The 65,237-nt window shown below is 40.2% G+C and overlaps 3 protein-coding genes and 1 long non-coding RNA gene across 8 annotated transcripts; 1 reads left to right on the top strand and 3 right to left on the bottom strand.

Annotated features, from left to right (window-relative positions):
* Positions 1 to 6,441: 6,441 nt before the first annotated feature.
* LOC149826920 (uncharacterized) lies at positions 6,442 to 27,368 on the bottom strand. 3 transcript variants are annotated; one of them, XM_090019048.1, is made up of 8 exons: positions 26,937 to 27,358; positions 25,237 to 25,932; positions 24,727 to 25,098; positions 8,802 to 9,059; positions 8,536 to 8,687; positions 7,822 to 8,310; positions 7,652 to 7,722; positions 6,442 to 6,596 (listed from the first exon to the last, which is right to left on the bottom strand). In XM_090019048.1, exons 2-6 carry the CDS (start codon positions 25,928 to 25,930, stop codon positions 7,831 to 7,833), a joined length of 1,956 nt encoding a protein of 651 aa, XP_089875174.1. In that variant the 5' UTR covers positions 25,931 to 25,932; positions 26,937 to 27,358; the 3' UTR covers positions 6,442 to 6,596; positions 7,652 to 7,722; positions 7,822 to 7,830. The 3 variants fall into 3 exon arrangements, with proteins under 3 accessions (XP_089875174.1, XP_089875173.1, XP_089875172.1); XM_090019047.1 differs by having other exon boundaries at positions 7,652 to 7,727; positions 24,727 to 25,932; positions 26,937 to 27,368; XM_090019046.1 differs by having other exon boundaries at positions 24,727 to 25,932; positions 26,937 to 27,368.
* Positions 17,809 to 19,302, top strand: LOC149826921 (uncharacterized). Its single transcript, XR_016435121.1, has 2 exons — positions 17,809 to 18,647; positions 19,208 to 19,302. It is a non-coding gene; the product is annotated as an uncharacterized LOC149826921 (long non-coding RNA).
* Positions 27,369 to 29,525: 2,157 nt separating the features above from the next.
* On the bottom strand, positions 29,526 to 32,108 carry LOC149826919 (uncharacterized). 2 transcript variants are annotated; one of them, XM_090019051.1, is made up of 3 exons: positions 31,737 to 32,108; positions 30,477 to 30,804; positions 29,526 to 29,868 (listed from the first exon to the last, which is right to left on the bottom strand). In XM_090019051.1, the coding sequence occupies exons 1-3, from the start codon at positions 31,882 to 31,884 to the stop codon at positions 29,661 to 29,663; spliced, it is 684 nt and encodes a 227-aa protein (XP_089875177.1). In that variant the 5' UTR covers positions 31,885 to 32,108; the 3' UTR covers positions 29,526 to 29,660. The 2 variants fall into 2 exon arrangements, with proteins under 2 accessions (XP_089875177.1, XP_089875178.1); XM_090019052.1 differs by having other exon boundaries at positions 29,526 to 29,817; positions 31,737 to 32,107.
* A 622-nt stretch (positions 32,109 to 32,730) lies between these two features.
* On the bottom strand, positions 32,731 to 41,024 carry LOC149826918 (DUF309 domain protein). 2 transcript variants are annotated; one of them, XM_090019049.1, is made up of 3 exons: positions 40,585 to 41,024; positions 35,014 to 35,161; positions 32,731 to 33,094 (listed from the first exon to the last, which is right to left on the bottom strand). In XM_090019049.1, the coding sequence occupies exons 1-3, from the start codon at positions 40,969 to 40,971 to the stop codon at positions 32,868 to 32,870; spliced, it is 762 nt and encodes a 253-aa protein (XP_089875175.1). In that variant the 5' UTR covers positions 40,972 to 41,024; the 3' UTR covers positions 32,731 to 32,867. The 2 variants fall into 2 exon arrangements, with proteins under 2 accessions (XP_089875175.1, XP_089875176.1); XM_090019050.1 differs by lacking the exon at positions 32,731 to 33,094 and adding an exon at positions 34,722 to 34,814 and having other exon boundaries at positions 40,585 to 40,991.
* Between the last annotated feature and the right edge of the window lie 24,213 nt (positions 41,025 to 65,237).

Genomic DNA, 65,237 nt, shown 5'->3' with positions numbered 1-65,237 from the left:
TTTTTCGCATCTTCAAAATTCCCATAGTGGGGCGATTGAAGTTCTAAAGATAGCTATCTTAAGAACGTGTCTCTAGGCTTGAGATCTCTTTTCCTAAATCCATTTTATCACAAGGTTGGAATAACAATAACAGTCTTATGGTCTTGTTCTTACTTAAAATTATTGAGTTTGGATTGCCTCTCTTGTTGAACCAGTTGACCTTATGCTGGTTGGACGCATGGAACGCCATGTCCTAGGTGTCCCATGCGTCTGTGATTTGAGTCGTTTGCTGCTTTCCACGCAATCAAACACTCCTGTAAAGGCGGCCTTGCCTTTGTGCAGGGTCCTTCTTGCATAGGGTTGCACTCTAAGGGTTCGGCTCACTATAATGTCAACACTGAGATACTAATTGAAACCATTGCAACTGCAACCACTCCATAATATATTTACAAATTTGCAACCAGATCACGTGTGTAGCAAGTAAAGGGTAGGTGAGAAAACGAGTGATCAACAAAGATGAGATGGGAGCACTCAAGTCTTACATTTTAAGCCTTCAACATCAAGCAATTTGTGTAGAATATCATAGTTCCTATGAAATGGGTCCTATGTTGGATTGAAAGACCCTTCAACAAAACCCAACCCTGAGAATTTCTTGGCGTTAAGAGCTTCATCGAAAATTTGTGTTTGGAGAAATTCATTGTAATCACCATTAGCATTTTTAGGAATAGTGGATGAACCGAACCACACCCAAAAACCATGAATCATCATTGCACGAGCCTTAATTAGTCAAGCTGTGCTGTTTCAAGTTTGGCTCACTAATCATAATAAGCTAGTTATCAAAATTGAAACACAAGATTTTATTTTATGAGCAAACGATCTCCTTAACAACCTGATCCGAGCCAAGCAACAAGCAGTTCGGTTCATTTACAGGCCCTAGAGATCCAAATCAAGGCCATTGTCAACAATCATATGCTGCTAAAGCACATTGCTGAGAATATAGGACTGACTATGAATTGGACTCGATGTCCACGGCAAGCCTGAGTATAAGTTACTACGTTGAACATGAACCAAAGTCTAAGCTTAAACCTACGAACCAAGAAAAAGTCCACTCAGCACTGATCCAATCTCAAAAAATCAAAAGAACAAAGATTTGCTTCCAGACCAGTCAAACCATGAGCCCAAAAGAGTGGCCCAGATCCTGTTAAATATATGACTCAGAATCCAGTTCAAGATCAATGTGATCCAAGTGAATCTCAGTCCTGGTGGTCTACAACGTTATCAAGAGAAGAAGAGTCCACAAAATGTGGACTCCCTTGAGAAGACAACCCCCCCCCCCCCCCCCGAGAAGGACTCTCTTAATCCAATTGAGTGTTCTCCTAAAGAGCTTCATTATCACAAGACTCCTCCTCCTCACAAAGAGTCCTTGTTCTGTACAAGCTCAATCCTGTGTAACCAGCCTGTTGATAAGGCGTATCTCTTGCATACGAGGGGGACTTCCCCCCATGCCTTGTACATTGATTATAAATAAAGGTGTCTCTACACACATTGAATGCACAGTGTGTGAGGTTTTTTCCTGGATGTAGCCGATATTAGTGTTTTGTGTGTGTGCATTCTTTTCCTGCGTTTTCTTTTTTGAGCTCTTAGCCCTTTTATAGTATCAGATTAGGCGTGTGGGCACCTTTTGTTTGCATCAAAATCATGACTTGCTGAAGCTTCAATTGCATCCCAAGCATCTTCCCCTGTTTCAGGGATAAGTTGTTTTTCTTTACCTCCTTTACTTGCTTCAGCCAGCCTTCAATGCTTTGTAAGTATCAAGTCAACAGCATATGCTTTTCTGTTGTGGAAGTCTCAATGTACTCTCCTGTTACTATCCTATGACCCCTACGGTGCCCAGACTAATACGTTTTGTTTAGTGACAGGTTGTTAATCTTGATTTTTTAACCTGGTTAAGACATGATTTACAGATTCTTATCTGGATTGTCTCTTCCCTATTATAACCTGTGCATGCCTAAGTCGTGGGCCTTAGATTATCCTTTGATGTGTGGAACTCTCTTAAAAACTCATATGCTGCACAACCTTGTTCTAAGATTTTTCAGTTAAAAGAACAATTGAATAGCCTAAAGAAAGGATCCAAGTAAATAAATGAGTATTTTCAAAGAGCTAAAATGCTTTCTCATCAGTTGAAGGTTGCTTAACGGCATGTGAGTGAAGAAGATATGGTGCTACACCTGTTAAGAGGTCTCCCACAGGAATATGCCTCTTTCAAAACTTTTATATCCACTAGGAAAGAATCGGTTATCATTGATGAGCTAAAGCATAGTCAGTTGATGTCGATCGTGATGATATGATCTCTTGTCTTTTTGCCAACTTTGTCCAACATAAGACATCAAATAATCAGAATAGGTCCTATCAAAATAATAGAGTTACAGGACAACAGAGAGGTAGGAACCAGGGTCGGTCAGATTTTAATGGTCAGAATCATGGCACTACGGTATGCCAATACTGTGATAAACCAGGACATACTGCCAAACGATGTCTTTAGATTACCCAAAATCCTCAAAAGAACCCTAACAATAATGCTCAGAAGACTCTTCCTCAAGTCTATCGAGCCATAACTTCATCAGTAGATGAAGGAAATTGGTATCTCGACTCTAGTGCATACCATCATGTAATTCATAATTTAAACACTCTTACTCTGCATTCTCCATACGAAGGAATGTACACTCTCAAGATAGATGGTACAGGTTTGAAAATCCATCATATTGGTTTCTCTCAATTTTATTATGGATGATTCAAAGTATGCTCTTAAAGAAGTCCTGCATGTTCCTCATATTTCTCAAAATTTATTTTCAATAAACAAATTTATCAAAGATAATGATATTTATTTTGAATTTCATTTAAAATATTATTGTGTTAAGGATCCAACTTCAGGGAATCAATAGAAATAATGAAAATCATTAATGAGATAAAAACTTACACTGCCAAAAAGGGTCGGGTCACGAGTTGTTTTTCAAACCCAAGCTCATTAAGAATTCGGCAGAAACTTGGCCCTTTAATAAATGAGTTGGGCAATGCTCGAAACCCAATGGGCTAAGCTCCAAATGAGCTGGGCCTGGCCCCACTCCCACCCCTAGTTTTCTTACAAAGGCAGACAAGGGAGGAGCACCGAAGGACTTTATCAGCTAAAGTTACCTTAGCCAGCTAAAGTAGATAATAAGGAGCATGCAACAACTTTGGTAGGAAAAAAAAACATTGTTAAAGCAATGGCATCAACATTTAGAACACCCTGCGATTAGAGTTGTTGCAGAGTGTTGTGCACAAATTTGGTTTACCTTACTACCATAGTTTTATGCATATAGTTTGCGGTGCTTGTCAACAGACAAGAGTCATGTTTTGCCTTTCTCTATTTCGTCTCATAAAGTGTCTGAACCTCTTGAACTCATTTATTCTCATGTCTAGAGACCTACACAAGTTATTAGCATAAATTGTTATAGATTTTATGTTCATATTATTGATGTTTATTCTAAGTTTACGTGGATATGTGTTACTGCTCATAAATCTGATGTTAATATTTTTTGCCTATTCAAGGCAAACATTAAAAATTTGTTTGGAAAGAAAATAAAATCTCGACAAACTGATGGAGATGGTAGAGTATAAAATTCTAGACTCCTTTTTAAAAGAATGTGAAGGAAAGCATCGTGTCATACGGGATTGAGCTTGATGAGCCAAGCAGTTGTACCAATAAAATTTTAGTCATATGCTTTTGCTACGACTGTGTTTTTTAATAAATCGTCTGCCTTCTCTTGTCATTAAAAATAAGTCCGCCTTTGAGGTTTTATTTAAACAAAAGGTTGATTATACAATTTTAAAGGTGTTTGGGTGCGTATGTTTTCCATGTCTTAGACCATATCGGACCCATAAACTGGACTTCAAAACGGAAAAAACATGTGTTCTTGGGGTACAGTAATAGTCACCAAGGTCATAAATTCTTATCTCTAAACATGTTTTTGATAAACAACAATTTTCCTTTCAGACATCTGTGTCTACTCCTAGTTCTTCCACAACCAACATGTCTCCTCCCTTTATTGTGAGTCCAATGTTTTCTCCTGACCATGTGCCTAACCCACTTGAGCCTGCACCTCACCCACCGGAGCCTAGCTCTCTTGTATTTTAGCCTAATGAGTCTAGTTGGTCCTTTGAATCTTCACCAACTTCTCTTGATCCTAGTCCCTCCCTAGCTCCTTCTAGTGTGCCTCCTCATTGAGATCTCACCCCATAGTGACACATTCTCAAGATGGCACTCATATACCTTAGGTTTATATATCGACCTTGTATTCACTTTTTGTTGCTCTGGTTAGCTCAAAATCTAAACCTGAAACTTGTTCTCAGGCTAACAAAAATCCCAATTTGTGTAAGGCTATGTCTACTTAATTTGATACTCTTCTCCAAAATTTTACTTGAACCCTTATTTCCTTGCAATCTACTCAGCATATTATTGGATGTAAATGGGTTTTCAAAAATAAACATAGGACTGATGGTTCTTTGGAATGATATAAAGCTCGCTTGATTGCTAAGGAGTATGATTAGGAAAACGGTATTGATTATATTGATTACTTTAAAACCTTTAATCCTGTCATCAAATTGACTACTATTCGGACTATGCTTTTCATTACCACCAATTATAATTGGCCCATCAAACAACTAGATGTTTAAAATGTTTTCCTGCATGATAACGTTCATAAAGTTGTATTTATGAAACAACATTCAAGGTTTAAGGACAGTCAATATCTGAATTATGTTTGTCATCTTCAGAAGACTCTTTATGGCTTAAATCAAGCTCCCCGAGAATGGTACTAATGTCTCAGTAATGCGTTATTGTCTTTCTACTTTGTTATACTCATACATCTTTGTTTATTTGGAGAAAAGATATTGTACAAATCTTCCTTGTAGTTCATGTGGATGATATTTTGGTCACAGGCAACTCTAGCCAATTAATTAAATCTCTTATCTCCAACCTAAGCTAGACCTTTGCGAATAAAGATCTTGGTTATCTCCATTTTTTTTTAGCATTAAAACTATCAAAAATACAATGCATCGTGTTGCAATGACTGGCAAAGAATTCCAATCCTCATGATCCAGTTCACCAATCCTCGTGATCCAAGTGAGAAAAATCCCAGTCCTGGTGATCTACAATGTTACCAAGAGAAGAAGAGTCCACAAAATGTGAACTCCCTTTACAAGTTAGATTGAGTGTTATTCTAAAGAACATCATCACAAAACTCCTCTAGAAGCACCTCACAAAGAGTTATTGTTCTGTACAAGCTCAATATTGTGTAACCAGCCTATTGATAAGGCTTATCACTAGAATATGAGGAGACATCCCCATGCCTATTACATTGACTATAAATAAAAGTGCCTCTACATACATTGGATGTGTAGTGTGTGAGGACGTGGTGGATCTCACCGAACCACGTTAAATATTAGTGTTGTGTGTGCCTTCTTTTCCTGCGTTTTCTTTCTTGAGCAGAGCTCTTTTAGATCTTAGACCTATGTAGGGATTAAATTGGGATCTTCTAATATGGGATTGGATAAGCTCAAGCTTTCCGCTATAGATTTTCTGAAACTGTATCATATTCATGACTTCGTCACTATTTGGTTTTCAACGAAGTTATTATCCAGCCTTCAGAAAAAAAATATTAGAATAGCAAACTCAACTGGGATGTAAATGGGAAGGATGAAGGTTTTGCAATTTTTGGCCACCCAGATCCTACCCATTTGCATCCCTAGCCTAACCCGTTCATTAAAACACACCAAACGGAGGTCATATTGATATCGAGCCATTATGAGTTGCCGAGAGAGAGAACAATAAACAATTGGTAATGCAGCTTAAAGTTTTCACCAAAACTTTGTAAATTGTCGGCTACCAAACAACAAACAGCCAAAGGCCAACATAGACAGATCTGTGATCGGACTTGCAGCAAGCCCCTGACTCTACTTTTTTTTTTGTTTCATTTATAACCCAAAGAAACCACTCAGCACAAAGACCTGGTCAAGCTGGCTCAGCCAGCCATACCTACGCTTGACCTGAAGGCAGCATAAAACTGTGAGGCTAAGATCTCACCCAGGGGGCTATGCAACACCCATGGGAACTGAACCTTGATCGCCTGTCTAACGGCCAAGGCCCCACCCCACTACGCCAAGCCCCCTTGGGGCCCCAGCGTCGACTTGAACCCAATAAAACAAACGAAGAAATTCAAGCATACTGGAACCGCACCTAATCATGCCAAACCTTGTCAGCCTTACCTGGCTGCTCTGCAGCATCAGCATGGTAGAATCTGGTTTAGCTGTTTCTCACCCAGAGCATGAGTTTCCTAATCCAACTCATTAGGAAAAGAGCAGCATCCTGATGCGTGTATACAGGCCCCAGAAATTAACTGAAAGGAAAGATTAAACCGGAGAACATTTTGAATCAAGCATTATGATCAAATACCAAGATTCCAGCCACAAAACGTTTTCATATGAAAATTGGAAACAGAACAAAGTCTTCAAATCAGTCCTTTTCATTTGTTTATCCTCTTCAACTCCCAACATCCTACAAAATCCCATTAATGTCAAGTCTGCAACAGACAAGAAAACATAAAATATCAACATTCTGTCAAAGTAAAAAACTACGACTTTTTAGATAAGAGAGAAGAGATCAACCACAGTTTTCAGATAACTACTACGAATAGAACACCAAAAGAAGATGATTCACCATATGAAAATTCCGAACAATAGGTAATTGAAAGCTTAAGTGCAAGGCAAGCATGACAATATCACCATGATTTAATATTCAATAGGGTTGGGTTATCTACCATTTCCTAAATATACTTGATGAGTAACAATGGCGTACTAATGACAAAAATATTACAAAAAATAGCTTTATATCTCATTTCTTACACTCCCTGTCAAACTAATATTCTTATCATTAGTACAACATTGCTATTTAACATAGCTAAGAGTATATCATTTACCATAGAATGTTGCACAAAAAAGAGGGGTTTGGCCATGACATCATCTCTGTGAAACTCAAATAATTGTTTTTCAGTGTTCTAAGACATCAGAAAATGATGAATTTTAACTTGCATTTTTCCTTAAACTATAGATTGATATTCAAAATACGTGCTCAGCTGTGCCTCAGCCATTAGATTCCTATAAATCCCATAGAACCAAGTGCAGTTTTATTTTTTAAATAGGCTTTCTTTTTTCAAATAGGCAACACAGTGCAGATTTAGATACACGCAATAATTAATCTATTTAGTTTTTTTATCCCAAACCCACTGCATAAAAGTATGCACAACTATAATTTTCTGACTTGATGAAGGCTTGGGTGGTGAACATGCATAAATAGTCTTCTTTTTTTACTTTTTTTGGAGAAAGGTTGAAGGTTTAGTAACAAAATGATTAAAGGTGGCAGTCGTCATCAAATTCAGTACGATGGTTGAGCATAAATAATCTTCTATAAATGTGCCTTTGATGCTACCATATTCCCTGACAACTTTAGTATAAGAGGTCCCAACAAAAAAAAAAGAAGCAAACCAACGCCAATTTGTTGTATAGCAAAATAGCACTACAAAGCCAATTTAAAAAAAAAAAAACTAATAGACTGCTCAAGGAACTATTCGAACACTACCAGGAAAAACATGAATGAGAACTCCCTCGGCTTCACAACCAACAGATCCAAACACTCCAAAATTTGACCAACTGCACTGCAAAGCAAAGGTCAATTACCAAAAAAGCCTACACGCATCCACATCCCATCACTAAAAAAGAACATGCTCCTCAATAGAAGTATAAACATGCCTCAGAAGGTTAATTTCGAAGCCGGCCATCTGCAGCAGCATTCGCTAACTTGGCAGCAACTTGCTCTTCTGATAGGGGTAAGTAATATATACGAGGAGTGGCTCGCGTCTTCTTAAACAGGTCATCAAGTGTAAGAACTGGTGCCTCAACCTTCTTGGGAGGAGGTGGGGGTGGCAGTTTTTCCCGCCCCACATGCTGTGGACGAGTCTGAGGTGTAAGTGGTGGAGGAGGTGGCAGCTGCTGCTTTGAAGATGGCAACATAGGTGGAGGGGGTAATTTTACAGATGCCTGCAGATTCACGTGATTGGACTGAGATGGAGCAGCAGTTGATGGATTAACAGCAGGTGGTGACTGGGGTCCCCCTTCAACCTGGAGCTTGACATCTTTGGGTTCAACAAATTCAGCAATCAGTAAGCGGCCACCATTAGGAGGCCACTGAAGATTGTAGAGGGCATCCCTGGTTGCCATTGCTTCATCCACAGAAGAATACTGATGGTCAAGGCAACAACAAGAATTGTTAGACATGCAATATCACCATCCAACGTCATGCAATACTGAAATTGTTCAGACAATAAACATAGAAAACTGGCAGAGCAGTAGTTCCTTCAGCATATTAACAGACTACATAATTCACAGAAGTCCCATTTGTTAAACTGTGCAGCAAATTGAATAAAAAAGAAAATGTCACTAAAGCCTAAAGGTAAAGAAACTTACTGTGACATAACAATGGGTCTTGATGTGATCCATCCAGAAGCTGCAAACAGTCCCAGTCTTGGCAAGAAGTTCTTGCACAGCCTTCAATGTGAATGGGCGCAAAAACTTGTCTATCTTTAAAGAAGTTGTTGGTGATCTTTGTGGCGGAGGAACTGCAGCATAGACAAGCAACAGTTAACAACTTATGCATGCCTTAATGCATCTGTCCTTATGCATATGCAGGTGCGAATGAGAGAAAAAGATGGAGGGAGGGAAGTTTGACCTACCAACTCTTTCCTTTGGAGTTTCAGAATCAAGATCAGAGTCGGACCTAGCAAGAACCTTAACAGCTTGCATTTTATCTCTTGGTGTCAAAACATTAGCATTAGATGCATCCACAGGAGATATCTGAGACACATCAGGCAAGTTTAGAGGCTCCCTCTCCAGTCTAGCAGGTCTTGGAGGGATAAGCTTAGCCTGCTCATGATCACCGCTCCATTTGCGTTGCCTTTTAAGAGGTTCATGTTCTACCTCAACCTCAATACCTGAGACAAACAGAACCATTCAGAAGGGAATGGCAAATACACAAAATAAGTACACAATAACAACAGTAGGTGATAATTAACCTTAGGAATGCAGCAATATCTTTTTTCGTATAATAGACTAACACACTGCAAAGCGAGGAGGGCCATAACAAAAATACAAAAGCAACACCAAGACTGTAGGTTTATCAAAAAAAGGGAGACTACTCAAGTGCAGATTTAAGCAAAAAAGTGGATGTCAATCAAGGATGAAGCCTATTAAGAGATAACCTTATTAGGTCTGGACCCAGACCCAGATCCAATACCTGATGTGACATCTTGCTTTCCTGCTGTGTTGAGACTCATTATTGTGCTGACTCTTTGTTATTCTTTTCCTTATTGTATTGGGTCATCTTGTAGAGTTTGTATCCTACACAAACATGCAACGTTTTCTATATATTGAAATCAATAGACCCATGTTCTCTCATTGGGAATTGTGGAATAGAAGGAGCAGCAGCCCCAGTCTCAATGTCTTCTCTTCTTCTTCTTTGCTTGTGTTCTGGATCATCTAGTGACACCTATTCTTTCATGGTATTAGAGCGAGAGTGTGTCTGATCGCATCCATTAAGGTATGCCTTAAGAGATCTTGGGCTTTCGTTTCCTGTTTGCCTCCCTTCGAGTTTCTCCTCTCTAAATTTCCTTTCTAACACGGCCCTTCTCCTTCTCCTTATTCTCTCTCTTCTTTTCTTTAAAATTTTTCTCATTCTAAATATTCCTAATCTGTTTTGATTGCTGCTATAAACCCTTTGTCTAAAATTGATTTTCTGAGCACCCGTTTTGACGTCAATCTCAATTTCTTTATTCTTTTCTTGACCCTAAAAAAGATTCCAGCAACCTGCTATTCTTTGCACCTTGTTTGGATCCAAAACTCAGCATAACCAGATTTGCATAATCTACATACTTAGATTTGCATATTCTTTTGAGTTTTATATCTCATGTCACCTATCTTAAAGGTTCACAATTTTTTTGTTAGAAACATCAAGTTTCTTATCAAATCAATTCTGATATGTGCCTACTGTGATATTCTGAACTAAAAAAAAATATCGGCATTTTTTTACGTGATAGTCTGAATTTTCTCTACTCTACTTTTTTCCCATTCTCTATTGTCCTTATTTTCCCTCACTCATGGATCCAAACCCACAGTTGACCCTATCTTCTACCTTTTTACCCCAATTAGTCTTTGAAAAAATAAATAATTTCAATTTCCTAATTTAAAAGAGGCAAATAATTCCTTTCATTAGGAGTCAAGATCTCTCTGAACACCTTGATGGGTCCATCGTCCCTCCACTAGAGTATATTCTCAAAGAGGAAAAGGATGACACAAGAGTTGTGATTTCTCATGTTCATGTTAGAAATCCAGATTTTATTTTATGAATCAAGCTAGATCAGGCATTGGTTGTCTATATTACATCCATTTTGTCAGGTGCTTATTGTCCAGACATACTCTTAAATTTTGGAATCTAGGATAATGTTTTTGAAGAAAGAGTTTCAGAAATTGAAGAACGGGTCCATGTCAATCATAAAATGAAGAGCATCATTGACCAAGTTGCTATGATTGGCAATGATGTATTGGATAAGGATATGGTCCAGCAGGCTCTTAGCAGTCTTAGTCCCGAATATCATGTCCTCTCCACCACCATACACTACTTAGATTTGCTTCCTATATTTGATAATTTGAGGGCCAAATTATTACACTATGAGATGACTCTTTCTACTAATTCTGATTCCTCTAGTGAAACTGATGCAGCGGGAAATCTAAGGTCGACCTTCACGTAATGGGTACCTGACGCACTTTCGGTGCACCAAAGGGGTCGACGCTGATACACTAATGGGGCTGACGTTGATGCTACTCGATTAGCACACAACCCAAGTTAATGGGTGCCGACGTGCTGCAGTGAGGAGATCGGACTCCAGCGAGGCACCCCGGTGCAGAGGGTGAGAATCACGACTCTAGTGGGAGATCGGGTTCTGGGATGCACTTGGGTGTAGCAAGTAGGGGCACGATCAAACGCAGCGAGGGGTTGACGTGCTGTTAGTCTTCCAATGCACAGCCAGTCAAGCAGCCACGAGTATTCACAGGAAACGTGAAATCAGAAAATCAGATCAATCGATCCGAGCACTATGTATTATGAAATCGGTAAGGCTACAATGAATATGATAGGACAGGTAATAAGTAAGACTGAAACTTGCGGCTGGAATACCAGAAAGCAAAGTGAAGAAAGAAGACCCGAAAGACTGACTTGAAACTGAAAAGAAATAATAAACAATAGGACATAAAAGAAGCAATGACAAAAAGAAAAGTAATAAAGAAAACAGAAAAAAGAATGACAAAGGCTGCTCAAAAAAAAGAAAACTACATGGAACCAACAAAAGAAAAGAGAGGCTGCATAAATTTCAATCTGTTTTTTTTTTCACGAAACCCTAGGCAGCTTATTTAAAGAGTTTTGGCTGGATTTTGGGTCTCAGGTCCGGACCCGATATGAACCCTACGTGTTGTTGGATCTGGGCCTGCTTTGCATCATTCTCCCCGGGTTGGGAAGAAGTCGGCTCCGACGACTGATCTTTCCCAAAGTAAGCATATAGATCAGACACACCGAAGATAGGCGCTTCCATTTAAAATTATGATCTGCTCCTGACTCTGCAAGCGTACCAATGACCATCTCAACCCAGAAGTTGCTGCCTTCCTCATCCCGGAAAGTTCGTGATGATGACTTGATGTAAATGTTAAATTATGTAATCAAACTTGTAATTTCGTATATATATTTTATATATATAAGGTAATACATATACATATATATAATATATGTATATGTATTTACCAATTATATATATAAAATATATATAGTCATAGTAAGGGTAGTTTTAGGAATTTTACACATTCTTTTTTGAGAATATGTTTTTTGTATTTTCCTTTTTTCTTTTTCTTTATTTATTTTTTGCTTTTGCATTTAATGCATTGTACATGCATTGGGAGGGGCCCAACCCACTAGTCGTTGGACCCCTCCAACGGTCACATTTGTGACCGTTGGAAGGGGCTCCAACGACTATGTGGAGCCCCTCCCAAGGCCTCCTCCAAAGCCCTATATATATGGGCAGCTCCTCTTGTATTTCTTAAGGGATTTGGGATTATAGCCCAACCTCTTTAGTGTTTATGAAACTTATGGGTGCAAGTGCACATTTGTGATTCGGTGTGTTGTGTTTGTTGTGCACAAGTGTTCTTGGGTGTGTATGTTCACACATTTATTCTTAAGGTTGTTGCGTCATCGGCTAAAGTATCTTGTTGAAGATACTTTTACATGGTATCAGAGCCTCGTTGAAGAAGAAAAATTGCGATTCGCCTTCTTTTGCATTCCTCGGGAAGCGTGCCTTCAAGTTTTTTGAAATCAAAGAGGATCATCTTCTTCGAGCAATATTTTAGGAGCCTCTTTTGTCAAGAAAGACGCAAAAAGTAATTAAAGTACATACTATCTCTTGCATTCTTTCCTCTCTAATGGGCGAAAAAGACTCCCATTTCTCTCTTGGGTTTAAGCTTAATGGCTCAAACTATCATGTTTGGGCCGGGAATATGGAAGCCCATATTAAAGGAAAGGGGCTTTGGGGTTACGTTCATGGATCCATACCGGAACCGGAACCGGAACCCAAAATTACCATTGTTGAAGGAGGGGATATTAAGATCCTTGAAGGGGATGAAAGACAAAAGGCCCTTGAAGAGTATTCTAAGAAACATGATGATTGGGAAATGAAGAACTTCAAGATCTTATCTTGGATTTTCTCATCCGTTGAGACCAAGATAAATGCCAAGATCATCAAATTTAAAAGGGCTTCCGAAGCTTGGGTATATCTTGAGAAAATGTACACCTCAAGAGATCTATCCCACAAGTACTTTCTCCAAAAGAGGGCTTTGACTCTCCAACAAAATGACATGACCATTCGGGAGTATTTTGCTGAATTATCCTCTATTTGGGACGAGCTCGCAATTCTTGAACCTAAATGGAGTGGTGAGGCAATCGAATTAAGGCACAAACAACTTGAAGAAGACCGGTTCTTCAATTTTTTAAATGGCCTTAGACCCGAATTTGAACAAGTTTGGTCCTCTCTTCTCTCCGCCTTCACATCCCCCTCACTCGAAGATGTTATCACCAAGCTAAGTGGTGAAGAAACCCGTATGGGGATTGGCAAAAATAATCCTAGCATTCTTGTTACTTCCTCTACTCAAGAAGATGGTGAAATGGCTAATGCCGTGTCAAGACCGGGAAATAACATGAGGACCTATAGACCTCCTCATTTCAAGAATCAAGGTCAAGGAGGAAATGATCAGTATGGCAAAAGAGATTATAGCAAAGTAACTTGCTATCATTGTAAAGAACCCGAACATATCAAACCCTTGTGTCCTAAATGGAAGAAATTGATTGCAACGGCTATGGCATCTAAAGTTGAAGAACGACCCTCTTTATCAAGTGAGTCTCTTTCTCTTCAACAAATCGTGGAAGCTCTACAACCTCTTCTCAAGGGAGGTACTTCCGGAGCCGCTATGTCATCCTCTTCCCCCGGTAAGACATCTTGGCTTTTAGATTCCGGGGCATCCTTTCACATGACCCCTAGTTATTGCACTCTTTCAAATTTTTCTAAAAATGCTTTTCCATCCTTTGTATCAACCGCGGACGGTACATCTCTTGAAATTAAAGGAATAGGTAATTTTGAAAAACAAGACTTCTTTGTTCCAAAAATTCATTTTATCCCAAACCTTAACCTAAATCTTCTTTCCGTTTCCCAACTCTCGGACCATGGTTGCGATATAAAATTTTCTTCTAATAAATGTTGGATACAGGATCGCCAGTCTGGGAGATTGATTGGGGAAGGCTCTAGAAGAGGAGACCTCTACTACATAGATTTTCTTCAAGTTCCCAAGAGTCAATTTTGCAACGTCGTCCAAAACAAAGACATTCATGTATGGCATAAGAGATTGGGTCATCCCAATATTGTTAAAATCTCGTATTTGCCTTTTGTTAAACATCTTTGTAAAAGTGACTTTTTGTGTAATGAATGCATTCTTGGGAAAATGAAATGTTTGCCTTTTCCTCAAAGATTCATGTTTACGACAAAACCATTTGAAATTGTTCATTCCGATGTATGGGGACCGGCTCCGGTAATGTCAAAAGGGGGTTTTTCATATTATGTGATCTTTGTGGATGACTATACTAGGTTTTGTTGGATCTATTTCCTTAAACATAAACATGAAGTTTTTTCAACCTTTAAAAGTTTTCACATGATGATTTCAAATCAATTCAATGGATGTTTAAAAATCTTTAGGTCTGACTCTGGAGGAGAATACCTCTCAAATGAATTTAAGAGTTATCTTGAAAATTTTGGAATTCTTCACCAAAAATCATGTCCGAAAACCCCTCAACAAAATGGGTTAGCCGAACGAAAGCACAGGCACATCATTGAAACCACTAGGACTTTGCTCATTTCTCAAAACATTCCAAAAAATCTTTGGGCTGAGGCAGCCCTTACCTCTGTCTATCTCATAAACCGACTTCCATCGAAAAATTTAAACAAAATTTCTCCCTTTGAAAAACTGTATGATAAGGAACCTAATTATAGCAGGTTAAGGGTCTTTGGGTGTAAGTGTTTTGTTCTTACTGATAAGAATGACAAACTTTCTCCAAAAGTCATTCCTTGTGCCTTTCTTGGCTATTCTGAAACCCAAAAGGGGTTTCGTTGTTATGATATCAAAAGTGATAAATTGTATGTTTCCAGAAACGTGAGTTTTTTGAAAAATGTTAGTGGATTTGAATGTTGTGACCCCCATAATAAAAATATGGATTATTCTTTTTTATTTGATTTATTGAATAAGGACGATGATACTAGTGATAATGAGTCAGATCAAAGTAACCCAAATGAACTTGAAACTGAGGAAAACATCTCCTTGTCTCCTTCGTCACATCAACCTATTGAATTACCTAGAGACCCTATCACCTACTCTCATAGAGATCAAAACAACTTTAGGAGTGCTCTTGACAGATATAATGATGCCAGTCCCAGTGCCTCTCAAAATGAAGTGATCCCTCGTAGAACTGAGAGAAGTAGAAGGCCTCCTTCTAGGTTCATTTCCTATGAGTCCTTGCCTTAGTGCCATCCACTCTTATATAGAACCTACAAATTTTGAAGAAGCACGTAGATGCCCTGAATAGATTAATGCCATGAACAATGAACTTGAGGCTCTGAGAAGAGCCAAAACCTGGGAATTCCAAAATCTTCCTAAAGGCAAGAAAACAATAGGGTGCAGATGGGTTTTCAAAGTAAAAACTAAAAGTGATGGTTCCCTTGAAAGGTATAAAGCTCGCTTGGTTGCAAAAGGATATAGTAAAAAATATGGTATTGACTATGAAGAAACTTTTGCTCCTGTAGCTCGTATGGTCACTGTTCGATGTCTTATAACCGTTGCCTCTATCAACAAATGGAACATCTATCAAATGGATGTGAAAAATGCCTTTTTAAATGGCGATTTAAGCGAAGAAGTCTACATGGATGCTCCTCCTGGAATGGAGACTCCTAAGGGAAACATGCTTCGTCTTCAGAAAGCACTATATGGCCTAAAACAAGCTCCCAAGGCTTGGTATGATAGATTTAACTCTGTTATGATTGAGAATGGTTTTTCCTCTTGTTTTACTGACACTGCTCTATTTGTTAGAAAATCCAATGCAGGGATTGTAATTTTACTTCTGTATGTTGATGACATGCTCATCACCGGGAGTGATTCTAACGGGGTTAAAAATATAAAATCTATCTTAAAAGATAAATTTGAAATGTCTGACTTGGGTTTTTTAACTTATTTTTTGGGAATTAAAGTGACATACTCTCTTAGAGGATATTTCTTATCTCAAACTAAGCTTGCTTCTGAGATCATTGACAGGTCAGGTATTACAGATGAGAAGCTTTGTGAAACTCCTGCGGTTGTAGGAGCAAAGATGAAAATTGATGATGGAGTTCCCCTGTTGGATCCTACACCCTACAGACAGCTTGTAGGATCTCTGATGTATCTGAGTATTACCAGACCAGATATATCCCATGCAGTCCATACTGCAAGTCAGTTTCAGCATGCGCCTACATCCGTTCACATGAGTGCCATCTTACGGGTCGTAAGATACATAAAGGGTACTCTAAATAAGGGAGTTTTTCTGTCCTCTTCCTCTAACTTAAAATTGATTGCTTATACTGACTAAGATTGGGGAGGTGACCCAAATAACCGTCACTCCACCACTGGTTTTTGTGTGTTCTTAGGAGACTCACTAATTTCATGGAGATGCAAGAAGCAACAAAAGGTGTCGCTCTCCTCAACTGAAGCTGAATATCGTGCCATGGCCACTACTACCATGGAGATTGTTTGGATTCACCAACTGCTAGAAGACATGGGGATCAAAATTAAAGGACCCACCAAGCTATGCTGCGACAACAAAAGTGCAATCTACATTGCAAAGAACCACACCTTTCATGAGCGGACTAAACACATCGAAATGGACTGTCACTATGTTCGTGAAGCATATCTCCGAGGAGTTATCGATCTCCCTTATGTCACGTCTGAATATCAGTTGGCAGATTTCTTTACTAAAGCCTTGTGCGCTCCGCGGTTCAACTTCCTTCTTGGCAAACTATCGGTCATCTTGCCCTAAGTTTGAGGGGGGGTGTTAAATTATGTAATCAAACTTGTAATTTCGTATATATATTTTATATATATAAGGTAATACATATATATATATAATATATGTATATGTATTTACCAATTATATATATAAAATATATATAGTCATAGTAAGGGTAGTTTTAGGAATTTTACACATTCTTTTTTGAGAATATGTTTTTTGTATTTTCCTTTTTTCTTTTTCTTTATTTATTTTTTGCTTTTGCATTTAATGCATTGTACATGCATTGGGAGGGGCCCAACCCACTAGTCGTTGGACCCCTCCAACGGTCACATTTGTGACCGTTGGAAGGGGCTCCAACGACTATGTGGAGCCCCTCCCAAGGCCTCCTCCAAAGCCCTATATATATGGGCAGCTCCTCTTGTATTTCTTAAGGGATTTGGGATTATAGCCCAACCTCTTTAGTGTTTATGAAACTTATGGGTGCAAGTGCACATTTGTGATTCGGTGTGTTGTGTTTGTTGTGCAAAGTGTTCTTGGGTGTGTATGTTCACACATTTATTCTTAAGGTTGTTGCGTCATCGGATAAAGTATCTTGTTGAAGATACTTTTACAGTAAATTCCTTCATGATTATATCGTGAGGAGACATTATTCCTCCCCTGATTGATGGAAGCCCAAGCCTTCAAAGGACAATGGGGAGCTGAAGTGGAAAAGCAAAAGACATTGTCGTTCATGATTGTAACAACAAGGTCAAGGTCATCTTCACCATCAACATTATTTGCCAGAACCATGCTGTCTGAGGTTTCACCAATAGCAGCAATAAGATCAAGTAAAAGAACCTGATTCATAACTCTGCCATGAGTATGATAAGGAAACGGGTGAACTTGAGACCCATCTTTTCCCCTAAGAATAAAGATGGTCCCTGATACTGTTGGAACCACAATGTCTGTCCTCCCACCTCCATTAACATCAGCTACTGTAGGGCCCAAGGGCGAGGTGGTGGCACGGATGGGCTGACGGTGCACCGGCTGGACTGCTTCCGCGATGAGAGGGTTCACAGGGGTCGTTGCTGATTCGGGTTGGAGGGGGAGTACCAGATGGGGAGAACTGTCGCAACCTGCATCCCTATGCATTGTTTCTTCAACAGCTTCTCGTTGCGATGTTTGCTGGAGCGTCACCGGTGCTGGATCGACGATGGTAGTATCAACAGGGTGGATCGCGCGCGTGCCTAACTGATTCAATGGCACTCGTGCGCATCCACCTTGGATTCAAATGCACCCAACCGTGCTTCGACCCCATCCATGCGCTTCGACAGACCGGCTACCTCCTTCTCTAGGCGTAGCATATCTTCTTGCATCTCTGTCACCATGTCGAGCATCCGCTTCATGATCTTCTCTCGTGTCTTTTCGTTCGTAGGACCGTTCCTCGCCCCTTGCGTTATGTCGTTGACGAAGGAGGAGGGGCTGAGCTCTGATACCATTGGATGCAGCGGGAAATCTAAGGTTGACCTTCACGTAATGGGTACCTGACGCGCTTTCGGTGCAGCAAAGGAGTCGACGCTGATACACTAATGGGGCTGACATTGATGCTACTCGATTAGCACACAACCCAAGTTAATGGGTGCCGACGTGCTGCAGTGAGGAGATCGGACTCCAGCGAGGCACCCCAGTGCAGAGGGTGAGAATCACGACTCTAGTGGGAGATCGGGTTCTGGGATGCACTTGGGTGCAGCAAGTAGGGGCACGATCCAATGCAGCGAGGGGTTGACGTGTTGTTAGTCTTCCAACGCACAGCCAGTCAAGCAGCCACGAGTATTCACAGGAAACGTGAAATCAGAAAATCAGATCAATCGATCCGAGCACTATGTATTATGAAATCGGTAAGGCTACAATGAATATGACAGGACAGGTAATAAGCTATGTCACATGGGTGCGGGTGCGGGTGTGGGTGCGGGTGCGACACGGGTGCGGCGCAATTTCAAAAATTTTGGACACGGGGACTCGGCTATATATATATTAAAAAATAAATAAAAAATAAAAATATATATATATATATATATAAGACTCGGTCAAAGTTGTGCCCATTAGGGGACAGGTGATGAGTTGTGAAGGCATTCTGTACACTTTCTTCATACAGGAATAATTCACTTTTGGGCACTTTCTTCATACACTGTAATAATTCACTTTCTTCATACAGGAAAAACCACAAAAACTTGAGTTGTGCCCATTCTGTACTTAAAACTTGAAAGTGTACAGGTTTTTTAGTTGTGATGGGTTTTTTTCCTTACAGCTGTAGCCCAGAAAATTTAAAAAAAAATTCAAAAAAAATAATTTTCCAAAAAATGGACCAAAATGACCCTGGGTGCGTTGACCACACCCAGGGTCGGGTTGACCGAGTCCGAGCCGCACCCGTGTCGGTGCGTGTCGACGCGGGTGCGGCGACCTTGGAGCCGAGTCCGTGTGACATAGGTAATAAGTAAGACTGAAACTTGCGGCTGGAATACCAGAAAGCAAAGTGAAGAAAGACTGCAAAGACTGACGTGAAACTGAAAAGAAATAATAAACAATAGGACATAAAAGAAGCAATGACAAAAAGAAATAATGGCCTGACAGAAAAGTTATAAAGAAAACAGAAAAAAGAATGACAAAGGCTGCTCAAAAAAAAGAAAACTACAGGGAACCAACAAAAGAAAAGAGAGGCTGCGTAAATTCCAATCTATTTTTTTTTCACGAAACCCTAGGCAGCTTATTTAAAGAGTTTTGGCTGGATTTTGTGTCTCGGGTCTGGACCCGATATGAACCCTACGTGTTGTTGGATCTGGGCCTGCTCTGCATCAGAAACTCAAGTCCTTGTCTCTAATGTTTCACGAGGACGTGAAAGTAGTGGATACTTTAGAAGCGACAAGGTATGTGGTCTTGGAGGCAATCAAAGAGGCCGAGGTATACCGCCTACACCGAATGTTACTCATAATACTATTGTCCAAGAGAGACGGTCCATTCTTACTTGTTTCATATGCAAGAAGTCAGGCCATGTCAAAGTACATTGTTGGTTTAAAGATGATCCCAGATATAATCAAGGGATAACACAGAACAAGAATCAAGGCAAGAGCCAAACTCGAGGTCAGAGTAGTACACAAAGTAGTGAAGAAGGCCAAGCCTCAATAGATAAGCAATTGTTACTAGATGCCCTTGCAAGACTCAATTTGAAGTAGAATAAACGAGTCTAGTATCTTGATTCTGGAGCTGCCAACCACATTATAGGTGATGAGTGAAAGTTCTCAACTTTGGTTCCTTATTATTATAGAGATGGTATTATTATTGATGGGACTCATCATCCCATCACATACACTGAAAATATGTTTATTCCTCCATCTAAATCTACCTCTTTAAATCTCACCAATGTCCTTTTTGTTCCCAACATCAAGAAAAAAACTTATTTTTGTTTCTAAACTCGTACATAATTCAAATTTATGTATGGAATTTACTCCATCCTCTATTTGTGTCAAAGATCTTCATGTGAAAGAAGATATTCGTTGATGGCAAAAGATAAAGACATACGTACATCTTCAAAGAAGATTCTACATCCAAATCAGTTGGCCATGTTTTGAAACCTGGTCCACCCGATTTGTTTAGTACTTCTAGGTCAAATAAAGCTAATGTCTGGCTCGTCTTGCTCATTGTAGTCGTAGTTTCATTGAAAGATTAGTCTTTGGTAAACTCATTCTCGGGTCTAGCTTAGAATGTAAGTTTGCTAGTGTTATTTGTCCAATTTGTCAAATTACAAAGAGTCATATACTTCCTTTCAATTCGTTGAATGAAAGAGCTTCAAAATCTTTTGAAATCTTGCACTCTGATGTATGGGGATTGGCACCCAGCAGTGTTGTTAAAAACGCGCCTCAAGGCGCAAAAAGCGTGCCTCGTCTCAAGGCGAGGGCCTTTGTGCCTTGAGGCATAGGCTTGAAACGCAATACCCTTGAGGTGTGCGCCTCATAGGCCTTGAGGCGCACGCCTTGAGGAGAGGCGCGCCTCAGACTGAGGCGTACCCGCCTAAATTTATTTGGTCAAATGAGGGTCAAAACCCTCATTCGACCAAAAAAATAAGGCTTAAACAAAGCCCTACCTACTCCTTTTATGTGTTTTGATTTTTTTTTCTCACAGCCTTCTCTCCCTCACGGCTCTCACAAGCTCACAACATTCTCTCTCGCGTGGTGGAGCCCCGAAACAGGTATGGATTTTTTTTGCTCTCTCGTTCTCCTCCTTTTCTTCTTATCTCTTCTCTCGTCTCTCGCATGATACAAAAAAATGCACATATGCACAGATTTTGTCTCTCTTTTTGCCGTAGTTCATGCACAAAAATGCATTCAACTATTCTAATTTATTCTTTTTGTTTTCAGTTAATGTGTTCTGCGTTTTCAATACACCTCTGAATGTGCTCTGCGTTTTCAATACACATCCAAAGGTGTTCTGCATTTTCAATACACCTCTGAATGTGCTCGGCATTCTCAATATGCATCTGAAAATAAAAGAAAAACAAAAGATTAGAAACCTGCGCACTTTGCTATGAGGCGTGATTTTATTTATTTTTGTCCGGATGATTCTGTGCCAAATACATTATGTCGTGTTTCTACTAGGGGTCCTGCGTTTTCTTTTATGTACAGAAACCTGGTGTTACATTAAAAAATGTTTGTGTTTTATGTTTCATTAGATGGTTAATTTTTTTGTATGTTAATGAATACGATCATCGCAGCTGCGTGTTTTTGCTTTTGCTGAAAATCTGCAAATACACCTGATATGCATTTCCAGCATTGGGGAAAATTTTGATACGCGTGTTTGACAGTGAAAAAGATATAATATGTTGAAATCGTGGTATCTACGTGTTTTTGTTTTTAATGAAAAACTGCAAATACACCTGATATGCATTTCCAGCATTGGGGAAAATTTTGATACGCGTGTTTGACAGTGAAAAAGATATAATATGTAGAAATTGCGGTATCTACGTGTTTTTGTTGTTAATGAAAATCTGCAAATACACCTGATATGCATTACCAGCCTAGGGAAAATTTTTGATATGCGGATTTGACATTGAGGAAAAAAATATATAATAAGTTGAAATCCCTACATCTGCGTGTTTTGCTTCTGATGATAATCTGCAAGTCTATCTGATATGCCTTTCCAGCATTAAATTTTTTTTTATAGACTTAATAATCTGATACGTGTGTTTGATAAAAGGAATAATTACGTAGAAATCCCTACTTTGCATGTTTTTGGTTTTGATGAATTTTTGTATTAAGGATATTGACAGAAATTTATTTATGTTAAGTTCCATAACAGGATATAGATGTATTAAGCCTAATGACAGTTTTGAATTTCTGTATTAAGCACATTGACAGAAAGTGATCTATGTGTTAAGTTCCAGAGCAGTTTTGATTCTTTTTAGAAAAGAATAATTCGTTTGTTTTTTGTCCACAAGCATGCTTACTGATATTCTATGTTGCAGTTCATATTTTTTCTGTATTTATTTGAGATTTTTTATTTTTTGTTGGTTGTTGCTTCATCAATAAAGCATTTCTTATTTATTTATAATTTTAGATAATTTTTATAGTCTTTTTTAAGTTTTAATAAAAAAAATTTGAGGCTTACGCCTCGCCTCAGATTTTGGTGGAGCGCCTCGCTACGCCTCAACGCTTTTCACAACACTGGCACCCAATGTCTCTTCTTCTGGTAGTCATTACTATGTTTCCTTTATTGATAACTTTTCATGTTATAGGTTAATACATTTTATGAAGCATAAACATGAAGTATTCAATATATTCATGAAATTTCATATGTTGCTAGTTAAAAATAAATTATCTATGTCCATTTTGAATTTTCAGTGTCATGGTGGAGGCAAGTATTTTTCGAAGGAATTTATTACTTATCTAAAAAATAATGAAATCAATAGAAGAGTATCCTGCCCTTACACCCCTCGGCAAAATGGATTTGCTGAGAGAAAACATCGTCATATTATTGAAAGTGCCCTAGCAATGTTACATGTTGGAAAGACTTATATCTTTGGGCAAAAACCTTTTATTCAGTTATGCAGATTATAAATATGTTGCCCATGAAGATTTTAAATTACAAGTTTCCATATTATTCACTATTTGGGAAGCATCCTAACTATGATTCTCTACGAGCCTATGGGTGTATTCGTTATGTCCATATAGATAAGTCCCAAAGAAACAAATTTGAACACGAAGCTCATGTTTGTAAATTTTTTGGTTACACTGATAACTATGAAGGGTACAGGTGCTATGATATTAAAAATTGATGTATTCACATTTCCAGAAATGTCGTATTTGATAAAAGTTCCTTTGGGTATGATTTCATTGTTGAACAGGCCCATAAAACCAAAGAGGGCAGCATTGAGTATTATCAACCATGGCTAAGTAAAGAACTATTTTCAGAATCAAATAAAAGTCCTATATCATAAGGAGTTCTAGAAATCCACAGGCAGGAAAGGGATGTTCCTACCTTCCCTGAAGAAAATGCAACTATAGATGAGAGATATAAAGGACACGTATATACTCAAAGAGGTTCAAGGACAACTAGTTTTGAAACTGGAACACAAATGACAGCTAATAATGAAGTGCAACAGGAATCAAGAAATGTAGGCAATCATGATGACACCATCAGCCCGTGTGATGAGGTCATAATGCAGCCAAAGTTCAAAAGATCAAATAGGGTTAGGCATCCTATTAAGAGATGGATAAGTTATGAAAATTTCAATGCAGAACATCACGTTTTCCTTATGCAAATAGAAAAATAAGAATTGGTTTCTTATTCTCAAGCTACCTGAAATAAAAGGTGGATTGAAGCTACGAATTATAAAATGAAAGCATTGCATAAATGTCAATCATGCAAAATTTTAAAAGCCCCCAAGACAAGAATGTGACACGATCCAAGTGGGTTTATAAGATTAAATATATACCAAATGGGAACATTGAAAAGTATAAGGATCGACTTGTTACAAAGGGTTTCACGGAAGAATATTATTACAAGACATTTAGTTATGTGGTTAAAATGGTAACAATATGTATCATCGAGTCTCTAGCAGTGGATTATGGCTGAACGTAAATCAACTTGATGTTAAGAATGCTTTCTTACATGAAGAGTTGAAAGCGGAGGTTTATATGGAACAACCACAGGGATACATTGAAAATGATCTAGTTAAATACATGTGTAAACTTAAAAGAGCCATATATGAAACAATGAGAAAGCGAACAAATAGAAAAAAAGGATGGTTATATATAACCCTTCCTTCCTATCTTTAGCCCATCTGTTATCTTTTGTCACATTATGTGAATCCACTACAACAAACATCTAAAGCCACTACACTGACAGTACCATCCACCATCAAGCCCTCACACATCCAACCAAATTTTCACAAGCTGAAATAGGATAAGTCCAAATAATTGCAAATACCATAAAGAAACTAAATAAACAAATAACATAAACAAGGACAACACATTGCAAGAAATTCAGAATTGACACGAACCGCTCTCTATATATATTAAAAATAAAGAGGGAATCACAAACCATCAAGCTCGATTTTTTTAGTTCAAGTTAATTTTAAGATGAATTCACTTCATAAATCATAAATGACATTTAAGCAGTGCCCGGTACACAAATAACTCAGTAACAAACAAATGAAGAACATAAATGACTCCTGTGTTTTAAATTGGATCTCCAGAAAAAGAACATTTGCAATACAAGAAATTATCATAAAGCAGGAAATGAAAAATTAAACAATTGTATTCACCTCAAAGGCTAATATTTGGAGCTAGAACAAAATTAGTGGAGGAACCAATAACTAGCAACAGAATCAGGGGAACACATTCAAATAACACAACAAAGAAAATGAAAATTTTGAAAGATAAAAAGAAAATAGCACCACAATAAACAATCAAAAAACAATTCTACAAAGAAAATACCAGAGAAAGGAAACTAACCATCACTCTTCCGCTTCACGCCGACATGCATTGAATTTTCAATGGAATCTGCACACTCATATTTCTCTTCCACGGGAATATGGACTGTTGCAGTATCAGATCCCTTTTTCTCTTCAATGGGAACAGACTCTTGAATTTCAATATTTTTACTTCCACCATCATCATCCAAAGTAATAACAGAAATCTTACTCTCAGTCACCTCCTCCGCTACTGGCTCTTCAATAACCTTATTCAAGTTTGGGCCACCATGAGCACCGACATCTGCATCATCCGTCTTCTTAATCAAGTCAACATCCATATCATGAGTGTCTCCCCGCTCAGCAGCACTTTCTATACCACCTTCAACATCCATAACAGAAGCACCAGGATCACCTGCATCATTACTGGATAAAGACTGCAGCACCTCTGTCTTAACAATCTCTGGTTCTACAGGGACACTATCAGTATTCAAATTATCCTTTAATTTATTCTCTTGTTTAATTGACACATAATCAGTAGAAACAGACTCACACTTTACAACTTGGCGAACACTCTCAGATACCTGGGGAATAGGTTCAGATGCAATGATTTGGTTCTCCTCACTTAGTGGGGCTTCATCCTTTGGTTCTGTGGTGGAAAAGTCTGTCAGAATTGGTACATTCTCAGATACCTGGAGAATAAGACCGGAATCGGTGGAATTCACGTCCTCAGGTGTTGAAGCTTCAATCTTTGTCTCTACGCTGGAAATATTAATCTCAGTTGCTGGATCTTTAGCAGTTTTGGCACCAAAATCAGTTGAGCTCACAGTCTCATCATCCCTTCTCTCATCTGAGTTGGACAAATTGTTTGCACTCAGATCTCCAACTCCATCACCTTGAGCAATAGCTGGCACACCACTATCATCAATATCAACCAAAGGAACATTTTCTTTCATGCTCTTCACCTCCTTAGCTTGAAACTCCCCACCATCTTCAGTTTTTGCATGATCCTCATTTACATCCTCTACATCCCTGCTCTCAACCATGGATTCACCTTGTGGATCGAACCCATTACCCATATCTTTGGTTTCATCAGCCTCTTTTTTGAGTGCTTCATCCAGGCGTCTCACAAGATCCTCCTTCAAACCCCTTGTTATCAGCTTCCTCCTCTTAAGCTCATCCTTCAGTTCAGTGACCTTCCATTGCTCAAGGGGCCGATCCCAATGTGCAGTATTTGGTGTTGACATATCTTGAAAACGAAATATCAGAGGCAGTAAGATTAGATTGACAGAAAAATAAAATAAAATAAAATTTGTACATTGAGAGAGAGATGTTAAACTGGGGTTTCAAGAGTCTGGAAGAACATACGGAGCAGGCACCTCCAAAAGAGCAAGAGAAAGGGGAAAACAAAAACATAAAAAAGAATCCCTGAACAAGAGTTCTAACAACCCAAATCAAAATAAGCTCTATCATGCACTAAATTTCAGTAAACAGACATGCAAATCAAACGAGCGCACATCCTCAATTCCCCAAAATGAGAAACTACTTCGACATATCATGAGTGCAGCACTAAACCCAGAAGAATATACACCAGGCTAGCCAGTAGAAACAAAGAGGGATGTCAAACGCAATATCAGAACAAACAATACGTGTATACCACGAGCAAATCCTCAATCTCAAACATAAACTGGATAAAAGGACCACGCATGCCCATCTGCAGACTAGCAGTAGACAAGATTTTTGCGCATATCAACAAAATGATCAAAATATAAAGAGCGTCTAAACGAATGAGGAAAACTTCAACAGGAAAAAACTAGAAAGCAATGCCCAATGAACAACATAAAACTCACAAGCCTACACAAGGACACAAAAATAAGGCCAATATTAACAACGGTAAAAATGGGATAGTAATTAACCGCAAGAATCACCAACCAAGAAAACCCCATTCGCGCAGAACAAATTTTAATCGAACACCAACATGCAAATGAGGAAAAGGGATGTCAAAATTATCGACACGAATCATACCCCGTTACATCCAATGCGGGCAAGCAGCCATGCATACCAGACCTTACCGATCAACCAGAAACCCTAAAACCCGCTCTCGCATAATAAAATTTCAATCGAACACCAACAACGCCAAGGAGAGAAAAGGGTATCAAAATTATCACAAGAAGTATAATATAATCCAGTAACATCTCCAGGTTTTAGAAATGATAAACAGAAAGCAACGAACAAAACCAAGAAGAAGCTTACCCGCATACGGAAGGTATAAACGGGACGAAAAACCGCCGGAACGTAAATTCCCACGGGAAAGCGATTACCAGAACCCTAATTCGAGAAAAGAAACTCAAAAGGATTAGAATTAAAAAAAGCTCTAACCTACAATATTTTCTTTTGTTTTTTGTTTGTTTTTTCTTTTTCTTTACGATAGTGTTAGCATGAAAGGAAACAGAAAGAATTATTCGGAAAACCGAAGCTCCGACGGGAAGCGACGCCGGAGATTGCCGCTGGAGAACATCGCCGTCTTGCCGGAGCTCCCCTTTCCGCTGGATAACGGTTGTCTCTGGTAAGGAAAAGAAAACCCTAAAGCGTCTTGTGGAGGAGAGATTGCAGAGAAGGAGAGGACGAAGAGAGAGAGGGAGAGAGACGGGGGGGAAGGATTCGAGCGTTGAAAAGAAAAAGCTCGAGTTTAGGAGTGGATTCAAGTCCGCCTTGGATTTATTGCTCGAGCGATCTCGTTGCACGTTGTGCAAGCAATCCGCAATGCCATAAACCTTGTTCTCGAAAAAATATCGCGATATTTTGAAAACAACTGTTTTTTAGAAAATACCTTAAAGATATCGGTTTATGTAAAATAAAAAAATTTACTAAGCAAATAATCTTTTCACAATACTTGATGGTATTGATCATTATAGTACAACGTATAAAAAAGAGATACAATGATAGTACGTGATTTTTTTTTTTTCCGGTTATAACATGTTCAAAACGTCTCTGTTCCTGGGGAGGTTTCTCCGTGTAAATAATATCAAAATAAAAAAACGGCATGACTTTCCCAAAAATAATCACAAAGTTATTTTGGCTCTAGTCATTGTTTCAACTTTCATCAAAGATGTTACACTCCTGCAGCATCCCTATGAAAAGGTATTTACACAACATAACCATTAAAGAGATCTTTTTATTTGTTTAATTTAGTGTACCTTCCAGGAGTACCACAATCACTGGTAAAAAACTATGGTTGCTGGTTCCAGCCTGAACCTGTAGATATGTTTGCGATGGTTTATTAGCAAGAAGCATGATTCGAACACGTTGTTTTGATTAGAAAATTACTTTAGCAAAATATCGATGCATTCAGGATGTTTATCTTTGGATTGCCTTAAAAATTCGTATACACATCAAAACCTCTTTCTCTAATGCATGCCTTCCGGAAAAAGAAACAATCAAAAATCCATCTGCAAAGTCAAATCCACAAAACTTTCAGGGGAGACATTTGAAAAAGCAAGAATTTACGATAGAGTATAAGGTACTTATGGGCAACAAAGTAAAGGCGCAAAGCTCCTTTCTGTTTCGTATCATTTTACTCCATAGTAATCTATTCTATGTCAACATTTCAAACACTAGACGCTCTTGCTCATGTGGCGGGGGTGACTCAAAAAATTAACCAAAGTTGAAGGGCCGTTGTAAGTTCGAAACCCACCCATGAGCTGTCCTTTGGCAAAAGGTCGAAGCTGGGTGTACCCCTAGCGGGCAAGAGAGAGTCCTAAAGTTTTTACACCAACGACCTTAGTTCCATAGAGAATTAACGCACCCTTTGTTGGTCGGTCTTCATAAAGGATGCCTCGTAGACGGACCTTATGCACCTGAACAGTCAAGCTGGGTAACGTGCCAATAGCCAACCATAAGCTGAAGGTTCTATTGCAGGTAGAGGCATGCTTAGCAACAGAAAGCATCGTTTTTTATAGTTCATGGTCATTCCTGGGGGGCAAGTTCGTGTCATACGGGTTTCATCATCTCAAGTCTTACTCACAAGCAGCGTCAAGACCTGGCTAGTGCTATCGTGTTTAGCCATCCATCTTGAACATGGGCAACAAATTCAAGATGAGATGACAGATAACCCATGAGCCGATCGCTTGGTGCAATGGTTAAAGTTTGTGAGGCTCTCAGCTAAAAAAACAGTCCTAGGCCAGGCGTTTCATGCAGAAGGCAGAATATTTTTTTTTTGTTGTTGTTGGATAGTCCAAGGCCCCCATCACCGACCGCACATTGGCTGGCCTCCAATTGGTAAAACCCTTGAGATCCCTGCTGCCCACCGGGAAGTACACCTAGCTTCCACCATGCCGCAAGGGATGCCAACTTAGTGACTTTCACAAGTTACCCACACCAGATGAGCTGAGCCCTTGTGTGCGGGAAAGGCAGAAGATTAGGCAAACCTGCAGTCCACCCCTCCCCGGCACCCTCAGTGACAGACTGCACTACTTATGGCCCTTGTTTAGATACTGGTGCGGATCTCTTAATGCTGGGCCTTTACACCGATGCTAGCGAGTAGATCATGATATTAACCACGAAATTTTATGTCTTCTCTATTAACCCATGAGAGCCAGATCTGGTAGTTGTCTCACTAGCCGGTGGATCCAGCTCATCCATTTTTCCTAGATAAGCAGGTACAATATAGTAACAATGGGAGTATCATGACAGGGCAGTGATAGTTTTACAGCTATGTTGCTGTTGATGATGATGGCAAGATAACGATGATAACTGTTTGGTGGTACATCACGTTACACGTACATGTGATGGAAACAGAGGTTACAGAAGATGTTATAACAGAAAGAAAAAAGAACTAGGTGGGCATTATCACCGATAAATATGCACTTTGTCACCAAAAAACAGAGTTCTCAGTTATGAACTTATAGAGCAAGTGCCCCGTTTTAAAATGCACAATGCATTGGATAACCTGAAAGAAATTGGCTAAACCATCGATCGTCACAAGGTTATAATCTTTCTGTGCAGGTGTACTTCACCGGCATGGCTTTCATCATGGTGGTGGTCGTGGAAAATAAATGTCAAGATGCCGACGACACACAGCACTGTGCCAACAAGAAGCTTGTCATAGCGCTCCACCCAGTGAAACTTCAGCTGGCTTGCACCATAAAAGGAGAGTGCCACAAGAGATGTCATCACGGTTATAGTACTGTAAAAAAACATAGCAACTGATGAATTGGAGAAGAAAAAAACAAGGATGCAGTACAACTATTACAATAATATGCACAAATTTGTGCAGGTCTTCCAAAACCAACCAGAAAAACGAAATTTCAGAAGTGAACGACAAGAACACTTCTTCTCTAGAGTAACCTAAACCAATGCATTCAGATAAAAGTGTATCTAGGAAAGATGCAGACAGCCAGAGCATCAAATCCCCACATGGAACAAGATCAGGTTTTACACGAGTAAAACCAGATTGGCTCAATTTTCAGATAGATTTGAGTATATATAGAAAGTTTTAAATATGCGTTTGAGGAAGCCATAATCATTCATCACTGGACCAGATTTGTTTCCCAAAAAATGAATGATACAAGACAAATAAAAGCCTAAGCAACTTGATATCCAGCAATCTCGTGTGTGTGTGTGTGTGTGTGCAAGCAATAGAACAATCACACTTGCAAAATTATTAGATGGTACATAACATGATAAACAAGGCAAGAAATGATAATATTTCTTTTCCAATAAAAAAACAAAGTAATCTTGCTGTCCAGATAAATAGTGATCAGTTCAAATAGGACATTGGTGGAAGTGTGGCACCTGAATAAAAGCACTATGATTGCAAGAACCATCATTGAGGATGAATTCCCCACTGCAAGGAACACTGGAAGCGTAGTTGCACAAGGAGACAGGGCTGGGACAAGGACAAGACCTGCAACAGCCATCTTCTCCATGGGATGATTGTGGAAGTGGCTGTGGCCACCCTTCCCAAACATGAATAATAGAACGTAACTTCCCCCAAGAATGACAAGCAAGAGCGAAGCTAGTCTATGCACTGTTTCCTCTCCAGCAATGGTGTTTGCCATTGTAATTGCAGTTATGCCAAGAAGGGAGGTTGAAATCACATGCAAAACAGCACCAAAAGCAGCTGCAGTAAATCACAAACACATTGGTCAGGAGACAATCCGGAACTTGCAATTTGAATACACAGTGCCAAAGATCTATCATACTAGTCAATTCAGTACCCAACATGCTTCAAACCTCCAATCCCCAAGTTATGATAGTTTTCTAAATGTAACACAAATTAGTTATTCAACATTGAACTGATTAATCCTCCCAAGATTCAATCTTAACATACCATACAAAGCATGTCAAGCACCAAATGGACTAGAAAAATCACCCACAAACAAGGAGGAGTTGCACTGAAACTACCTTGATGATCAACAAGCTGAAACCTCACAAACTTTAAAATTGTCAGACAACAAAATACATTACAGGCTGCATGGCAAGCATAAGCAAAAAGCAGACTGCTACAAGTAATCTTATACCAAAACCAATCAAACACAAAGTAAGCCTCGTATCCGATCACAATGTCAACAACAGACCCAACATCGAATCATATAATGCAACAAATTACATACATCCGTTCAAGCTCTTGGGAAAAAGAACCACAAGTCTGATGATAATTTCACTATTTCTGTTGGCAATTCACCAGAGATAATAAAACCAGACCTAGATTCATCAACAAGACCTCAAGAACGGCGTAATCCGTTCCAACTCTTGCGAAGAAGAACCAAAATCCGCCGATCATTTCCCTATTTCTATCCGCAGTTCGCCAGAGACATCAAAACTAAACCTAGATCCATCAACGAATTAACGATTCACATCCAGACCTCAAGAACGAGATAACACCCGGGAAACATCCCAGATCTCTGAGCCACTCACGATAAACACGACATAAACTATCCAGGAGGAATTTGTCGCAAAAAAACTCCCACAATGCAATAAATTTACGGAGATCGGCACCCAGAGAGAGGGAATTACGCAGCAGCAGGACGAAAAAGAAGGAGAAGGGCTTACTGACTACAAGCGTCCGGGAGAGCGTCCATTTCTGAGCGCGTCCGACGACGGAGAACGGGAGCCAATGCGTCGGGATGAAGGAGTGGAGGAGGGACACCGTCGCGATTCCTCCGATGGTGGGAAGATCCTCCGCAGTGAAGCTCTTCATTCCTTCCGCCAACAAACAGGAGCTCGAGATACGCTCGAAGCGGGACGCTACATCTGAGATCCGACGTTCAAGAAGCTCAGATCCAGCGAGAAATAGCTACGGTTTACGCGTGGGACTTGGGAGAAGGAGCGAGCTACGGTTTCCGTGAGACGGAGGACGGCCAATAGACAGAGCGATTGATCGGGATGGGGACGGACGATAGAACCCTCAGATAGATCGATCCAACGATCAGAGAGAGAAATGGGCTTCTGGTTAAACCCTCCTTTGATGTTTACGAAAGTACCCTCAATTTTGTTGCACGTGAACAGTAAAGAAGCTCGATGAATGATGCCACGTTCTTCAAGGGTGGAAGGGTCAATTCACTTTACCGACTCCTTCCCAAGCATCCATGTGTGCACAAACTTTCATGGCTTTTGATTTTTACGTCGTATAGACGGTTGGGATGATGGGATGATTTTAGAATTTTTATGAACCTACATCCTAATAGGATCAAGAAATGTGATTTTGTATGAAGAAATATTTACTAAAATTCTGAGCCATTGATTTTCAAGATCATGATCTAAGAGTTTGTTTCTATAAAACAAAACATCTAGATTGAAGCTTTTTATTGGAGCAACATTGGGTAGCATGAAATTTTAGAAAAAAATAATAATAATAACCTATGAAAATCTGAGTGCATACATTTTACATATTTTCCTAATTTATATATTCCAGTTACCCTCTAGAGGTGCACCTTTTACTCGGCCTCTTTCGACAAGTTGCAAAACCGATCCTTGATTTTTCTGTACTCTGTAACGTCACACATTGAGCAGAACTGGGGACCCAGCCATCTGGATAAAGATTACCGTCTACAACAATAGGTTCTCTACTTTATATTCATAAAAAAAATACAGATACAATCTTGACACTACACGAAATCAAATGGAACAAGACCTGTTAAACATGATCCACAGTGCTTGGACCACTAATAATGATACAATGGCTCAATTGTATTTACAAGCACTGAGATGTTCTTCTGTTGCTTGAAGAGTAGGTACCTTCACTCTGGAAGGTGTTCCTGAGTTGGGAAATCCCTTGGGGTGGAAACTTATATAGAAGACACCGTCAATACTGCCTTCCAAATCGTATACCTTCTGCCCTGCGCCAAAGCTACCCAGTAGTTGGTAAGATCTCTTTGAACCATCCATTGTCAAGCAGTAATCATCGACACCTGTGGAAACATGAAACAATGCTGCATTACCAAACTGCTCTTATTCGACCATGAAAGCTGATGAGCAATTCAGATTGCAGCCAGCTGTTTATCTTCTTCAAAAGCTGAGGTGGAAGTAGTTGAAAGAGTAACATACTTGACAACATAAACACACTGGTTGGCAAAATTGTTATAGTCAATCTAACCCAAATCACACTTAAACTAGTCAGTGACATTAGTGATGCATGAAAAGACATGATAGAATAGAAAGAAAACAGTGGTTGATTCGATGTGCTCTGTCAATGCGAATCACCAGAAGGAATGGATTTTTTTTTTGGTGAAGTATAAAGATAAAAAGGACTGAAAGGTCCATTAACACCATTGCAAGAAATTTCAGCATCAAGTAAATAGAAGACATTACTTCTCAAATACATCTCTGGGGGACCGAGATGGACTTTCTTTCATCAGAGCAAAAATTGACAGACTACCATGTTCTAGTTAATTATTTGCCCAAATCAAACAAAACATGACCCTGCCTACTACCAACTTGGATAATCATGATTCAAACCTATTAAATTCGAGCTGTCAATTTTAGATCCATCAATAAGCATATTTAACGTAATCGAATCCAACCAAGTTGCGATACATATAAAATTTACACTTCATAACTGTCATCCAAATAACAATAACCTGATTCTGTTTGTTGTTTGCAAATATGCATGCGTTCTGCTTATTATTGATAACCAGTATCTATCAGTACATCCAAAACAGGCCAATGTTAATAACATATTAAGGATCTTGGAAATCATAGAAAAGCCCAAACAATATTGTCATTCTGACTTTTTTCTTTCGTATTTAGTAGCATTTGACTGTGCAAATGCATGTTGACTACTGTCTTTCGTATCTAGTAGCATTTGACTATGCAATACTGTGGCCAGTCTACCAGCAATTTTGAAGCATGACGTAGAAACAAAGTTCCCAAATTGCACAGTAGAATATTGCTAGTAAAGTTTAATGGGAACTCAAAAAAAAAGTGCAACCATTATAATTCAAACAAAAGAGACAGCTACTGCCATTTGTAAGTAATCACCATCAAGTCCATAGAAGCTGAAAGCTGCAGGACTATTGTCTTCCGCTCACAAATGAGCTGAAATGTCGGAAGGCGGAGATACTGACTCTCTCCACAAAAACATGAAGTTTTACTTTATAATCACTGTTGTACAAATCTCAGTGGTCAACTATTATATTTGCACATTATCTATTCTCTGTACACATTAAAACTTCCACATAGCAACCAAGGTACAGGGAATGAAGACGTGTGCTAGGACTGTCAAACAAAAGAATATTCTGAAGATCAGTAAGAATCAAGAACTTCTAAGGATATTTCTCTCTAAAATAACCAAAGTCAATGCAATCTTCCCTCGGCTTATCAAAAAGGTAGTCACTCTTCCACACCTAATCAACCTCACAGGATCGGTCATACAGTCTCCAACATGAAAATTGTTCCTAACAGCTGTTTTCTCTAATTGAAAGCCTCAAACAAATTCTTTTATCTTCACAGGCAAAAGCCCTCAGAAATTCATGTCTGCAGGAAATTTCATTTTTTTCACAGTATTCATATGCATATGTGCATGCTAAAGAAGTAGCCATATGAACAATTTATTTCAAAGTACTCGATAAGAAAAGATCACCTTAAGATTCCCATACTTGTCTAATCTCATCAACAATGAAGCCACAAGAGCTGTAAGGGTATTCAGAGATATAACTTTGATTAAGACCTACCACAGTGCAAGTCATATCATGGCAATACATTTACTAGCACACACACACCCACTGGAGGCAGTATTTCACACAACACACTAGCTTGTCCCATTAAAAGACCAACAATGTCAACATCAATAATAGGAGCAATAAAAAGAAGAAAGAGAACACCAACTTACATGCAGCAAGTTCGAGCTGAGTCTTGTAGATAAAATCTTGAACTGCAGCAATCTCTTGCTCAAATTGATAAAACGGCCCACCACTAAAATTCATTTTGCGAAGCTTACACAAACCCTCTCCAAGCTCCATCATAGCCCCTCGATGGTTCTACAGACTTTAATATTCAAGTTAGACTTCACTCCTTTAGAAAGCCCGGGAGCTCGTGGCAATGCATTTTTCTACCAGAGAACGGAAAAGCACTATGACACTAAATTTAAATTGCAGAAAAAAGGAACTTTTCTTTATGGTACTTCACATGGGCAGGGCCAACGATATAAACTACAAGATTGAGCAACATTGTTATCGATGTGAGTAATAGGAAAACAAACATGAAAGTAATCAAAGCAATGATAGCTTCAGTCCATCTACCACATGATTTCCTGGAATATGATAAGCAATAAAATGCTGTTATAACCAATGGTAAGTTCGAAACCTAGTACCTTTATGCGAGTCATGGAAGATTTTTAATTTAACTTTGAAAGACATTCTCTCATTTATAAATAAACAAAAAGCAAATTGATGAGCATTCCAAGCCCTAAACTCAAGTCCTAATTTGCTCACTGGGGCCTCAAATGGAGACGGACACCTGACTCATTAACTCATTGAATTAGGATCATTAAGCAAATTGCTGAACAAGCAACTATTATTGAGATCTCCAACAATAAAGACCACTAAACTATAGATATTGATAGTGGTGACATGAGGCCCGCAGGCCATTGCACGACATGTTGTAACCAGGCAGTTCATCAGTGTAAAACAGCAATTCGTTTACCATTCTGCAAATGATGCTCAGCGTCAATGTGAGGCATTAAATCAGTGGCACTACATTTTTCAGCAATAATGTTCTCAACTTGTCTAGATATTTTTGTTATGACGTCCCTAAATTGGCAAATGTGTAAGCACAAACACATAACAAGGGCTGTTTAATCAATATATGGGCACTACTATAGGCTACTAGATAAGTGGTGCTAAACCGCATTTTGAGAATTATCAAATTCTAGCAGCCTTGAGATTATTACACATGCCTCAGAAAAAAGGTTCCCGTCAGTAGCCAGTTTCACATGGAAGGCACACATTTTTCAGTCATGCTGTTTGACAGCAAGCAAAGATCCCTCAGGTCCGCAACTATCAATATCTGTTTGAGCTTTTATTCTTTCAAGGAGGTGCTTCAACTATAATCGAGAAAATCTAATGTAGCCTATACGTTTGGTTATGCACACTCTCCCACTGAGTTATGTCCTTGCATCCCCAACAACAACAACAACAACTACGCCTTCATCCCAAAACAATTGGGGTCAGCGATATGAACCAAAAAAGAAATTCATTTTGGGTCTTCCACATGAATCCTTTTCCTCCAATCATTTCTATCCAACGCCATGTCCTCGGTGAGGTTCAAAGCATTCATATCCTTTCCTATCATCTCCATCCAAGTCTTCCTAGGCCTACCCCGACCTCTTTTAACTAATATATTTTCCCATTTCTCCAACCTTCTAACTGGAGCATCATTAGGCCTTCGCCGAATATGTCCAAACCACCGTAAACGATTCTCTCGCATCTTATTTTCAATGGGCGCAACACCTACCTTCTTACGTATCTCTTCGTTCCGAATCTTATCTTTTATTGTATTTCCACACATCCATCTAAGCATCCACATCTCAGCTACACTCATTTTTTGAATATGATGTCTCTTGGCAGCCCAACATTCCGTACCATATAGTAAAGCGGGTCTAATAGTCGTCCTATAAAACTTTCCCTTCAACCGCAATGGCATTCTACGATCGCACAGCACTCCAGTAGCACTTTTCCATTTCATCCACCCAACCTTTATCCTATGATTTACATCTCCATCAATTTCTCCATACTTTTGAATGATAGATCCCAAATATTTGAAATAATCATTCACCGGTATATCTTGCTCACCAAGCTTCACTACACTCCATCACTACTTCGTTGCTTACTAAACCGACATTCCATATATTCAGTTTTACTCTTACTCAACTTAAAACCTCTAGCTTCCAATGTCTGTCTCCATAATTCTAACTTAGCATTAACCCCAGCTCTAGACTCATCAATCAAAACAATATCATCAGCAAACAACATACACCACGGTACATTTTCTTGAATTGATCTCGTAAGCTCATCCATCACTATCGCAAATAGGAAAGGGCTTAAAGCAGATCCTTGATGTAACCCAACCGTTATCGGAAAATTGGTTGTCACCCCTCCACAAGTGTGGACATTGGTTACTACTCCTTCATACATATCTTTAATTATACTAATGTACTTGAGAGAAACACCTTTCTTCATCATTGTCCACCAGAGAACGTCCCTAGGTACTCTATCGTATGCCTTCTCTAAATCAATAAAAACCATATGCAAATCTTTGTTCCTCTCTCTATAACTTTCAATAAGTTGTCTAAGAAGATGTATAGCTTCCACAGTTGATCTTCCAGGCATAAAACCAAATTGATTCTCCGATATCATGACAACCTTCCTCAACCTAGACTCAATCACCCTCTCCCAAAGTTTCATAGTATGACTCATGAGTTTTATACCACGATAGTTTGTGCAATCTTGTATATCACCCTTATTCTTATATAAAGGCACCAAAGTACTCTTCCTCCACTCATTAGGCATCTTATTTGTACGCCAAATCAAGTTAAAAAAATTTGTCAACCATTCTAAACCTTTCTCTCCCAAGCATTTCCAAGCCTCGATAGGTATACCATCTGGGCCAACTGCCCTTCTAGATTTCATTTTCTTCAAAGCCTCTGCAATTTCTTTCTTTTGAATCTTACGCATGAAGTCACGATTTATCTCATGAAAAGGAATGGAGAAGTCTCCAAGATCTTGAGCATGACTATCATTAAATAGCTTATCAAAATAATCTTTCCATCTCTCCTTAATCTCCTCATCTTTGACTAAAACCCTTTGCGTTTCATCTTTGATACATCTAACCATACCCAAATCCTTCGATTTCCTATCTCTCATCTTTGCAAGCCTATAAATATCCTTCTCGCCTTCTTTGGTATCCAACTTGTCATAAACCTCCTTATATACCTTAGCCCTCGCGTTTCGAACAACTTTTTTAGCTTCCTTCTTTGCTATCATATACTTCTCCAAATTCTCATTATCACGACTCTTACTTAGATTTCTATAACACTCTCTTTTAACCTTAATAGCTAATTTGACATCCTCGTTCCACCATGATGTATCCTTACCTAGTGGTGCACCGCCTTTAGACTCACCCAATACCTCCTTAGCTACTTTTCTCATACCACCCGCTATCTTATTCCACATTGATTCTGAATCCTCCTCGAGACACCAATCAACTTCCTTAACTACCTGCTCTACAAACATTCCTTGTTTAGCTCCTTTCAGTGCCCACCACTTAATTCTAGGATCTATCCTATGTCTATCCCTTTTGCGGCATTGTCTAATTCTAAGATCTAAAATTAAGACTCTATGTTGTGTAGCTACACTTTCTCCGGGTATAACCTTACAATCGATGCAACAACCCCTATCTCTCTTTCTAAGTAGGAAAAAATCTATCTGACTCGTATTAACCCCACTTTTAAATGTTACTAGGTGAGACTCCCTCTTCCTAAACCAAGTGTTTGCTAAGATCATATCATAGGACAAACAAAAATCTAAAATCCTTTCTCCACTTTCATTTTTTTCTCCTATATCATAGCCTCCATGGATATTCTCAAATCCATCCCTACTAATGCCTACATGTCCATTAAGGTCACCGCCGATGAAAAGCTTTTCTCCATAAGATGTCTCTTGTACTACTCCATCTAAATCTTCCCAAAATTGATGCTTAATGGAATCATCTAAACCTACTTGAGGTGCATAAACACTAATAATATTAATAATATTCGTACCTAATACTAATTTAATAAGTAAAATTCTATCACCCTTCCTACGGACCTCAACTACATTATCTATAAACTGACGACTCATAACAATCCCTACTCCATTCCTATTCCTATTTATACCTGTATACCAAATCTTATATCCTCAAGGTTCTATCACTTTAGCTTTCTCACCTACCCATTTGGTCTCTTGAAGACATAAAATATCAATCTTTCTCCTACACATAACATCTACTAACTCTACCAACTTACCAGTTAAAGACCCTATGTTCCAAGTGGCTAACCTAATTTTATGGTCTTGGACTAACTTCTTTACCCCCACCCGTCCAACAAAGTGAGGGAACCCTTGCCTATTTGACACCACACCCGGGCGCCGGTGTGACGCGTCGCTTCTGGGCGACGACCTAGCAACCCTTGCACATTTATCACTGCCTCCGGGCCTAGAGAGTACAGCGCGTCGCTCAGTAGGGAACGCCCCAACGAAATTCTCATATTGGTTCATTTTCATAGGATATGACAAAGTTTTTATGCTGGCTGTCACAGGCCTACCGCAACCCTCCTCCTTTATCCGGGCTTGGGACCGGCAGTGTATAACTACACAGGCGGAGTTTATGTCCTTGCATCCCCCTTTTCACAAAATCCCAACAATTTTCATCCATAGCTCTATCCATGTGGCGTAGCCTGTGCGATTGCTTACATGTCTATATCCACCAAAAAAATACGAACTCACCTGTTTGGTGTACACCATGTGGCGTAGCCTGAGCGATTGCTTACATGTCTATATCCACGAAAAAAATACGAACTTGCCTGTTTGGTGTACACCATGTGTCTGCATCATAATTCATAAGCGTGCCAACATGGACACAGCAATGCGTTTGTCATATAGGCGTCCATGTACTTGCTTTCACATGTATCATATGTCAAAAATGCTTCACATACATGAAACGGTAGAGTATTAGGGATGAGATACTCCAATAACTCCATGTTGTATAAAGGCGAAAACACAACTATTTTTTGGCTATTCTTACTGAGTGATACCAGTTACACGCTGAAGGAGGAAGGATGAGAACGGATCAAGGTATTACATCGAACTTCCTCAAGCAAGTATTGTAACAAAAACCTTTATACAGAAGATCATAAACACTCCAAGAATTAAATTATTTTCCCCCACCCACAGAAAGTTCTTATAAATCAACGGCGTTCTTGTTCTTCTAACCAAACAAATGAAACAACTGGGCAGATTCCTGAAATTCTGTTTTTCAGAATAGGAACTCAGTACCAAGTACCAACTCTGAGACATCTGTTCGGTTTAGTTTAAAAATTGGACTCTGATACCCAGGTCATTCCACAAAATGCCTAAATCACATGCCTTTCCAATTCTCGCACGAATGGATATCTCAACTCTCGGACATACCAGATTCCGGAATCCGAAGAATTTAAAACTGTAGTTCAGAAGGTGGATTCTAAGTCAAGTATCCAAATAAACAACAAAGACAACAAGAATCAGTAAGTAATGACTAAAATTACCAGATAACGATGTCAATACCAATAATGTCACAAAATGAAAATCCAAACGTTTTTTTTTTATGAAAATAAGGAATTAAGCGCATCATCACAAACTGAAAATTCCAAACAGTAAAGAAAGAGAAAAACCTGGTTGAACAGATGGTGGAATCCAACGGCGCACTGAAGAATTCCGTGCACGATGGTTCTGATGGGTTCCTCCGCATCGTTCCAGATCGCTTCGAGGGCGTCGTGGCAGCCGTAGTAATCGCCGGAGTTGAACAGAAAGACCGCCCGATCGAAGCAAAAATGGTCGCCGAAATCATCGTCGTCGGCGTCCACGGAACGATAGGAACACCTCCAATCGTAACTCCTGAAACCGATTCCATCGGAAGAGTCCGCGAGGATGCCAGAAATTCTTACGTCCGGCGAGGCAAACGATATTGCCGACGAGAAGAGGGAAAGGCGGGGCCGGAAGAGAGGTCGGAGAGGAGAAGCATAAGGAAGACGGGGATTAGGCGTAATAGTGATCGCCATTTTCTCAGAAAAAAAAAAGGCAAGATATCCAAATCTCGAGTTGGAGCCATTTTCGTGGTGAAGACGCGTTCGGGGCGTAACCCGCCAGAAATTATCGGCGTTTTTTTTTTTCCCCTTTTATGACTGCCATTTCACGGGATCCGTCCTGCATTCAATCCAAACCGTTCGATCAAACGGTTTGGTCGCTGTCCTGGAGGCATCAAACTCCGTGGGCTTAAGCACAACCAAATAGGGCTGGTACACGAACCAAGCAGCTCGTGGGTCGCTCGGTTTGGCTTGCCTAAAGCTCGTTTGCGATCGTCAAGTTGGCTATGCGAGACGAGCCATGAGCTGCTCGTATAGTGTAACCGAGCCGATCATAAACAAATGGTGTTCGTCTTGGCTCAGCTCGCTTATATAGGATTTATGTGTGAACCATGTTTAAAAAACATATAGAAGCGTAATTGGTTTAGTTGTGTATGTAAGCAACCAAGGGTTTCCATTTTCACTATATAACAAAATGGTTTTCTTATTTAACTAGCCAGCTCGTGACTCAGTTCGTTTGGCTCGAGCTCAAGCTCTGTTCGTGACTCAGCCAGATGAGCCGAACTGAGCAGTGGCTTGCTGTAAACAACCTTTGTTCAGTTCGTTCGGCTATTGGCACATGCTAAGCATCTCAATCAACCTAATTTTCAAATATAGGACCCTCTATGAATTCACTAAGTCTTAAAGACTAGGACAATTAATTAATCCGCCTTTTCTAGGGCTTGTCATCAATCCATCCATAGCACATTAAGGCTTTATTAAACCCTCACACTCTTGTAAGACATGAAGAACTCGATTGAAAATGTGCTCTGACAGATCAAATTCAACTAGGCCAAGATTGCCCAGTTTCAAAAATTCTAAGCCTAATCTGGACCAAGAACGATGTTGTCTCTTTTATTATCTAATGCAGCGAACAGGAGGATCGCTCTTGAACCCTGCAAGAATTGGCACTCTAGCGCAGCTATGAAACTATAAAAAATAAGAAATTAAAAGAAAATCACTAAAATTATCTCATAATTCATTCATCTCTCATTTTCTATCTCTGTACCTCACCGACGATCAACCGCCTCCCCTTCCGGGGATCAAATGGGTCCGACAGTGGTTTTGGAACCATCGCGATTTTCGACGGCTGGAGGTGACCCTGGAATATGAAGGCCGGTGAAACATTGCCAGTGATGCCACAATCAAGCCCAAACTCTAGATTTGAAGGATGGAAGGCTTGTGTAGATGAAAAAATGACATATTCAATGGTTCTCCCTAGGGTTTCTTGGAATCTGACTATGTTCATGTCTCTAGGGAACCCAACCAAGTTAAGGGCACTCCCTTGGCTCTGTTCACGCTCGGAATACTGCTACGCAGCAAGGGTTTTTTATCACCAAGGGCACTCCATGCTTAGGTTGGTTCACTATAGGCAACGAAGATGGCGCACCTTGCAAAATCTTTCAAACCTCCAATTCAACTATTTTTTTTTTCCTTTGACGTTTGCTCCGCAGGTTTTCCATTTTAAAATTTGTTTATTTTGTAGGCTTTTCTAAGAGGGTTTTCTATCAAATCTGTTACTTGCACTGACATGCATCTAAATTCTGCTTGCATATCATGCATGTCTCCCCTTAACTCACAGAGGGCTTCGTTTGTACGGTCATGCTTTTTGTTCAATTCACTCGTACCACTCTCCAATGGGAGGGTTGTGTATGTTCGCCCCAGATGATTCACTGAATCCCACGTCCGTGTTCGGGGGATCGAATGAGCGCCACGTATTCATGCACATGGGGCTCGTATTCCCGTGTATGTTGACATAACTTTGCATCGGACTCTGGTGCTGTTGCAAAGACTTAATCACCCTTACTTGCTTTTCTTGCCCTGAAATGACGGTTCGAGGAAATGACAAAAATATCCTCCATTCAAAAGTTGTGAAATGACGGGTGGGGAAAAGGACAAAAAAGTCCTCCTTCCAGAAAGTTTGATGTTAACCATTTAAAGTGGAGACGTTCGCCTGCGCCATCTGCTGTAACAGTGCTCCCATTATCAACGCAAACTTTGCCTTCGTCTCCAGTCGAGCTTTCCGCCTTGTTTTTTATCCTGTTGTACAACACATTGTCGCCTTCTCGTGCCTGCCTTGTGTTACAAAACATTCCATTGTCTTCTCTTCATTTCTGCTGTCGTTAGGCATCATGGAAGAAAGCAATGATTCACAAACATTCCAACCAGTGCCATTAAGGCACCGTGAGTAGCTTTTCATCTCATCATGCTATCGATGAAGAAGGCATGTCGTCTTGTGTGCCATTAAGGCATTGTTTGGTTATTGCAGGTAGATCTTGTTATTACGAAGGTTGGAAACTTATCGATATTTGTAAGACGCTGGGACCTGTTGACAAGAACGCTTGTTTGCAGATGCTAGGAAGGGCCTCTACCCCATCAGGTATCCTACAGTCACTCATCATATGCATTGTATCTCAAACCGCTGTATTAGTAACAGACTCTCGTTTTTGTGAGATACATTTTTGTTAGTTAATATCGATTTGTTTGCTATTATGTTCAAGTCCTTCTTATCGATTTGTAATTTATTGTACGATATATTTATCGACCTTTTAGATAGTATGTTTTTGTATCGTCGAGTTATAAGTTATAAATACTGAACTGTCGTATTGATTTTCAATATCTGACAAATCGCTATACATATCGTTTTGTAAGATATTATATGTTTTGTAATATGTATTTGTAAGATATTTGTACACAGACTTTGAAAACGTTTGGGTGCAGAAACACATCTTGACACGCATGGCGGGGCGATTTTCGCATGCATATCGTTGCTCTCTCAGCGACTTCTATTGAACTCGCTTTAGAGCCTCGTGGATATTATGAGAGCGTTATCGTCAACACACATGTACGACATGTTTATTTTATTGGCATGGTAAGCGACACGTCGATGCTCAGCATAAGCAAACATCAAACCGCACTTGCTTTGATACTTTCATTCATTAAATCGTTGCTTTGACTTGCGTAACCCTAGTGGTATCCGTTCTTATATGCATCCTGATTAAATCGTAGTAAACCTATGCCGCTTGCTAACGGAAATTGATATATTGCTTACAAAACATTCCACTGTCTTCTTTTATTTGTCGTTGTTGTTAGGCATTAAGGAAGAAAGCAATGATGCACAAACATTCCAACCAGTTCCATCAAGGCGGCGTGAGTAGCTTCCCAGCATCATGCTATCGATGAAGAAGGCATGTCGTCTTGTGTGTCATTAAGGCTTTGTTTGGTTATTGCAGGTAGATCTTGTTCTTACGAAGGTTGGAAACTTATCGATATTTGTAAGACGCTGGGACCTGTTGACAGGAATGCTTGTTTGCAGATGCTAGGAAGGGCCTCTACCCCATCAGGTATCCTACATTCACTCATCATATGCATTGTATCTCAAACCGCTGTATTAGTAACAGACTCTCGTTTTTGTGAGATAATATCGACTTGTTTGCCATGTTACTGCAAACACAAATTGATATATTGCTTAAAACATTATTGAGCTTATCATCAGGTTGTAATAAAGACGATGTAGCTCAATCAATAGAAAGATCTGGAGAATTGAATATCTATACTTATGACCCAACTGAAGAATTGAACATCTGCACTGACGATGCACATGAAAAGAAGGGTGCAGGCATTAGACCCACTATTGACTTGAATGTTCCAGTGGAAGAAATGCAATTCAATGATGAGGTAGACTACCATGACAGCGCACATAATAAAAGTGTATGCATCGGGAATGTACACGGAAGTACACCTGACTTCAATGTTCCAGGAGAAGAAATGCAATTCAATAATGATCCTGATTTTGATGTCAGTACACTTAATAAAACCGTAGGAACTGAGAATGTACATGGAATTGCACTAGACTATGTTTCTGTAGAAGGAATGCATTTTAATAACGAAGAAGATGCATATAAATTTTACAATAATTATGCCTTAAAAGTTAGCTTCAGTGTGAGAAGGTTTTCTTGGTCAAAAAATGCACAGGGTGTCTTGGTTAGAAAGACATATATCTGTTCCAAGCAAGGTTGGAAGAAATCAATGGGAAATCCAACTAGGAGCACGCCAGAATCAAGATGTGGATGTCAGGCGAGATTGGTTTTGAGAAGACATCCGAATGGGAAATTTGTCGTGCGTACTTTAATCAGTGATCATAATCATGATTTATCTGCATCATTTATGACTCCTATGCTAAGGTCACATCGTAAAGTAACTGTAGCTCATGCTGCAATGGCTGAAATAGCCGATAGCGCCGGCATTGCACCAAGGAAGACATACAATTTGTTTACCCGCATTGATGGTGATCGCGAAAATGTGTCATTCACACCTTTGGATCTTAGAAACCACTTGAGCAGGAAGAGGACAGATAATATGAAAAATGAAGAAATATGTTGTTTGGTTCGTTACTTACAGAATAAATCAAGTAATGAACATGGTTTCTTTAGTGCAATGCAAGTGGACGCAGATGGATATGCCGTGAATATGTTTTGGTCAGATTCAAGGTCTAGATTAGATTATGAATGCTTCAATGATGTGCTTGTGTTTGATACTACAGTAAAGATTAACACTGAACAGTGGCCATTTGCGCAGTTTGTGGGAGTGAACCATCACGCATAGAGTTGTATATTAGGCGGTGCTTTTGTGTATGACCAGACCAAGGAAACCTTTGAGTGGTTGTTCAGAGTATTTACACAGGCAATGAACGGGAAGCATCCTGAAACTATACTTACAGATGGTGATCACGCAATTGCGGCTGCAGTGCTTCATGTGTGGCCAGATGCACATCATCGCCTGTGTTTGTGGCATATCTTTCAAAATGCAGCAAAGAACATAGGACACATATTTAATCAGAATACAGGGTTTGACAAACATTTTACAAGGTGTGTACTTCATAGCGTAGACGAGGTCACCTTTAAGTCAGATTGGGACAAAATGATTAAGACATACGACCTTGCTGACTGTCTGTGGTTACAAAATTTATATGCAGAAAAAGAGAAGTGGGCATTGGCATATGGAAGACAATACTTTTGTGCATGTATGATAAGCACACAAAGAGCCGAATCTATGCATGCCATGCTGAAGAAAACCCTGTATTCATGTTTAATAATGTTTTGTTTCATGGAACAATATGAATTATTTGTAGACGGTCTAAGACAAAATGAGCTTGAACAAGACGTGAAATGCTTCAATACACGACCTCTAACTTTTGGCATGAAAATATTGATGCGACCTGCAGCTCTGTATACACTAACTGTATTTGAATGGATCAAGAAAGAGGTGTTGCATGTCATGAATTGCAAAATAGAAGAACTGGTGCAAACCGAGAATATGCACAAATACCATATTTTTTGTCAGGGCGAAAAGCATCAGGAAAGGCAAGAAGCGCATGTCACGTACAATGTCGACAACGAAAGGGTAGAATGTTCGTGCAAAATGTATGAATTCAAAGGTATCCTATGCTGTCATGCATTAAAGGCACTCAATCAAGAGAAGATACAAGAAATACCTGAGTCTTACGTAATGCGAAGATGGACGAGACGTGCGAAGATTGAAATGCTCGTTATGGATAATGCGAGTAAATCTGGTGTTGACGAGAAGTGCTACATAGCCTCCCGTTACCAACAACTGTGTAGGTCATTCATGCATGTTGCTGATTTGGCATCGAGAAGCAAAGAAGGCTATGCATGTGTGAGAAAAGCTGCAACGGAGTTACTTGAAAACGGGGAGTTAATTCACATTAAGTCTATTGCAGCGAATGAATACCAGCCGAAGATAATGGGATCGAACAACGTAGGTCAAAATCATGTCTCGCTTGACACTCCCGAGAAGTTGCGTCGAAGCGTAAACATTATCTTCAACAAGTCAGTAGTGAACGTTGTTGATTATGATGGACATATTCATGAAGCGCAGGGTATCAAAAGAAAACCTGCCTCTGATCGCAGTCGTCGGAGGGCAAAGGGTGCACTAGAATTGGTTGGCAAGAAAAGGACTAAGAAACAACCAACCTGTAATAAAAAACAACAAAGCCCTTCGAATGAACAGGTATGTAAAACATTATATTGCTTCCCATTGCGTGAAGCTTGTCAAATAGCTAACTCGTGCAATGTCCATCATGCAGCAATACCCTGCAGAAGTATCGGCAAACGTTCAAACCTACATTCCTCCCGACCAGATTTCCGACAACGATCGCTACAGTTTTACAAGGCTTTTGGTATGTAATCGATGTTGCGAGGAGGTACGCATTTCTTTTGAAACATAATTCAGTGTCTAATATTTTCTCTTTCATGACAGGCTATGATGCATTCGACGGATAGGTTTGGGACACAGGAATCTCGTGTGGCCTATTAACTTAGTTGTCATGCCTCTTTGCATGACTCGATCTCCACAATGCCGGATTTTTTGAGAGTTTATAGTCGTTTGTCATTGACGACTTGCGGTTCGTGGTTGAATTTGTTCAAATCGATAGATAGCGGTTTTTTGCTTCTGCAGGAAGGCGAATGATGACATCACTGTATGGCGATTTGTGGTTATCGTTGAATAGCGATATGTGGCATCGCAACGTAGAATGTTGTTGATTATTGTTGGACTGTCAATCTTAGCGTGATGCGAAGGATTGTTCAAGTGTGCTGCGATGTGTGGCATCGCAGTGTAGGACTGTCAATCACTGTGCTGCGATGCCACAGATCGCTATTCAACGATAACCACAAATCGCCATACACCTCCAGTCAACTTCTTCTCCAACAAATCTTTCGCGTTCCCGACACCTCCACTTGCCTTTTGAAATCATTATTGTTATCTTGTAAAAAGTTGTATTCATATATTATAAATAAAAGGCTACTCAATGTGTATTTTCCAACGGATACCCATAAATGTTTGAGTTGTCGTACAGTATTCATTGATCATGTTGGTTGAGCAGTACATCTTTTAGGTCATAAATAGTCGCACAAGCACTGGAAGGTGTGTTTGTCTTCTACTTCGTGAACCAGCAACAACCAAACCGACGGTTCCTTCATAAACCTGGAGATCCGCCCTCGAACATAGAAAATTATAGTCGGTGAGGCAGACGAAGATAGCTACACGACCAACAATGGCGAATCATGGGTATATTGTCTACACATAGTCTACATGTTCAGCAAAATCTGTCTCTTTCATGCGTTTTTTGTGATTTGTTTTTGTGTACTATATAATGTAATTTAAATATTGGTCGTTGCAATGTCCGCATTCATTTCAGTCGAACATCCACCGACGAAGTTGGGCAAAAACTTAGTCAATCACTCCTGGAGGACATCAACCGAATGCGCAGTGAATTCACACAATGCAACATGATCAGTAATTTTGTTAGTATGAAACTAGTAGTAGTTGTCTATAAACGTAAGCCATGTGTACGTATGATCAATACAACACCATATTTGCTGCAAACAGACTATATCCGATTTCGTAAATTATATTAAAAGCAACGCACCAAGCCAGACTGTGAGCGTCGTCAGCCCATATTTCATGGTATATTGGTTGTATTTTATGTTGCTTTTCATTATTGATTTAGTCCAATTGATTCGTATGTTAACGTTGGTGTTTGTAATGTTTCTTTCGGTTTGCAGACTATATTATGTCGTTTGCCATACTCCAGTGGATTTCAAGACGGCAAACCTTATTGGGTTAACGATAATCACTGCAGAGACCTTATGACAAGTGAAAAGGTAAGCAAACAAACCTACAGTGCAATATTACAGCGTGATAGTGGTAACAACATTTTTTCGATCTATTTGCAGATACTGATTCCTACACTCTGGCAGTCTGAAAAGCATTGGGTCTTATACGTGATGGATTTACGCGAAAAACAACTATGGTGTTACAATTCGTTGGAAGTTGACAGTGGTTTACGGCTAGACATTTCCCATCTCGTAAGATTCCATCTATATGAGTATCGTGTAGTGTACTGGGGTCATGAATTTACTTTCGGTCGCATTATTCTCAGATCAGTTTTCTCATAGCCATTTTGGGAGTCGATGTCAGCGAGTGGATCTATCGCACGACATACCATGCTCCTTTACAAGATAATCGCGTTGATTGCGGCGTATTTGTAATGAAGTACATTGAAGCGATATACAATGGTGCAGAACCCTGTTTCGACGCTGTATGCTATTCCTTGGCCTCTGTTATTGGCAATTAAGAGCATGTCTATTGCTTCTAGTTTACAATCTGTTTTTGCAGGTTGATATACCCGGATTCCGCGAAGAACTCTGCAAAAAGTTGACGTCCTTTCTAATTTTGGAGGAGAAACTGACGGAGGCGAGGATCTAAAAGGCTTGTAATTGATAAAAGATGTGCGCTCAACCCGCGTGATTGACAGTCGCAGGGTGAGACTACGATGTATGCAATGAACAAAGACTTCTAATGTTCGAAATGATAATATTCAACATCGCTATGAAATGTTGTATGCTTAAACATCACTTTAATGTCGCGTTCGTATTTTACGAATAGTACAAAGCGATACGCTTGGTGGTCTAACGTCAAACTACACTGCTACGACCATGAAAACCTGTGCCAGCATTTGAAAATTGCTTGAATTTTAAACGACGGTTTCTTTAATTATGATCTTACAGACCTATGAAAAAGGTATAGACGGATACGACAACTGCGTCGAAGCCGCCTATGCACTCGATTCAAGAATAAGTCGTGTATTCAGGAATTGTCGATTATGTCGGTTCCTTATTCGCGAAGCAAAGTGGAACTGTGTGTTGTGTCATTCAAATATTAATGAAACGTCCTATCACCCTCCGTCAGTTTTCGAGTATATACGTCAGTTTCATTAAACCAAAAGCAAATCTTAAATAAAAAAGCACTCCGCATTAATGAAAATAATGTCATGCCAGAGGGCTATTCTGAATGGTAGTCAATGCGATTGGACCGAATCTTTGGGTCTCAAATAAATCCACAAGTACATCTAAAGAAATCGCCTTAGGTGTACATTACCGTCGGTTCATCAATACAGCGATTTCTAAGAACAAACCTTTCTTATTGATAAGTTCACGTAATGCGATATTTAGAAATATCTTTCGCCGTATAGTATTCTTCATTGCTTAAGAACAACTTTACCAGCATTGGTTATGCGTATACAACACAAAACTATTTCTGAATACAATTTACTTTTCATAGAACACCCGTCAACGGAACGAGATGAACACCCGTCACCGGAATGACAAATCCGCTTAGACCTCGCTAGGGAGAGGAAGAGGACTTGGCGGAGCTCCTGCTGGCCACCCTCAGCGCGACTGCACCTACTGGGTTACTGTCGAGGAAGACGGCGAGAACGGTGATGGAGGGCCTCGTTAGGTTGTACAGACAGAGCAATCGATAGGTTTCACTTTATACTATTCTGTATGCCGTTCGTTTTAAACTCAATCAATTTTCCGCATATTTCGTCGCGTATTACCGGCATATGTTGCTGCAACAAAACAGGTAATGTGAAACCAATATATAACAGGAATACCCAATAACATCAGATACGAAGCTCATACAGCGTGGAAACAAGGTTGTTGTCCATTGTATATTGCTTCAATATGCTTCATTACGAATATGCCACAATCGACCCCATTACTTTGTAACGGAGCATCGTCAGCACAGAGCAACATCCACTCACCAATGTCGACACTCATTTGCCCGTTAAGGAATCCCGCCTGTGAAAAAAGGATAATATATTACAGTCTGGTCCACCTCGAATAGCTACTTCACCTTTGGGTACAAGCTTACCAAATGCATAGCATCACGTTCTACGCCACTGTGGCAGTCCAATGAGTTATAGCACCATAGTTGTTTTAGCTGAAAATTCATCTCGTATAGGACCCAATGGTCTGGATGTTGCCAGAGTGTAGGAAGTAAAATCTGCGAATCGATAAAATCATGTTTCGTTCCAGAGACTTATCGTGATGGGGATGTTACGAATAAACCTTGGATAAGAGGTTTGTTCACTTACCTTTCCAAATTTCGAAATGTCTATGCACTCATCATCGTTGTTCCAACAAGGTAGTGCATCTTCAAATTCTATGTCGTATGACTTTCGTCGGACGTACATCTGTTGCACGAAATAACAAGGTTTAACCACCAAGAAACGTGAGTACGTCATGAAAGCAAACAGAACAACAGCGGCACAGACATACCATGAAATACGGGCTGATGATGCGTACTGTATTGCTCGTTGGGTTGCTCTGAATGTAATTGACAAAATCATACATTGTCTGATTGCACAAAGTTACGAACTTCAGAACATGCAAACCGATGACCTAGAAATTGATAGTGGACAAATACTTACAAAATTACTGATAGTGTTCCCATCTGCAAATTCATCTTGCATCTGCTCGATGTCATCTACGAACTCGTCAAGGCGTTGCCGCCCACCCGAGACTGTGGTCGTTGCACTGAGTGCACCATGAGCGTGGTATTCAGGATTGGACATTGAAATTATTGTCTACAGTAAACAACACTAGTCCAAATACGACATGAAAAGCCAAATGTTCACTAAACCGCTCAGGCATTTCAAAGAATATACCTCTTAAGCGCTAGTCCTGGTACTGTGGATGTGGTTGTCTTCTTGTTCAGAGACGTGCGTGGCCGTTTTGCTGCCATCGTCCACTCCATTGGCAACGTGCCTGGTCGTTTAGCTCCTATCCTCCTATCTGTTTGCTCCGTGCCTGGTCGTTTTTCTCCCCTCGTCCACTCCTCTGGCGCCGTGCCTGGTCGTTTTGCTACCATCGTCCTCTCCGTTGCCGCCGTGCCCGGTCGTAGTGCTCCCATCGTCTTTGGCGTCGTGCCGGGTCGTATTGCTCCACTAGTCCTCTTCTTGTCCGCCATGACTGGTCGTACTGCTTTGATTGTCCCCTTCTTCGGCGTCATGCCTGGACGGAGATATCGATGGCACCTTTGCAACGGAGATACTGAAACGTCGTTCTCACCTACAAAGGTAAAGTCCTTTAACGTGCAGCCATTTTTTGAAAACAGCCCGCTAATTAATTGATTGCGTTTAAAAAAAATATAAATACGGCTTTTCGCATGCCGCCTTTTTTTGATAACCGCCGCCAAATTAAATGCTTGTGTTCGAAGTATTCAAAAATACGTCTTTCCATGCCGCTCATTAAGTTTTAAATATTCAAAAATATGTTTTCCACGTGTGATTTGACATTCGAACAATACCCACAAATCACTATGTTGCGATGCCACAGATCGCTCTCTGACTCAAAGCACAAAGTATCCAGCGATGGCAACAAATCCTTTCCTTATCTATTGATTATTTAACACAAATACCTTTTCACGATTATCGTATATGGATACAAACCTTTGTGCCGTCAGAACTCGTTAAATTATTGTTCATGGCTTAGATCGCCAATACTTTGTGCGCTATTCTTTCGAGGCGAAGACAAATACAGCGATTGCTAAACAGAAATGCTATATCTTAGCGATGCCAAAGAGGTTAGGCAATATTCTGATAAAAGCTTTGGGCACAGCCAAGTTCATCTTTCTTAGGGACAAGCTCAAGCTCTGTGACCACCCCTTAAGCTTGAGGGGGCATATTAAGGATATCGATAACATCAGGAAACATGTTGAGCTGGAGAAATCGGATCCTAAAATCCAAGAGTTGATTCAAAGAAAATCGAATGAGAATAAACAATCTGATAACAACAAATGTAAAGCTAAGGAAAATATTCTGTATCTTCCTAAGATAGAATTGCCTTCTAAATTGCGTTGTAATCTTTATTTAAATTAAGATAATAGACCAGAAAAGAGTGGAGAGTGAGGTTTTCTATTATTCACGTAGATTCCTATTAGAATCAAACCACGTGCATTGTCTGTTGCATGTGTGCCTTCATTCAATTATTATTTTTAACTTTTCTTTTTTCTTTGATTCTTCCACAGATCCAGCCATTTCTCAACTGATGGCCGAACTCAGTTTTGATGGTGGAGTTTTTTTTTTTCTTCTAGAAGAGAAGAAGGGGTGGGAAATAGGCCTCCCTCCCCCGTTCTAAACCAGGTTAAAAACGTAGGGAGAACCTGTTTTGCAAAATTGGGTTTTCCACAAAGTCGGAAAGATGTAATAATAAAGAATTAAACAGTAAAAGAATTTCACGTTACCGCAACTCATTATACAATTACAATAAATGTATAGCGTGATAAAAATGAAAATCTAGGATTTATTCCGAGTCACTGAACGAATCTGATGAAATTTCATAGACTTGTCTCTCACTTTTTATTGGTGGACTGTCTATCCTGGGTGGCCTCCTCGTTGCGAAACCTTGCCTAAGAAGACTGGTCATCATGTCCACCACTGCATTCAATTGGGTCCCCATAGTGCTTACTTCTGTCCTTAATTTCTTATTCTCCCTCTCAATAAGTTTGAACCTTGCGGCAGAGACAGTCTTCTCTTTTGGAGCAAGTGTTCGGTCTTCCTCGTGATTTGTTACTGATGGACTAGTCGTATTAACCAGAGCGAGACGACGTTTTGGTTGTAGAGGCTGAGCTACAATATGAGAAGGGACAGTTGGGAGGCATGGATTGACAATTTTCTCAATCTTCCGATTTCGCCGCATTGGTTCCCAATAGCTTTCGAAATAGAAGGGATCAAATTGTAGTCCTTCATGATCATACGGTACGGCAGGGAAACCACCTGAGTTCCAATTTAATAATTCGTCCCTGTAGCGATCGCTTCAATTCACGTGCCTGCCCCCACCAATATTCATCTTCCTTCTCACCTCCAAAGGCTTATTTGGGATAGACTGCCCCAAGGCAGATTGTAGGAGAACTCGACTACCTTGCTGCAACTCGGGCTTCAAAATTGCAGAATAGCCACAGATCGCGGTCAGACAATCTGGCAGCCTCCGCAACAACATCTTCATCATCGCCCCCATCTCCATAAGGTCTCCACAAAACCTGTACATTGGTAATTCTTTTTAATAACGAATGACAAATATATTAAAATTTATTTACGCATGATATGGCAACAACGATATGCACTACGGAAGACAATCCTGCAGCGATGTATACTTAAGAATGCTGAACATTACAATGACTTATAATACTCAATGGTAAATGCTGACGCAATTGTAAACAATTTTAGAACGTTTACCTCGTTTAATTGCAGCCCATCTAAAATGGACTTAGCATTATAAACTGCGACGTTTATTCTGGCCCAGCGACCGATCTTTGGAAAACCACAAATCGGAGGGCCACACCGTGGACGCAATGGGATAATATGTTCCAACGCCCAGGCCTAACAAAAAAAATATTATTAGCAACGCCACAGACTGCAATGAGATTTGTCTACAAATACTAAGTATGTAATCAACAAATACCTGAACAAATGGTCAAAATCTGCCAACTGTTTTCGTACCATTACTCGCACGGTGGAGTTGACTGTACAGGTGTGCGAGCATAGCGGCACCCCAGGCATAGTTGTCGACTTCGTCTAAGTCTATCAGGTACTGCAGCCACATGGAACTTATTCTCGAACCAGAACAATCGGAAAATAATATAAGAGCAAAAAAATATAGAAGGAAGCCACGCAACTCTTGGTCAGCTGTTTCAGATGCACAAGTAGCTGAGTGGCCTTCCCATTTATTACGAAAAACTGAGACCTTCATTGATGTGGAATTGCTTCCACCAGAAATACATTGACTCCATTCGTCCATCGACATTCCTAGAAGGGCAGTGCAGTTTTTCCTTGCGTTATAGTTTGAATGTCGTAATAGGACAGCACTGCCATCGCACTTAAGGCCAGTGATCCTCGCCACATCTTCTAGAGTCATGGTGATCTCAAAAGAATCAAACTGGAATGTGTTAGTCTTATCATTCCACTTATTTACCAGGTGAGTCATGGTATTCCAGCAAGTTTCAAAATATTGCTGGTCCAAAAGGCCACCGAAGTGCATATTTCGTAGTCGGTCCTTCTGATATGCACTCAGTTGACCATACCAAGACAGAACTACAGGCCATTGACAGCGACCTCCGAGCTTTTCACCTGGTGCTCTACTTCTCCTGTGACCTCCCTGTAACACAAAATAACATATTATTCATACAAATTATAAATTACTTCAATTTGTACTTATAAATACTATTCTACTAACCGCTATAAATAATATCGGTTGCAGACATACTATCGCAGTAATCGCTATAAATATTAATACCTAACACAGTAATCGCTATACCAAAATCGCTAAACATATTATTAAATCTTCGCAGACAGGACGGATATATTTACCTTGGTCGCTATTTTCTGCTGTTCTCGCTCCAACCTGGGACTTTCTGGTGGGTCCACTGCCTCGAACTGCCTTTCAATCTCCATCTCTACCGGCTCCACCGTCGCCTTCCTTTCTCTCGCCTTCCTTTCTCTCGCCTTCCTTTTCTCATCCTCCTTCTGCTTCCTTTCTCTGTCCCTATTCTCCTCCTCCTCCTTCTGCTTCCTTTCTCTCTCCTTTTCCGCCTGCTCCTTCTGATTCCTTTCTCTCTCGCGTTTCTCCTCCTCCTTCTCCTTCCTTTCTCTCTCATTTTTCTCCTCCTCCTCCTTCTCCTTCCTTTCTCTCTCCCTTTTCTCCTCCTTCTTCTTCTGCTTCCTTTCTCTCTGCCTTTTCTCCTCCTCCTTCTCCTTCCTTTCCCTCTCCCTTTTCTCCTCCTCCTTCTTCTGCTTCCTTTCTCTCTGCCTTTTCTCCTCCTCCTTCTCCTTCCTTTCTCTCTCCATTTTCTTCTCCTCCTCCTTCTGCTTCCTTTCTCTCTGCCTTTTCTCCTCCTCCTTCTCCTTCCTTTCTCTCTCCCTTTTCTCCTCCTGCATCCTTTCTCTCTCCTTTTTCGCATTCTCCTCCTTCTCCTTCCTTTCTCTCTCCTTTATCTCCTCCTTCTGCTTCCTTTGTCTCTCCCTTTTCGCCTCTTCCTCCTGCTTCTTCCTTTCCCTTTCCCTTTCCCTTTCCCTTTCCTTTTCTTCCTCCTCCTTCTCCTTCAGCCGCCTTTCTTTCTCTTCGATTTCTTGTTTCCTTCTTTGCCGCAGTTCTTCCACCTGCTTCTTCCTTTCCCTTTCCTTTTCTTCCTCCTTCTCCTTCCGCCGCCTTTCTTTCTCTTGCAGTTGTTGTTTCCTTCTTTCCTGCAATTCTTCCTCCTGCTTCTTCCTTTCTCTTTCCTTCTCTACCTCCTCCTCCTTCTCCTTCCGTTGCCTTTCCTTCTTTTCTTCATTCTCCTTCTGCTGTCTTTGCATTTCCTTAGCTTCCTCGAACTCCAACTCCGTCCTTCGCCTTTCCTTTTCTTCCTCAAACTGAGGAATATTCTGTTCCTTCTCTTCCTCCTCCTTATTCATTTGCCTTCGCCTCTCCTCCGCCTCCTTCAGTAGCCTTGCCTTGTGTCGCATTGCTCTACTCTCCAAGTTTCTCCTATGAGCCTCCGCCATCATATTGCTAACATCCCTTTCCCACTCCTCCGCCTTCTTCTTCCTCTTTTCCATCTGATGTGCGTTAATCCTCCGCCTTCTATTTATATTCTCATCAATATTTCTGGCCTTTGCCTTCTCTTCGTCATCCTTGTTCTGCATCTTTCGTTCTTCAGAGTTCTTCCTTTGGTCCGCAGCCTCGATATCTGATGGATAATCCTCCGCAAAATACGATTCCAAGGTTTTTTCCCTGTCTTCATCGTTCTCAATCTTAAGTATATTTTGGTATCTTTCAAAAACTTTAGATAGATGGGACTGGCGGATCACTTCTCTAATAGACAACCCATAGAACGACAGGATATCTCTAATCTGATGAGGCGCAGACATTGCTAACCTGCACAACACAATACACGATCATCATCATTAGAAATCGTCGGAATATTTGGGTTCATAATACAAATCATTGTATAAGAACCAATCTTCAGATTGAAGAAAGAAAACTTACACGAAACTCACCGAAACGATGGAAATTTGGATATTCCAACTGTAGAGTAAGCAACAGTAACAACTAATACGCAACAGAAGGTGGCAACGATGCTGCGACTGCGCGTAAGACGAAAACAGATGCTCTGGTAAAAAGGAAAGGATGCTCCGGCAACTCGAGATGAAAGCAAAGAATCTCCGGTAGAGTGCTTAGAGCGAGAAAGGATTTTTTTGAACTATTTGTATCATACAACATAACACTTGCTACATACGCAAACTCTGCGGAACGTTTTCCCGCGATATCGATGGAGGGCAGTTTTGTCATTTTCACGAACCGACGATTCAGTTTTCTAGAAGGAGGGCATTTATGTCCGTCTGAGGAAGAGGAACCGACGATTCAGTTTTCTAGAAGGAGGGCATTTATTTCTGTAAATTTTCAGCGATTTCTATTGTCATTTCATTCCCCATTTTAACTTCAACGATACATTACAACCACCTGCGGAACGTTTTCCCGCGATATCGATGGAGGGCAGTTTTGTCATTTTCATGAACGTCGTAAATGAGGCAGAGCACGGCCAGAGCGAGCGCTACGGAGTGGCCTAGAGAGAGGCGCACCGCCATTTCAAAGACTCCCCTCCTCACCCACTGCCCCCTCGAGCAGCAGATCACGCTGCGGCACAGCCACAGCACCAAGAACGCCTGGTTCTCTTGCATGGAAGGCTCCTCCTCTTCTTCTTCTTCCTTGCCTCGCGCCCACTCTTCCATCCACATAGCAAACGTCACCCTGCTTGAACCACGCCTAAGAAGCTTCTTGAATCGTTCCTTCAGTTCTTTGCCGAATTCTGCACTGTTGCTTTTGAAATTGTTGGGGTCCTCTCGAGCGAGCTCTCCAAGCAATGGGAGTCCCATCATCGCCAAATCTTCCAAGGTGATCGTCATCCCTCCCCACGGAAACACAAAGGTGTTGGTCTCCCAGCACCATGCTTCAAACAGAGCCCTTATCACGTTGGCCTGGCACTTTATGTTCCCTAAGGATACCTTCAAAGCCCCGTAGATCCCAACCTTGTTCCAACCTCCTCCGAACTTGGGTTCCAGTCGCCGGAACCAGTCGGACAGCCCGGGCAGCGGCCTCATTGCACCTTCTAACCTGCCAATCTGCCCTGCGAGACTTGATTTCGGCTTCGAGACTTGATTTCGGCTTCGAGGGGTGGCATTTCCATCGACGTCTCAAACGCCTCAACCTCATCTTCTTCTTCCACCTCTCCAACGGTTGGCTGCAACAGTTGGGCTTCACCCTTCCAAACCTCACGCAGCTGTCGTAGGCCCACGTCGATGGTAGCCATGGTCGCCTTGGTTTTCCTGACATAAGAGTCTTGAGAGAGTAGAGGAGGGCCTCACCACCCACCGAATAACAAAAAATACAACGACTCAACTTCAAGTGCAGTAAGGACCCAGAGTCGAATAAATTTAGAGGCAGCTCATCAGTAAGGACCCACAACAGTCAATGTGCAGGTCAGTCGGTGCTTGATGGAGCAATATAGGATCTTGTGATGGATGTGCACAGAAGCAGAAATAGAAGGGAGAGAGAGCGAGAGATGGTTGATGAGCCCGAACGGGTAGCATCCTGTGAGGGCAAAGGGCCATGAACACGTTGGGAGGAGCCCTCAGACCCCTCTTCTGTAAGGGTAAAAGCTCTGAATCAGACTCCATAACTCTTCAAGTTGAATGATGCTACCCACACTGAGAGGAGCCCCAGACCCTCCTCCTGTAAGGGTAAAAACTCTGAATCAGGCTCCACAACAGTAAATGTGCAGGTCAGTCGGTGCTTGATGGAGCAATGTAAGATCTTCTGTTGGATGTGCATAGAAGCAGAAATAGAAGGGAGAGAGAGTGTGAAAGGGTTGATGTCCAGGGGAGATATCTTTCTCGGATAATCCTGTAGTGCAGAGACTGGGTCTTAAATAATCATCTTCGGGGCACTTAAGTCTTTACAACCACTCCTTTTCAAGAACCGTCATTTTTTTTTGCACCAATGGAGGAGAGGGTACTTAAGTCTTTGCAATCGCATCAAACTCCAACGCTAATTAATGCTGACAAACATGGGGATACGAGACGCACATGCTTACATACGTGGTGCTCTTTGGGACCCCCGATCATGAGATGTAGCTAACTGCCCTGTTCGGGGGGGGAACATATAACCTGCTTCGCTCTCCAATCGTAGGACACATGCTTCTAACTCTTCCATAATTTCTTCCTCGAACTTCGCAAGAGAGCGATTATCGGGAAAATCAACTTCGTTCTAATACTAATATGATACAATGGACAAGAGGATCACTCCTAAACCCTGCAAGAATCGGCACCCTAACACAATTACAAAGTATGACTATGAAAAACAGAAAATTAACAAAAAAAAGATAAAGAAAATCACTAAAAGTATATCATAATTCATTAATCTCTCATTTTTTATCTCTATATCGAATATTTATAATGAAGAGAAAAAAAAACTAGAAAGCCTAATCATACTAGGGATTTGAGGTAGATTCGAAACTCAATCACAATCTGAATAAGATCCACAAATCAATATCCAACTACAATAATTAAAAAAAAACATAAATAATTAAGATGGATCCAAAATGGATTCTATGGAGCTGATAGTGTACCGCTGCTCCTGCATCATTATCTCAATAGAGTCAGACTTTACTATGAGATCAATCACATGTGCATGACTAACTTCTTATGTTATGAAACTAAATGACAGAAATCAGTTATGGTTATAATCAATCTTATGCCAGTGATCAACATCTTAATGCTATGAATATAATGATAGAAATTTCTTTAAAAAAAAAAGAAAATGACAAATCAATTTAGGTGATACCTCTGCATCCTTTAACACTTTTGGGATTTCGCCCCTATCCCATAGCCTGCTGCCCATCAGAAGGTTGCAATTACCTTCTTCCTTAACCATCCTTCCCATGTCTTGAATGTGGTCCTGCATTGTAAACTCATTATGTGAGCTGATACTAATAAGACACATGTGTTGAACTTTAAGGGAATAACCACAATCCTCCCCACATGTAAACTAGATATTCTATACAGAATCCAATAAAGAAACATGTCTAAAAAATGCACTTCTCTATTTGATTTAGTCCTTCATAACTGATTTATATACAGCCTTTATGAAAGAGAGAGACGTTACTTACCCATCTGTGTCACGTAGTCAATCATGAGAGAGAGATGTTGTTACTTACGTGCATGTCAAGGATACTCAAAAATATCTCATGCTCTTCTCAAGGCACGTATCCACTCACTCATCTTCTCTTCATCAAATTCTCTGTTGCTTTGATAGTTTCTAAAAAGCAACTTCAAACGGTTCCCTCTAATACCTTACATCAAATGGATAAACATTAAAGAATACAGGAATTATTGCCCCCTCTCCCCCACATCCCTGTTAGCGATTTCCACCATCTTAGCTATCTCCAGCAGGCACCATTTGGAGTGTGTATAGTTTTTCAAGATGGGCACAAAAATCTTTGAACCTTCAACGTATTTGAACAGTTCAGTGATCCGCTCACCCTTTTTTCAAGTCATCACTGTCTAAGAAGGTGGATATGCCATGCTCTTCCAGTTCTTTGTGGAGATGGCTTGCAAAGCCGTTGCGAGTATTTTTGTTGAGGTTGCGCAGCGGAAGGTCCTCGGTTGTGGCGGCAGCAGAGAGGTTGAGGAGCGGCAGCAGAGAGAGAGAGTGAAGAAAGAAAGAAGTGAAGGTGCAGATTATTGTTTTCTGCTTGAAGGTTTGCTTCAAAGGCTTCACGATGTGATGTATAGCATATATTCATAGGGGCCGAGTCCCGTGTTTATATAGCCTTCGGATTCTCTCTCTCGGCTCAGCAAACAGTTGAGAAAATATCGGTGAGTCTAATGTTTTTTATAAAACTTAGAGTTTGAATTTTAAATGAAAAGGGTTATTTGTAAAACTGACATAGCTTATCTATGAGCAAGCTTACTCATGGATAAGCACAACATGCAGCACATGGCCACACGCACCAACATCTTTCACTTGAACATAAGACTGCTCAGTTTGCTCCCACTATTGTAGGCTTTCTTGAATTAATTATGGATTTTTCGTTAAGGATTTCCTTCATAATCATATATATATATATCTTAATCTCATTCGGGCAACATGCTTGATAAACAAGTCTTCTGCAATACCCTTAGTTAAGGGATCCACTACCATATCAAATGTAGGAAGGTAGTCTACAGTTATTTTATTGTTTTCAATCATATCATGTATGTAGTGGTATTTCACCATTATATGCTTGCTCTTGGAGCTATCAGCTTCACTTTTAATTAGAGCAATAGCAGCTTGATTATCACAGTATATCTGTACAGGCTCACATAATATTTCTATCTTTAAATCTTTAATGAACCTGTTGACCCATACTGCAATATCACAGTTGCATTACACACGATATACTCAGCCTGTTGAGTATGTTGAGTCACACAACCCTGTTTCTTACAGAACCACGCAACAACTCCTCTTCCAAAGAGGAAGATGTAGCCAGAAGTAGATTTGTTGTCATCTTTGCATCCTACAAAGTCAGCATCAAAGTATCCAATCAAATCAAGATTGTTAGCTTGAAAGCTCAATTGCAAGCCATTAGAACCTTTTAGGTATAGAAAAATTCTCTTTACGACTTGTCAGTGAGGCCATCCTGGATTACTTTGATATCTGCTAACAAGACCTACAACGAAGCTTATATCAGGTCTTGTACATAGCATCACATACATTAGGCTTCCAACAACCTGAGCATAAGGAATTTCAAGATTTGGTTGGCCTTCACCAGGATAATCGCTTTTGCTTAAGTTGACTCCTTTTGCAACGGAAGTTCCAATAGGTTTGGAGTCATGCATTCTGTATCTTTTAAGAATATAGTCAATGTACCTTTCTTGGCTTAAACAGAGAGTCCTTGAATCTTTGGTTCGGGTGATTTTAATTCCCAGAATATAGGAAGCTTCACCCATATCTTTCATTTCAAAGTTGGTGTATAACAATTTCTTTGTATTGACTATCTTTTCATTATCATTCTCAGTCAGTAAAATGTCATCAATATATAGTGATAGGATACAAGAAAGACTCCCACTTTTCCAAACATATATGCAGTGGTCTAACTGATTTGGTTCGTATCCAATCTTTGTTATGGCTTTGTAAAAAGCCAAGTACCATTGTCTTGACGATTGCTTCAATTCGCACAAGGATTTTTTCAACTTGTACACTTTATCATCATTTATCACATAGCCTTCTCGCTAAGACATATATATATATATCTTCTTTTAAGTCACCAGTTAGGAAGGCAGTCTTTACATCCATCTGCCATATATCCAGATCATAATGAGCAGCTATGGATAATATTATCTTGATGAACGTAAATTTAGCAATTAGCGAATAGGTTTTTGTATAATCAATTCCCTTCTTTTGGGAAAAACAATTTGCTACTAGTCTTGCATTAAATTTATCGATAGATCCATCTGCTTTATATTTTTTTTCTTAAGAACCCATTTACAACCAACTGGTTTTCTTTCCTCAGAAAGATCAGTTAAGTCCCAGACTTGGTTCTTTTTAATGGAATCAATTTCTTCATCCATAGCTCTTTTCCATTTTGATGTCTCTTTTGAATTAATTGCATCAGTATATGAGAGATTATCGGTCAATTCATCAAGATCTACTAAATAGCAGAGTTTCTCACACAAATACACATAGTAGTCATCCAAGTAGGATGGAGGAGCTTTAGATCTTTCACTATAAAAAAAAAATCTAATTAGCGACGGATTTTTTTCGTTACCAATTTGCAACGGATTAGCTAGAGAAAACTATATGTCGCTAACATTCGAATTATTTACAGAATTAGCGACGAAAAAACTTTTGATGGTACTCCGTCGCTAATTAGAGATGGATTCATGATAAAAAAATTTCTGTCTCAAAATCCGTCGAAACTTCGAGACGGATCAGCGGCAAAAAAATTTCATCGCATATTTGCGATGGAGTTTACGACAGAATTTGGCCGTCGCAAATCCGTTGCTAATTTCTCATAAATCCCTAATGCGAGCTCCCTTTCTTTTCTTTTCTTTTCTTTTCTTTTCTTTTCGCTCGCCCCGTTACCTGCCCTCCCTTCTCCCCCTTTCAGTGACCGCCTCCCTCTCCAGCGACCTCCTCCCTTCCCTTCTCCCCCTTTCGGCGATCGCCGCCCTCTCCGGCAACCTCCTCCCTTCCCTTCTCTCCCTTTCGGTGACTGCCTCCCTCTTTGGCCACATCGATCGATGCCCATCCCTCTCCGGCCACACCGACCGATGCCATCTCCCCTTCTTCCCTCAGTGACCCCACCGACGACCCACTACCTGTTCTTTCGGCTCTGGCAACTCGACCGAAGTCCAACAGCGACCACGTCGATGAGCTCGCCTCTCGTACCCTCGCGCCTCTTCCTTGTTCCTCTTTCCAACCTGTCAGTAGGGGACCTGCCCCCCTGCTGCTGGTATTTTTTGGCAGGGGGGCGGAGCCCCCCTGCCCTTATTTAAACAACAACGGCAGGGGGATCCGCCTCCCCTGCCATTGTGTTTGATCGATCGGCAGAGGGCAAAGCCCCCATGTCGATGGTATTTTCTGGCAAAGGGGGTGGAGCCCCCCTACCCTTGTTTAAGCAACAGCGGCTGGGGGATCTGCCCTCCCTGCCGTTGTGTTTACTCGGTCAGCAGGGGGCGGAGCCCCCCTGCCGCTGGTATTTTTTGGCAGGGGGGCGGAGCCCCCTGCCCTTGTTTAAGCAACAGCGACAGAGGGATCCGCCCCCCCTGCCGTTGTGTTTGCTCGACCAGTAGGGGGGGCAACACCCTTGCCGCTGGTACTTTCTGGCAGGGGTTCTGCCCCCTGCCCTTGTTTAAGCAACAACGGTAGAGGGATCCACCCCCCTGCCGTTGTGTTTGCTCAGCTGGTAGGGGGCTCGCACCCCTATCACTGGTACTTTCTGGCAAGGGGATCCACTCCCTCTACCGTTGTGTTTGCTCGGTCGGCAGGGGGCGGCCCCCCCTGCCGTTGGTACTTTTCGGCAGGGGGCTTTGCTTATTTTCTTCTGTTTCTCTCTATGTCTTTGCCTTTGGTTGGCAAGAGTAATGTGCATTGCTGGTGCGTAACTGAGCAAAATGCATGATGCTTAATGTTGAGCCTCGCATGCGGCTTAAAATGCTATGCGAAAAGAAACAAACAAAATACAAATCAGGTAAATACTCGTAGTGAGTAAGTGATGCAAGCGCATCATAGGTTATTTAATTTCTTGGATGCAACATTTTTATGTCCACACACTCACTTAGTTGTGGATATCTAGGACTGCTTTGATGGAGTTCGGAGATTATGCTGAGCATGATTTTAATATATGAAAATAGAAGTGTTCTTATTTTTGGAGTTTGGATTCCATGCTAGTCATGGTAGTAGTTAGCGGGATATTGGAGTGTGTTTGCTGCAGGTACATGTTTGACATTGTTTGGATATGAATAATTTGAATGTATTATAATGTTTGATGTGACTATATCCATACTTATATGAAGTTATTTTCAATTTGATTATGACTTTCATGTGAAATTGTATCATGAAAACATGCTTCAAATGAATGTATCGTGTTATGAATGGGTTTGCACATGAAAATGAATAATAAGTTATCAATGCTTCAAACATGCTTCAAATGAATGGTTTTGCACATAAAAATATTAAGTTATCAATGCATGCATCATAGTTCTTATGATTGAATGACATTATATATATATATATATATATATATATATATATATATATATATATATATATATGTGTGTGTGTGTGTGTGTGTGTGTGATATATATATATATATATCAAATCATTATATTCACCATGAATGCATGATAAATTAGATATTTTCTTCATCATAGCATTCTTATGATTCTCTTTTAACTTATTAGGATAATATATGTATCATCATAGGACAAAATGATTGCAAACCGTGAATGGATGTACCGTAGGATAGTTGAAAATGAGGTATCGCTTGAATATATGGATGGTGTTGACAGTTTTATTGAATTTACAATGGCAAGTGTCAGTACAGTGGATCTCACAAGTCGGATCAGGTGCCCCTACACGATGTGTAAGAACATTCGATTTGTAGAACCTCATGGCGTTAGACATCATTTTATAGAAAGGGTTTTGTGAGTGATTATCAGAATTGAATGCTTCATGATGAAGAATTTTGAAACAATTTTTATTTACGGGTGGATGTGGTGAACGATAATCCATATATAGATTTGATATTTGATGCCACAG

This window comes from Nuphar pumila, chromosome 10 (assembly GCF_984573655.1).
Source record: "Nuphar pumila chromosome 10, dmNupPumi1.hap1.1, whole genome shotgun sequence".
Lineage (NCBI taxonomy): Eukaryota > Viridiplantae > Streptophyta > Magnoliopsida > Nymphaeales > Nymphaeaceae > Nuphar > Nuphar pumila.
This window is presented reverse-complemented; position numbering and strand designations above follow the sequence as displayed.

What these genes read in the sequence shown, in the direction of transcription:
- LOC149826919 (XM_090019051.1), bottom strand. Translation starts at nt 31,884, where the DNA reads ATGAAGAGCTTCACTGCGGAGGATCTTCCCACCATCGGAGGAATCGCG. An exon ending in CTCCCGGACGCTTGTAGTCA is followed by an intron (nt 30,805 to 31,736) that starts GTAAGCCCTTCT and finishes GATTTACTGCAG; the next exon opens with CTGCTTTTGGTGCTGTTTTG. An exon ending in ATCATAGTGCTTTTATTCAG is followed by an intron (nt 29,869 to 30,476) that starts GTGCCACACTTC and finishes GTTTTTTTACAG; the next exon opens with TACTATAACCGTGATGACAT.
- LOC149826918 (XM_090019049.1), bottom strand. Translation starts at nt 40,971, where the DNA reads ATGGCGATCACTATTACGCCTAATCCCCGTCTTCCTTATGCTTCTCCT. An exon ending in TCCACCATCTGTTCAACCAG is followed by an intron (nt 35,162 to 40,584) that starts GTTTTTCTCTTT and finishes TAAAGTCTGTAG; the next exon opens with AACCATCGAGGGGCTATGAT. An exon ending in TCAGCTCGAACTTGCTGCAT is followed by an intron (nt 33,095 to 35,013) that starts GTAAGTTGGTGT and finishes ATGTTTCCACAG; the next exon opens with GTGTCGATGATTACTGCTTG.
- LOC149826920 (XM_090019047.1), bottom strand. Translation starts at nt 25,930, where the DNA reads ATGTCAACACCAAATACTGCACATTGGGATCGGCCCCTTGAGCAATGG. An exon ending in CGTGAAGCGGAAGAGTGATG is followed by an intron (nt 9,060 to 24,726) that starts GTTAGTTTCCTT and finishes TGTTTGTCTCAG; the next exon opens with GTATTGAGGTTGAGGTAGAA. An exon ending in AACTCCAAAGGAAAGAGTTG is followed by an intron (nt 8,688 to 8,801) that starts GTAGGTCAAACT and finishes TCTATGCTGCAG; the next exon opens with TTCCTCCGCCACAAAGATCA.